The sequence below is a fragment of the Primulina eburnea genome, chromosome 5 (assembly GCF_022965805.1).
Source record: "Primulina eburnea isolate SZY01 chromosome 5, ASM2296580v1, whole genome shotgun sequence".
In the NCBI taxonomy this organism is placed as follows: domain Eukaryota; kingdom Viridiplantae; phylum Streptophyta; class Magnoliopsida; order Lamiales; family Gesneriaceae; genus Primulina; species Primulina eburnea.
Window position 1 is genome coordinate 17,964,574 of NC_133105.1, and position 72,089 is coordinate 18,036,662.

Sequence of the window (72,089 nt, forward strand, 5' to 3'; positions counted from 1 at the left end):
GATAACCTCTAAAGATATAATCCATCCCTCAGCAACGAATGGATCAGTAGTGCCATGAAAATCAGTAGGATCCATCCTCCTAAAATGCTCATAAACTGGCTCCGATCGGACCCTAGCAGCATCTCCCACGTGCTGCTCCAGTAAACGAGCCATACCCGCTAGTACACGGGCACTAGCATCTTGTCCATGTGGAGGCTGTGGAATATTCTCCTCATGTCTAACATCATCAGTCCTACGCACAATCCTTCTAGGAGGCATTTCTGTTTACATAGTCCAAACCACGTAACCAACATGCATTTAAAAATTTTTCATGCAGCATGCAACTAATATTTATATCATGTATCATATAAACATTTAAAAGAATTTAAAGCATATAAAATGTAAAGCGGTAAAACTCACATAGTTGAGGCATGACTTATTGAGCTTCTCGAAGTGAGAGTACGCAACCCTTTGGGGAAAACCTTGGCTCTGATACCAACTGTAATGCCCCAGATTAGACGACTGTCCTCGCTGTACCAAGACGGGTCATTCCAGCGTGCTTATGTCCTCACTCACACGCACCCTAGGAAACTTCCCAAGGGTCACCCATCCCAAAATTGCCCCAAGTCAAGCACGCTTAACTTTGGAGTTCTTATATATGATGAGCTACCGAAAAGAAGGTATAAGAAATCCAAAGTTAAGCGTGCTTGACTTGGGGCAATTTTGGATGGGTGACCCCCTGAGAAGTTTCCAAGGGTACGTGTGAGTGAGGACATAAGCACGCTGGAAAGACTTGTCTTGGTACAGTGAGGACAGTCGTCGAATCTGGGGCGTTACAGTTAGTATCATAGCCGACATCTCTTACTACGGTGTGGTTTGGAGACGAACCAAGCAGAAGCTGGTGGGCATGTGAGGCCCAGGGCCGAAGAGGGCGGGGGGTGATCGCCGGTGCAATGAGGTTGCACGGACAATGAGCGGCTCCTGGTAGACTTTTAGGTAGAGGGAACATGAATGAACTGATCCCACACCGGAATGAGAGCGTTTCCGAGATTGTGCAATTTAATGGACTGTACAGTTGAGGAGGGCTTAAAATATTTGATTGGTACCACTCATATCAAGAAGTTGCATCTTTTTTGCGGTAGCTCATCAGATAAGAACTCCAAAGTTAAGTGTGCTTGACTTGGGGCAATTTTGGGATGGGTGACCTCCTGGGAAGTTTCCTAGGGTACGTGTGAGTGAGGACATAAGCACGCTGGAAAGACCCGTCTTGGTACAGTGAGGACAGTCGTCAAATCTGGGGCGTTACATTTACTGTTCATGTTTAACTTCTTTTACCATTTAAGAATTTACGGTTTTAAAAATTAGATTAATTCCATGAAGGGTTACGTTTTAAATTAGAGTGTATTCAGATATGCCTCTCAGACGTGCTCTCGATAATGATAGGCATGATGAGATTCCTGGAGGGACAGAGGACCTCCAGCACCACCGCCAGGAGACCCAGCTACCCGAGTTCTAGAGGGAATAGCTAGACTGATGGAGCAGGCCCAGCTAGGCCAACAGGTAACCCGACAGTAGACAAATGTTTCTGAGCAGTTCCGTAGGCTCAACTCGAAGGAGTTTGGGGGTACCACCGATCCATTCGTTGCAGAGGGATGGATTAGATATCTGGAGCTACATTTTGAGTATCTGCAGATAAGGGATGGCGATCAGGCCAGGTGCGCCTTTTATATGCTGAGCAATAATGGGTCCCTGTGGTGGGAGGGAGCTGCACATGCAGTGGATGTGGATACTCTCACATGGGCCAGAATTAGAGAGATGTTCTTCGAGAAGTATTTCCCAGCTAACATCAGGGGCCGCCTGACGTGTCATTTTGTGCCCATGATAGCAGAAGATGCCGCCTAGAAGCTGAGGCATTTCCTAGATGGATTGAGACCCACCCTTCACCGTGACATCATGCTGATAAGGCCAACGGGATATGATGAGGCCACCGCCTGCGCTTTTCAGGCGGAGCAGGCTCTGCGGGTGATAGACCATCACTACAACAAAAACGGCATACGACAACGGATAAAATCCGTTGTCGTATCCTTTTTAAAACTGTTGTGACTGAGGGTGTTGTTGAAAGTCCGTTAAAAGACAACGGTTTTTTCCCGTGGTGGTAGGTAGACGTTGCGACGGTTTTTGAAAATCTTCCCTAATAATTTTAGCAACGGTTTTATCACGGACCGTCGCTAATTAGCGACAGTTTATAAAACTGTCGCTAACGTAGCGACGGTCTTTATAGGCTCACCGTCGCTAATATTAGCGACGGTCTTGTATCATTCTTTCCGTCGCTAAATTGTTTCGAAAAATAAAAAAAATTCTTTTAATAATTTAATAAATTTAAAAGAAACTAACAAGCGAAACTAAAATCGTGTAAGAGAGATAAATTTTAAGTGTTATAAAGAAGTGAGAAAAATTTTATGTGTTATGAAGTAGTGAGAACAATTTTAAGTGTTGTGTAAAGTGATAAAAATTGTGTAAGAGAGAAAAATTTTATGTGTTATGAAGTAGTGAGAAAAATTTTAAGTGTTGTGTAAAGTGATAAAATTGTGTAAGTGAGAAAAATTATAAAGGTTATGAAGTAGTGAGAAAAAATTTAAGTGATGTGTGAAGTGATAAAATTGTGTAAGAGAGAAAAAATTTTAAGTATTGTGTGGGAAAATGGAAAGAAAATGGAGATATTTATAGAGAGTTTGCGCGGTATTTGATTAAACTGTCGGTAATTTCAAATTAGCGACGGACTATAAAAACCGTCGCTAAAAGTAGCAACGGTTAGTATCAAACCGTCGCTATATTGAGCGACAGATGTTTTAAACACGTCGCTAATTTTAAACATGCGACGAATGTTCTGAAAACCGTCGCTATCACTAGATAAAGAGTCGTAGTATGTAGCGACGGTTGTTTGAAAACCGTTGTTAATTTAAAATTAGCGACGGGTTATGACAACCATCGCTATATTTAGCGACGGTTTTCTAAAATCCGTCGCTAAATATGGCAATGTTTGTTTTTAAAAACCGTTGTCGTTTGTCAAAAAAACACGCTAATAGACAACGGTTTTAAAAAACTGTTGTTGTTTTAAAAAAAACGCTAATCGACAACTCTTTTCAAAAACTGTTGTCGATTGTCCAAAAAAACACGCCAAAAGACAACAGTTCATAAAACCGTTGTCTTTTGCCCTAAAAAAACGCTGAAAGACAACAGTTTTTAGAAAACCGTTGTCGTTGACACCCTAAAAGACAACGGTTTTCAAAAACTGTTGTCAATTGTCCAAAAAAACACTGCAAAAGACAACAGTTCATTAAACCATTGTCTTTTGTCCTAAAAAAACGCTGAAAAACAACGGTTGTTAGAAAACCGTTGTCGTTGACACCCTAGAAGACAACAGTTTTTATAAAACTGTTGTCTTTGACCCCCCAAAAGACAACGGTTTTTAGAAAACCGTTGTCCAAACGCACCTACGACAACGGTTTTCACTAATACCATTGTCAAAAACTATACGACAACGGTTTTTCAAAAAATCCATTGTCGTAGGTGCGTTGTCGTTGGCCGTTTTTCTTGTAGTGCATGAGATGTACAAGAAGCGGCATCAGGCTCAGTCCAGTTCCTAGAGGCAGAAGAAACAGTTTACTGGGCCACCGAGGCATCATGGGCAGCAGAGGCCCCTGGGTTAGGGTAGAGGCCACATCAGCAGAGACCTCCTCAGGCGCCAGGGGCGCCTAAGCTAGATGACAGGCAGCCATGCCCTCAGTGCAGTAGGTTTCATTTCGGCGAGTACAGGTGGGAAACCTTCAAATGCTTCATGGGTGGACAGGAGGGCCATAAAACAGCAGATTGACCTAGGAACTAGGGCCCCACTACTGGCCGGGCTTATGTGATTAATGCCGAGGAGGCTGAGGCAGCACCAGACTCGACACTGATTATCAGTAACCCTTTGGTTTAAGATTTTAATTTACTGTACAATTTCTTGAGTTTTATGCTTGTATGAGGATTTAAGTATTGGAATTGATGACTTAGAATAAATTAGGATGCATGCTCTACCTTGTTGAGACTAAGATTTTAATTATTCGATTGAGAACAAATTTATCAACCAAATATTTTATGGGGTCAAGTTGAAATTTTTAAAAATTAGGAAGACCCAAAGTGTAATTTTCAACTTTAAATGGCTGCATTGCAATTTTCGATTTTCCTGAGAATCAATTTCAATTTCTTTGAGGAATGATTTTTGGGTTAATTCAGTGATTTTCGAGTATTTTGGGTTAATTGCCTATAAGAAATTCCTTAAGTTCAACACTATTAGATTTGATGGTATGTTCTGTAGCAGGGAGGATATATATTGCAGGTGTAGCCATGCATGCATTGCTAGATTTAGGGGCTACGCATTCGTTTATATCCGAATCTTTCATGAAGCGACTAGGAATCATACCATTAGTGACGGATTTAGGGTTCAAAGTATCGATCACATTCGGGGATCAGATGTTCACTTCTCGGATAGTGAAGAGATTGAAGCTCCGGTTACAGAAGTATGTGGTGCCCGCAGATTTGATAGTGTTACCTCTACCCAGAAAATGCCGCATGTCATTTCCTTCATGTGTGCGAGGATGCGAGGAAGCTTATGAGGAGAGGCTGCCAAGCGTTCCTAGCTAGCATTGTGTCAGTGACAGAGCCAGTTGGTCAGAGGCTGGAGGATGTGGATGTACTTATTGAGTTCTCTAGTGTGTTCCCTGACAATGTTTCATGCATTCCACGAGACAGAGAGGTAGACTTCTCTATTGAGCTCATGCTAGGGACATTTGTTCCCTGACAATGTTTCATGCATTCCACGAGACAGAGAGGTAGACTTCTCTATTGAGCTCATGCCAGGGACATTGCCGATATCTAAGGCACCCTATCGATTAGCTCCTGCAGAGATGAATGAGATTAAGGATCAGATTCAGGATCTACTGGATAAGGGTTTAATTTAGTTTTTCTCCATGTGGCGCACCAGTTCTTTTGTTAAGAAGAAGGATGGTAGCATCCGACTGTGCATTGATTACAGAGAGTTGAACAGAGTCACAGTTAAGAATAAGTATCCGCTGCCAAGGATCGAGGACTTATTTGATCAGCTTCAGGGAGACTCGGTGTTTTCCAAGATAGACCTTCAATCTAGATATCATCAGCTGAAAGTGAGGGAGTCAGATGTGCATAAGAGAGCCTTTCAGACGCGATACGGGCATTATGAGTTTATGGTGATGCCCTTCGGACTAACGAATGCACAGCGATCTTCATGGATCTCATGAATCACATGTTTCAGCCATACTTAGATCAGTTCGTCATATTATTCATTGAAGATATCATGGTTTATTCGAAAAGCAGGGATGAGCACAGTCAACATCTGAGGACATTATTGCTGACTCTATAGGATAGACGACTGTATGCCAAGTTCAGCAAATGTGAGTTTTGGCTTGATAAAGTGGCATTCTTAGGCCACATTGTATCGCAGGATGGCATAGATGTCGACCCCATCAAAGTGGTGGCAGTCAGAGATTGGTCAGTTCCTAAGAGTGTGACAGAGATCCGTAGTTTCTTGGTATTGGGAGGCTATTATAGGAAGTTCATCCAGGGCTTCTCTTTTATCGCAATGCCTATGACCGCCTTGACAAAGAAGATTACCAAGTTTATTTGGGGACCTGAGTGTCAGGAGAGCTTTGACAGACTTAAGCTAGCATTGACCACTGAACTAGTACTAGCTATGCCATCAAGACAAGGAGAGTTTGTGGTCTATACAGATGCATCTAAGCTTGGGTTGAGCGCAGTTCTGATGCACTAGGATAGGTTGATAGCCTATGCGTCCAGATAGCTAAAGCTCCATGAGAAAAACTATATGACTCATTGTATTTGTCCTGAAGATCTGGAGACACTATCTGTATGGGAAAAAGTGCAGGATTTTACCGATCACAAGAGCCTGAAGTACCTCTTCAACCCGAAGGAATTGAATATGGGACAGAGAAGGTGGCTTGAGCTAGTGAAGGACTATGATTTTCAGATTAGCTACCATTCGGGTAAGGCTAATGTGGTTACAAACGCTTTGAGTAGGAAGCACGCAGTGATTGCTCATCTGTCAGTGCAGAGACTGCTCCAGACGGAAATTCAGAGATTTGAGCTTTCAATTTATGCCAGGGGCGAGGCCACGAATCTTGCTACTCTGACAATACAGCCGACTCTGAGAGACAGAATCCGGACAGGGCAGAATTCTGACAACCAATTATAGAAGTGGAGACAGAGGGACGAAGTTAAGGGCCAGAGACTGTATACAGTTTTTTACGGCATAGTCAGATATAAGAACTACCTATGGGTTTCTGAAAGTGATTCCCTTCGAGTAGATATCTTGAGCGAGGCCCACAGCACCCTGTAATCCATCCATCCAGGGAGTACGAAGTTGTATAAAGATCTATAGACTTTGTATTGGTGGCCGGGCATGAAGCGGGATATCCTACGTTTCATCTCCAAGTGTTTGACTTGTCAGCGGGTCAAGGCAGAGCATCAGAGACCTGCAGGGAAGTTGAGACCACTCCCTATTCTTGAGTGGAAATGGGAGAACATTACTATGGACTTCTTGACAGGGCTTCCGAGGACTAATGGAGGATTCAATGCCATCTGGGTGATTGTTGATCGGCTCACTAAATCAACTCATTTGTTACTGATAAGGAAGACATTCACCAAGACTCAGTACCCAGAGCTATGCATCAGAGAGATAGTCAGACTGCATGGGATTACAGTGTCTATCGTGTCAGAAAGGAACCTAAAACTCACGTCTGCATTATGGAAGAGTCTACACCAGGCGTTGGGTACAAAGTTATTGTTCAGTACTGCCTTCCATCCTCAGAGAGACAGTCAGTCAGAGAGGGTGATTCATATTCAGGAGGACCTTCTCCGAGCTTGCATGATTGACTTCCAGGGCAGCTGGGAGCCGAAGTTACCTCTTGTGGAGTTCACATACAACAACAGTTACCAGGCATCGATAAGTATGGCTCCATATGAGGCACTGTATGGGAGGAAGTGCACGTAGCCAGTGTATTGGTATGAGGTAGGAGAGCGACAGAGTTGGGTCCGGATATTGTCAGATAGACAGCAGATTTGTGGCCAGGATTCGTGACAGGTTGAAGATTGAACAGAGCCGCCAGAAGAGCTATGCTGATCAGAGGCGGCGAGATCTTGAGTTTGCAATAGGGGATTATATGTTCCTAAAGGTAGAACCGATGAAGGATGTGATGAGGTTCGGGAAGAAGGGCAAGCTCAGCCCTAGATTCATCAAACCATTCGAGATCCTAGAGAGAGTGGTGACACTTGCGTACAGAGTTGCCTTACTGCCGAATCTGGCAGGAGTTCATAATGTTTTCCACGTCTCAATGCTGCGGAAGTACATGTCAAATCCTTCGCATGTGCTAAACTATGAGCCACTTCAGCTGACACATCATTTATCATTTGAGGAGAAACCCACTCAAATTTTGGATAGGCAGGAGAAGAGGTTCCGGATTAAGGTGATCCCGATGGTCAAGGTCAAGTGGCTGAATCATTCCGAGGAGGAGGCTACTTGGGAGACCGAGACAAAGATGAGGAGTCGCTACCCGAAGTTATTCAGTACGTTCTAAATTTCGAGGACGAAATTTTGTTTAAGAGGAGGAGAGTTGTAAGGTCCAGGAATTTAATTCACGTAACCTGAATACATGCCATCTATGGTTTTATTTTAAATTATGTGTTTAATTATTTTTATGCATAATTCATGCATGGTAGAATTTATTTCATGAATTTTTAAAATTTCATGCATTATGGTTTTTAAATGCATTTCGTGCTCGAACGAAGATCGGAGACCGAAGAATTTTCAGGAACATTATTTTATTACATGATTAATTTTTATTAATTATTATAAGATGTTTTAAAGGTATTTTTCAAGAATTGGGCTTTGTTGTGTATTTTTACCCCGCATAGCATAGTTTTTAACGGTACGCCAAATTTATCGTATCGAGGGACTTTTTGAGGGTTCGGCTAATATTTTCAAAAACTTTCAATCACAAAATATTTTTTAGAGTTAGTTTTGGACTTAATGGGCCTAATTTTAAGTTTTTTGGGCTTAAAACACTTTTAATCCTTTTTCATTTAAAATTAGAGCCCATTAGTTAAATTATGTCTATTTAATTACCCAACTAATCAAACCCTAACCCTACCTCCCTCACATCAACCGACACTCCCAACCCCACCATCGTTTTCTCTCGTTTTCATTATTCCTCAGCTGCTAGGCTTTGACCAAAGGGTTTTCTTCAAGAGAAAAATGTAGCGCACCAGTTCTTTTGTTAAAGAACTAAGGAACATTTTGTAACATCCTTTCTGCATCATTCACGTATTATATGTCTGTTGTGTATTCATTATGCATGAAATATTCCGATACAACATGATACATGAGATTTGTTCGGGTTAATTGCATGTTATCGCGTTTCTTTGCCTTCTACTCACGTTTTCCTGCATTTGTGCAAGGGGCTGCTGTATTGTTGATTCAAGGAGGTTGTTCCAGTTTTGGTTGATGGGGTTTAGGTGCTGGATTTGGAAGCTTGGTCGAGATTGGTGAGTTTGTGAGGGCCAATCAAAATTGGTGGTTTGTGCGTGTGGGTGGGGGACTTGATCGTTTTTCCGTTGTTCTGGCTGTACGAGGGCCTTCTCCGGCCCTGGACACCCTCGTGGGTATGAGTTGGGGTCTGGAATGGCTCGAACCATTCTGGAGTTGACGGAATGATCACTCGAGACAAGTGGAGAAGAATAAGCTGCGGTAGGAGCTTTTGATGAATCTCGGTTTTTAGAAGATAGCAGCGTGTATGGGACTAGTTGTTTGGTTCTGGTAGGTTCCTTAAGGCCTGGTCTAGGTCCTAGAGGTCTTGGTTCGGGGCTGTAACAGCTGGTGGTAGGCTAGGGGCGTGATTTTGGTAAGGTGAGCGAGTTAGGATACAAAATAGGAAGGGCCAAAATTATGGCATTTTTCTGGAAGTCAGCCGAGAGATTTTCGGCCTGATATTAAAATATTAGGATCCTTTAAGTGTTTATTATGTATGGTAAAAAGTTGGGAAAAATTCGGTTAAGTTTCGAGTCGATTCGGGTTATAACAGGGACTTCGATCCAAGTTTTAAAACGAATTGGTTATGTTCTGAAATGGGCTCGAGTTTATGTCTAGGAATGTTTTAAAAAATGTTTTGGGAAATTTTAAGGAGTTTGGTAAGCTTCGGGTCAATTTTAGAGCTCTAGGGGTAAAACGGTTATTTTGTTGTTTCCATTGGCAAAATGGTCATTTTGCACCCGGATTGAGATTTTGGTACTGGAAGTGCCCCGAGCACCATTTTATATTGTTTTAAATGTTTATGTATCATGTTAATTATTTTTATGAAATTACGATTAATACGTTGCATGCTTGGTTTAAAGGAAAAGTTACGTATATGCATGTTTTTTATTAAATGATGTATATGATGATATTTTTGAAAGATGGGAATTGGTTGTGACTGACGATGTATATGTATACGATGACATGAGATATGATGAGCTGAGGCCAATGTTCAGTGGACGGGTAATGTTGTCGCTGATGTCCCCGCCGTCCGGTACCGTGGTTATGCGTAGATGGATTCATCGATAGAGCTGATACGAAAGTCACAACTAATTAACTGAATTCAATTAAAAAGAAAATGTATACGTATATGATGACATGAGATGACTGGTTTTGACACGATATGATTTTACACGACACGTTTATGTTATGCTTTTAAGTTAATGAAATATATGTTGAGTATGATAATTTTCACTGCTGTGTGCATGTATATGTACTTTTAATTCCTGGTACAGGTGTGTTGAGTCTTTAGACTCACAAGACGTGTGTGATGCATGTGAGCTTGATGCTGAGGAGACTGGATGTTCCGAACTCTGAGTAGGTAGCCCTGGGGCGGTGACATGACCCGAGGATCGCATGTTTTTCCGCATTTGATTTATGATTTTGTGGAGAGGAATTAAACATTTTTATACGTTGATGATATTATGATTTTTACTCATTTATGTCTATGTTGTATTTCGGATGATGTTGGTTATTTTAAACTGCGCTATTTTTATTTTCAAATAGCACCTAATCGTCTAGCACCCGCTGAAATGAAATAATTAAAAGATCAAATTCTAGAATTGCTAGACAAGGGTTTTATTCGCCCTAGTTATTCTCTGTGGGGCGCACCGTTATTGTTTTTGAAGAATAAAGATGGTAATATACGACTCTGTATTGATTATCGAGAGCTGAATATAGTCACTATCAAGAATAAGTATCCTCTATCAAGAATTGAAAACTTATTTGATCAATTGCAAGGAGCATCGATATTCTCGAAGATTGATCTTCGTTCTGGTTACCATCAATTGAAAGTAAAAGAGCCCGATGTTCATAAGACAACGTTTAGGACTTGATATGGTCACTATGAGTTTTTGTTCATGCCAATTGGGTGGACCAACGCGCTGGCGATCATCATGGATCTCATGAATCGCGTATTTCAGCCGTATCTGGATCAATTGTCATAGTCTTCATTGATGATATTTTGATATATTCGAAGAATAAAGAGGAGCATAGTCTGCATTTGAGGACAACACTACAAGTACTACAAGATAGAAGGTTATTTGCGAAGTTCAGCAAGTTTGAGTTTTGGCTTGATAGAGTGGCATTCTCAGGCCACATTATTTCTAGTGATGGAGTCGAGGTTGATCCGAGTAAAGTAGAGGCAGTGAGAGAGTGGCCAGTACCGAAGAGCGTAACCAAGATTTTTAGTTTCTTGGGACTAGTTGATATTAGCGAAAGTTTATTCAGGGATTCTCATCTATTGCGGTACCCATGACCGCCATGAAAAAGAAGAATACAAAGTTTGTATGGGGACTTGAGTGTTAAGATAGTTTTGACAAGTTGAAGCAATCTCTGATTTCAGCGCCAGTGTTATCAATGCCATCGGGACAACGAGAGTATGTTCTGTATACCCACGCTTCGAAACTTGGTTTGGGTTCAGTTCAGATGAAAAATACCGAGTTATAACCTATGCGTCGAGACAGTTGAAAGTTCACGAGAAAAACCACCCCACTCATGATCTTGAGCTTGCAGCAGTAGTTTTTGTCTTGAATATTTGGAGACATTACTTATATGGGGAGAAGTGAAAGATTTACACCGACCACACAAGTTTGAAATACTTTTTCACCCAAAAATAGTTGAATATGAGACAGTGAATATGGCTAGAGTTGGTAAAGACTACGACCGTGACATTAGCTACCATCTAGGAAAAGTTAATGTAGTAGCGGACATATTGAGTCGAAAGACAACAGTTATTACTCAATTATCACTTCAAAGACCAATGCAGTCCGAGATACAATGGTTTGACCTTACAGTATATGCTAGGGGTGAGGCCCCTAATCTTGCCACCTTATCAGTACAGTCGACTTTGAGAGATAGAATCTGTGAGGGACAGTCTACTGATGAGCAATTGCAAAAGTGGAGAGTGAGAGATGAAGCCAAGGGCCGGAAGCTGTATTCTGAAGTTGATGGTATAGTTCATTATCGAGATCGTTTATGTCCTAGTGGCAACTCTTTGAGGGAGCTCCTCGTGAAGAAAGCTCATGATACATCATATTCCATTCATCCTGGAAGCACGAAGATGTACGAAGATCTTCAATTGTTATATTGGTGGCTGGGCATGAAACGAGACATCCTGCATTTTGTGTCCGAATGTTTGACATGTCAACAGATTAAAGCAGAGCATCAGAGGCCAGCGGGAAAGCTTAAGCCACTTCCTATTCCTGAGTGGAAATAGGAAAATGTTACTATAGACTTTGTTGTGGGATTGGCGAGGACTATCAAGGGGTTTAATGTTATATGGGTGATAGTGGATCGTCTTACAAAATCAGTGCATTTTCCACCTACCAAGACAACATTCACCATGACACAGTATGCCGATTTGTATATTAGATAGTTCGTCTGCATGGGATTCCCGTATCTGTTGTTTCTGATAGAAATCCGAGATTTACATCGTTTTTCGGAAAGAGTCTGCATGCAACGATGGAGTCTAAATTATTATTCAGTACATCATTCCATCCTCAAACTGATGGTCAGTCTGAATGAGTTATTCAAATTTTAGAGGATCTACTTCGAGCTTGTGTGATCGATTGCCAAGGAAGTTGGGAACTGAAATTACCTCTAGTTGAGTTTACCTATAATAATAGCTATCAATCATCTATAAGGATGGCTCCTTATGAGGCACTATATGGAATGAAATGTAAATCACCTATTCATTGGGACGAGGTTGGCGAAAGAAGGGAAATTGGTCCTAACTTGATCGAACAAACAATCGAGCTAGTAGTCAAAATTTGAGAGGGAAGGAAAACTTCACAAAGCCGACAGAAAAGTTATGCCGACAAGCGAATAAGAGAGCTAGATTGTAGTGGGAGACCACATATTTGTAAAAAATAGCACCTATGAAGGGTGTTATGCGATTTGGCAAGAAAGACAAACTCGGGCCAAGGTTCATAGGGCCATTTGAGCTTTTGGAAAGGATTGAAACACTAGCCTATAGAGTGGCACTTCCATCGATGCTATCTGGAGTACACATTGTGTTTCATATCTCGATGTTGCGAAAGTACATGTCGAACCATTCACATGCAATTGACTCTAAATATGACTTATGAAGAAAGACCTACACAAATCTTGGGTAGGCAAGAAAGAAGACTCCAAAACAAAGTCATTCCAATGGTCAAGGTCAAGTGGCTAAATCACTCGGAGGAAGAAGCTACTGGGAAATCGAGAGGGACTTGAGGAGTCGCTACCCGGAGTTATTCGGGAAGTTCTACTTTCGAGAAAGAAATTTTATTTAAGAGAGTGAGAAATTGTAAGGTCCAAAAATAAGACGACATAATCCAACTGTATGCAAGCCTAGGAAAATGGAAAATAACTAATTAAATGATTTTAATTGCTCAAATTGATTATTTTTGATATGTCTGTATGGTTTTAAAGAAGTGTTCTACTTGAATGCATAAAACCGTATTTTAAAGGTTATTCGAGATGCGATCGAGAAACGGAGACCGATGGTTGAAAAATGAAATTTGTTTTTATTAAATAATTGTTTTTAATTATTTAAAATAAGGTTGATATATGCTTTTTTTATTTTAAAAAATACGGAGTTTTCAGGTGATTTTATACGTCGAGACATAATTTTTATCGGTATTCGATTTTCAACGAAAATATGAACTTTTTGACAACTCGGCTAATAATTTCACAGACTTTCGTAAACGAAATAATTTTGTTATGAGCAATAATGGTCTTATTGGACACATTGTACCATGATAATGGTCCTAGGCTTGCACACTTATTATTGATCAAATATTTAAAGCCTAAACCCTCCCCATTATTTTCTTAAACTAACATCCCATCTCTCCAACACAAACAAGACTCCTAACACTCTTCAAACACATGGCACACACGATTTCAAGGAGAAAAGCATCGGTTTTCTCAAGGAAAATTCAGCCAAGGGTTCCCATTTTCGTTCCTCGCATCATCAACATATTTTCGTGCATATAAGGCATGCCATAATTCTTATTTTCTCATCTATCACACCCTAATATGTGTTTGATTATTTTTTCTTGAAAAACATGAATCCCTTTTCATTATTTTCATTTTTATTCATAACCATGTGATTACTGTATGATTTTTGTCCCAAAACTTGTTTTATATTTGTGTGAAGGCGCTGCCACGGTTAAGGGTTCAAGGAGGGAAGTTTTCACACAAGTTTAAGGGTCCTATGTTGCATGGTACTGAAGCCTCACGAACTATAACAAGCTGGAACTATTAGCACATGTTTTGATGTTCAATGATCGAGTAAGGGGGAACAACGGTGCATGGCTCGACCAGGGCTAGTCTGGGATGTGGTTGGGTCTGTAGAGGAGTCCTATCCACGCTAGTACTCAAGCTATTCGGCTAGTGAAGAGTCCAAGCGTGGGTAGGACTCTTCCCAAAGCCACCTGAGAAGCGGCATCGTGAAAGGAGGGCTTGTGGCTGGGGTCAGGGGTCTAGGCTAGGTCGGTTAGAGTCTTGAGAGGGTTCACGAGGGGCTGGGCTTGGTGTTGGCTCGAGGGTAAGGGTCCTAGGTGGGTTTTGAAGAGTCTGAGTTGGTTGCTACTAGGTTCGTGCAACACTTGTCTTGTGCAGGGGGCTTCAGTGCGGGTTAGGGCTAAGTACTAGAAGTCCAGTGGGCTCAGTAGGGTCTAGGGAAGGTCTGGTCAGGCTGGGCTAGATGAAACTGAGAGTTGGCTCAAGGGTTTTGGTTTAGGGTTCGGTTTATAGGTTTTGTATGGCTAAGGGTTCGAACGTTGTTCAACGGGGGTCGAATCATGGTTCACGAGGATAATTTAAATATAAAAAGTCTATGATAAAAATTGGGAATTTTATATTAAATTTTAAATTAATTCGTGAATTAAACGCTCCGCGAATAATTGAATAATAATTAGAAAGCCTAAAATTTAAGCTGAATAAAAATATGAGAAATTTAATTTAAGTTTAAATAAGTATTTGGGATGGTTTAGAGTCAATGAATGAAAGAAAAAGTCAAAATCGAGGAATTTTATGTCTAGGGGTAAAACGGTCATTTTACACCTGAAAAATAGTAAACATCATGGCAGTACCCTGAATGCTGTAATATATGTTAAAATATTTATCTTAATGTTTGTTGAATTTTATGATATAGAGTTAATGTTGAAAGATATGTTGGATGCTTGGTTTGAAAGAAAAATGATTTATGCATGTTTAAATTTTATAAAGTAATGAAAATATGAAATGTTGAAGAAAGTGAAGTAATTGTGACTACTACGATGATACAAATATGATGATATGTAAGGACAAGGCTTAGTTGATGGGTGAGAGTATCTATGATGTCCCCGCTGCATAGTACTATGGTAATACGTAGATGGATCCATCGACCTTCAGCTAATACGAAAGTCACAATTAACGATCTGAATTTGACGAAAGGAAAACGAATACATATATCATGAAAATGAATATGTTTATGATGATATGGAAAATATTTAAGTTTATGCATGATTATGAAATGTTATTTTAAGTAAAAGAATTTTCACTGTTGTATGTGATTGTATACGTATTATTTGTTATCAAGATTATGGTTTGCTGAGTCATTAGACTCACTAGGTGTGATCGATGCCAATAAGAATGATTTTGATGTTAGTGGAGGTCTTGATGGTTGATCTTATGGATTGGCATCGTTTGACGATTTTATGTTTTGAACCATTTCCTTTGGATTCTCAAATATGGTTGGAAGTTTTATTTTAAAATAGTGAAAAGTTATTTTAAGTACATATATGTGTCGGCCGAATCTAGTAGGATAGGGAAAAAAATTGAAGTAGTTTTTAAGAAAAACGAGTAGTGAATGTTTCAGGTGAACTTACAATTTTATCGAAATATCATAAGGGAAAAGGCCCCAGAGAGAGCCCGACGATCGTATTTCTATATTTTACAGCGGTATCTAGTGCCCATCTCCATGCGCAACGGTGAGCTAAGGCTGATCAGTCGACCAGAGGATAAAAGGCTAGCCACTTTCAAGGATCAAAATTCACCCAAAATGATAAAGAATGCAAAGCTTTACGATTAAATGATTTTACGATATATGATTTATTTATGCCTAAAATTATTTTAAATAAAAGTATGAATTAATGCATGTTCTTGTATATGTATTATTTGTTACTCATGTTTAGGACGTGTTGAGTCATTAGACTCACTAGATTTGAATGTTGCAGGTAATGATGATAATGAGGGAGGCATTGACACTTGAGTGGATCGATTACAGTAATACACTCCCGAGGGACATATATTTTTGCACTAGTTGATAGGCAAAGTTTAAAGATTTTTGCTAATGATTTTATTAGAGATTTGATGCTTCATTTTGAAGTTAACTTTGATCATGTTAAATGATCGAGCAAAACTTGCACAGTGAATAGTCCCAAATTTTATTTTATAAATGAAAGCTCGATTTAAATATCGCAAGTGCACGATAGTCAAGTTATAATAAACGTAAGTGAATACGAGTATCGATCCATGAGGACTGCGTCACACTCTTTTTATTTTCAAGTAAAATTCCTTTAGCAACGATAAATTGATTTGATGATGGAACTAATGTAGAATAAACAAGTAAAATAATTAAAATGCAAAGGAAATGTGTTCAAGAACGCAATGATTATTTGTATTAAAATCAAATGAGAAACGAATCTGTTGGGAATTTTCAGTTCAACTACCACTCATGTTTAAATACTTACACTCGACTTTTAATCGTGCATTCGACGGAATTCCCTAGACTAATTAATATACTCTGTCGAGCTATACTAATACTAATCATAAACATGCAGTAATCAAGTATCCTCAATTATTTAACAGTTCAAGATTGCATTACGTTCTATGGAATCCACTAGCTTTCATCCGGGTGAATTATCGCTATCGACACGTATCCAATTCCGTATATCTACTAAAATTGTAAATCCGTGGTCTATGCTATTCGATCCTATTGTTAATTATTCTATCGAAATCATTAACAACATGAAATAATCAATGGAAATTAGCTAGGCTTCGATTGAAACAAGAAAGAACAATAGCATAAACAAATCACTAATAAAACCGTCGATAAATAATATTAAACAACGAGTACGAGGTAGGATCCCCTCAAATGCCAACAAATCTAGAGTTTAGCTGCTAAAATTCATAATAAAAACCAACAACAATCTAAAAATTAAAAACTGAATAATGAAAATACTAAAGATGACGACGGATGACGGCCACGACGCGTGGAAATCTCGAGGTCTTCGAAATCTCCTTTGCTCCTAGCCTTTTCTCCAAGAAAATATGATGAAAACAATGATGTCCCACTGAAAAATGGCGCCCCTCTCGTGTATTAGGTCTATGGTGTAAGATAGAGTCCACAAAACTTGGAAACAAATCTTCTTGGATCTCGTCGCTCGCTAGGGCGGTCACTTTTGACCGCTGTGGCGAGTGGTTCTCGAATAAAAATCCTCGGCCATGTCTCTGGTCTCGCTGGGGCGGTCACTTTTGACCGCCCTAGCGATAGGTTCGCGCAAAAACTCCTCGGCTAGACCAACATTCTCGCTGGGGCGGTCACTTTTGACCGCCCTAGCGAGACACTCGCGCAATAGCTACTCGACCAAATTAAAATGCTCGCTGGGGCGGTCACTTTTGACCGCCCTAGCGAGACCTCTTCGCTGCTTTGACATATAAAATCCCACTTTTTGGTCCAATTCCTACAAAACAACCACAAAATACACGAGATCAGTCATATGCTAAATAATGCTAAATAATTGCTAAATTAAACTAAAACAAACTAATATGATGCATGAATGCGACTCAAAACCAACACTAAAAACACGTAAAAACGAGTCCTATCATTAAAGTAGAAGTCGAATTTTGGCAATTGACGATTTTAGGGATTTTATGCACTTTAGATTTAAATTGTTAAATTATTTTGATTTATGGAAAGGTTAAGTTATTTTTAATTGTAGGTTTTCGAATTGATGGAGCGTGGGTCGTTTCAGTTTGTGTTTTGTTTATGTACTCGATTTTAAGCTAATAATAATCAATCTCATAATACTACAGCTCAACACATTCTTTAATATCTCAAAGGTATTTTGATCGAGCAAAACTTGCACTGTGGAATCTTCAATAAAAATATGATTTTGTATGATCAAAAATTAATCGCAAGTGCACGATGTCAAGTAGTAGTATAATGTACGTGAGTACGAGTATCGTTTCACTGGAGACTGTATTTGACAATTATTATTTTCAGTTATTAAATCTTTAACAACGAAAATTGGTTGATTGATTATTACTACTATGATTTCAAGAATTGATTAATGAAATATAATAACTAAAATGGTTGATTAAAAATTCGATGAGAAATGAATTTGTTGGGAATATCGGTTCACCTACCCCTCGTTAATTAATTGATTCGTTCAATAATGATTATATGCTTCCGACAGGATTTCCTATTCAATTGAACACACTCTCTCGAGCTATGCCAAACTAATTCTACTCAATGAAGTAATTAAATGTCTTTAATTATTTATCAAGAGTGAATCGCATGTCGATCTATGAAATCCCCTAGTTTTCGCCCTACCAGACTATAACTATCGGCGCGTATCCAATTTCATATATCTATGTAAATTGTAGATCCACGGATTATACTACTCATTCCTATCACAAGTTATTCTCTTGAACTCACTCGCAATATAAAATCGTTATTAAAGTTAGCTATGCTTTAACAACACGATAAAACAATAGTATGATCAAGAATAAATCAGAAATCGATATGTGAATTAATTTAAATCAAAGTTCGGGGTAGGATCCCCTTAAATCCCAACAAATAATAAAGTTTAGCTACTCGAATTCATAATAGACATAAACACAACAATGTTTAAAAGATAAAAACTAAGTTAGAAATACTAGATTTGAAGAAAAATGCAAAGACGATACCCGGAAATCTTCGAATCTCCATTTCAAGAGAAAAAATCCTCTCCAAGCTTGTGGCGGCTACTCCAATGAAGTCTGAATGGATCCAATTCGTCCCCTCACTCCCTACCATATCATCCACCTTCAGAAAATAAGGTAAGGAATCGACCAGTATTTTTTCCAAAAATACAAGCACGCCCGGGCAGATGTAAGTTTCCGCTCGGGTGGATGACTTTCGCGGATTATTATTTTTTATTTCGTCGTTGGGGCGCCCAGGCGGATGTAAGTGTAAGTTTCCGCTCGGGTGGATGACTTTCGCGGATTATTATTTTTTCTTTCTTCGTTGGCACGCCCGGGCGGACGTAAGTGTCTGCCCGGGCGGATGACTCTTGCACAGACTTCTTTCTCATGCCTTCAAGGCGCCCGAGCGGATGTGAGTTCGCGCCCGGGAGGATTGTTTTCGAATTTTTTCTTTAATTTTCCGTTTATTGATAAACATAAAAATTGTACATTAATTAAATGTTTTATAATATAAATATATAGTTTTTGTTTTATTAAATGTTTAAATATTATATGTATTATAATAAATTGTATAAAATATAATTTGTTGTGTAATTACAAGTTTTTACTATTTTTTACAGGTTCGATAAAACAAGAATAAACTTGGAGTTTCAAATGGGATTAAGATGATTCTTGGACCTGTAGAAAGTTGATGTTAATATCTACAATATTGATGGCAAGCATGAGATAAAAATCTTCTCACAAGTGGGATCAAATTAGGCAACAAATAAAGTTACCAAAGGAGTGGCAGTTTTACCATGCTCTAGTATTTTGACCATATCTCTCAAATTACTTGGTCAAATGGTTTGAAAAAAATACCACAACTAGACAACTCAATTATCCACATGTTTCTTTTATGTGAAGAAGCAAATTCGGAGAAGAAGATTTTCAAAAGTGATGTGTAATATAATATAATATCTTTGAACACCAATGAAGACTTTTGTGTAAAAAAATAATATTTTATTTGTGGTTGTCTCCCCAAATTTGGCTATAAATAGGGGTGCATTGTAATGTATTGAGATATCCCTCATTCTATGAACAAATCTTTGAGTTCATAATAATTCTCTCTATATTTTTCCTTTGTTTCTTCATTTAAATATAATTAGCATGATAATTTCATATTCAAAGCTAACTTCCTAAAGTTGAGATGATAAGGTGAAGCTCTTGGCATGATAATAAGGTTATTATAAGGTAAGAATCTATGTTTTATATTATTTAATCATTATTTATTGTTTATGTTATATTTATTTCTTTAAGTATTTTTATACCCTACTTATAAGCGGGAGTTTTGATTTATTGTTGTTATATGTTACACTAAATTTTTGGAACCATTTAAATGTTAGTTTGGTTTTACCAACCATTTAAAGTGGATGCCTTGATTTATTATATATGAATATATCATAATATTAATTTTTTGGTACCATTTAAATGTTAGTTTGGTTTTACCAACCATTTATAGTGGGAACCTTGATTTAGTGTTTACAAATATATATAGCACAATAAATACTTGACCACATTTATAAGTTTTGGTATATATTATATACTTATAAGATAATAATATATAATATAATATAAATATGATTATTTAATATATTGGAACCATTTTATTAAGTGGATTTCAATATTGTTCGTTAATGTTAACTTTATTAAAATACCAAGAGTGGATCCTTTAATCTCAACTACTTAAATTAAAATATGAACAATTAAAATTTACCAATTAAAGATTCAAACAATTAAAATTTAAAAGAAACAAAAACAAAACAAAACAAAAAGACATTGTAGTGGACTTGTAATTACCTTAGCTTCCCTGTGGATACGATATCGGACTCACCGAATTATACTACTTGTGGACAACCTGCTCTTGGGAGTGCAACAATCAGAGTCGCAACAAGTTTTTGGCGCCGTTGCCGGGGAAGTATAATTTAATTTCAAGTCTATTTAATTTTCTTTATAGTTTATTTTTCTTTATTTGAATTTTTATTGCTTGTGTGTTTTTATTTTTTTGCATTTGCATGAGCATTTGGTCACGTACACTTAGTGGTCGACTCATTCGAAATAACCATTTATTTTTACAAAACATGGCGGAAGAACCCATCCAAGAAAATGAAGATGAAATTCAATCTCAACATGATCATGATAGACGAATAACACTTAGAGATCACATGAATCCTACACGTATTAGTGCACCTTCATGTCTAGTTTTTCCCCCTGATGCATCTCATTTCAATTTTAAGCCTGGTATTATCCAACTTTTACCCAACTTTCATGACTTAGATTCTGAAAATCCATACATGCATTTACGAGAGTTTGAAGAAGTGTGCAACACATATAATGATCTAAATTGTAGCATGAACACCATTCGACTTAAGCTTTTTCTTTTTTTTTAAAGATAAAGCTAAAACTTGGCTACAAAATCGTAGATCGGGATCCATTCGAACTTGGGATGAATTGCAACAACAATTTTTGAAAAAGTCTTTTCCATCGCATAGAACAAATTCTTTCAAAAGGCAAATTGTCACTTTCACTCAAAAACAAGGAGAAACTTTTTATCAGTGTTGAGATAGATACAAAGAATTGCTTAATATTTGTCCACATCATGGTTTTGAAATTTGGAGGGTTGTTTCTCAATTTTATGAAGGCTTAACACCTAAAGATAGGCAAATGGTTGAATTTATGTGTAATGGAACATTTGAAGATAAAGATCCAAAGAGGCAATTGAGTATCTCGATTCATTAGCTGAAAATGCTCAAAATTGGGACACTATAGGTACAATCGAACCATCAAACAAGATTCAATCTCCTACATCTGGTGGAGGTATGTACACTCTCAAAGATGAACATGATCTTCAAGCTAGATTCACCTCTTTGGCAAGAAAAGTTGAGGCACTTGAATTGAAAAAGAATGGTAAATTAAAATCTGTTCAAGAAATTGTGTGTCACATCTGTGATACATGTGATCATTTTACAAAAGATTGTCCCACTTTGCCTTCTTTTAAAGAATGTCTCCATGAACAAGCCAATGTTTTGAACAATTTCAAAAGGCCAAATTTTGAACCATTTTCTCAAATTTACAATCCAGGTTGGCGAAATCATCCAAATTTTAGTTGGAGGAATGATAATGCTGCACAATTTTCGCAACCACATTTTCAAAATCAGCAAAATTTTCAAAATTATGCACCTTATGTTCCTCCACCTAAAAGGAATTTGGAAGATTTATTGAATTCTTTCATTGCAAAGCAAGAGTCTATCAATACTCAAACTGCTCAAACCATGACAGATTTGAAAGATACTCTTGCTAAATTTGTATCTGCACTTAATGTTCATGAAAAAGGTAAATTTCCTTCACAACCTCTGCCTAATCCCAAGGATCATCATTCACAAACTGGAACTTCTGGAACTCAACCGATGGATCAGGTAAAATCTGTTATTACCCTTCGAAGTGGTAAGGTTGTGGAAAAATCCATTCTTGAACTTTGTGAAGATGATGATAAATCAACTTCAAAGGGTAAGGAAGTGGAACCCATAACTTGCGAAGAGGAGGTTCAACAGACAGTGTCACCACCATTCCCTCATGCATTGAAAAATACAAAAAAATCAAATTTGAATTCTGATATATATGATATTTTTAAACAAGTAAAAGTTAATATCCTTTATTATATGCAATAAAACAGGTACCATCATATGCCAAATTTTTGAAAGACTTGTGCACTGTGAAAAGAAAATTGAATGTGAAAAAGAAAGCATTTTTAGCCGAACAAGTAAGTGCAATCATTCAAAATAATAATACTTTGAAATACAAAGACCTTGGTTGTCCTACTATTTCATGTATTATTTGAGAACGAGAGATTAAAAAAGCCTTGCTTGATCTTGGAGCTAGAGTGAATTTACTTCCATATTCGGTTTATCAAGAACTCAATCTAAGCGAGTTAAAACCTACTTCGGTAACACTTTTACTTGCCGATAGATTTGTTAAGGTGCCAAGAGGTATGGTAGAAGACGTATTGGTCGAAGTTGATAACTTTGTATATCCTGTCGATTTCATAGTTTTAGATACACAACCTATCGAAGCTTGTAATGCAATTCCTGTAATTCTGAGTCTTCCATTTTTAGCAACTTCTAATGCTCTTATAAATTGCAGGAATGGAATAATGAAGTTGTCATTTGGTAACATGACCTTGGAGCTTAATGTGTTTAATCTTTGTAAGCAACCACATGACAAAGGAGATAAAAGTGAAGATGAAAATCTTATTGAAACTCTTGTGGAAGAAAACATTCAAAAAGGAAGTACTCGTCAACAATTAGATATTTGTTCAATCGATACTGTTAAAGAAATTATTGAAATTGATCTTGATGATTTTATTATGTATCACCTGTTACCAGGATCAGAAAAAGAATTTGAGGCAAAATATGAGAACAAAGACGAACCACCCATATTGGAGTTAAAACCCTTGCCAGAAGAATTGAAGTATGCATTTCTTGGAGAAGATGAAACATATCTGGTGGTAATTTCTTCCAAACTATCAAGTAATCAAGAAGGTAAATTAGTTGATATGCTTAAAAGACATAAAAATGCAATTGGTTGGACACTTAAAGTTCTTAAGGGCATTAATCCACTAATTTGCACTCACAAAATTCACTTAGAAGAAAATGCTAAAACATCTCAACAACCACAAAGGAGATTAAATCCACACATGAAAGATGTTGTGAAAACTGAAGTTCTCAAACTACTTGATGTTGGGATTATCTACCCTATTTCTGATAGTAAGTGGGTAAACCCAACACAAGTAGTTCCAAAAAAATCTGGCATCACAGTGATAAGAAATGAAAAAGGTGAATTGTTAACAAGTCGAGTCCCATCTAGTTGGCGGATGTGTATTGATTATAGAAAATTAAATGACGCCACTAGAAAAGATCATTTTCCATTACCATTTTTGGATCAAATTTTAGAAAGAGTAGCAGGTCATCCATACTACTGTTTTCTTGATGGATTCAGGTTATTATCAAATTCCTATTGCACTCGAAGATCAAGCAAAAACTACATTCACATGTCCTTTTGGAACATTTGCATTTAGAAGGATGTCATTTGGATTATGCAATGCCCCAGCAACATTTCAAAGATGTATGCTAAGCATTTTTTGCGACATGGTGGAAAATTGTTTGGAAATTTTCATGGATGATTTAACTGTCTTTGGGAATACATTTAATAATTGTCTTGAAAATTTAGAAAAAGTTTTAAAAAGATGCGAGGAAAAATGTCTTATTTTAAATTGGAAAAAATGTCATTACATGATTACTTCTGGAATTGTTTTGGGACATGTCGTGTCATCTCATGGAATTGAAGTTGATAAAGCAAAATTTGATGTCATTGCCAATTTAGCCCCTCCAAAAACCATTAAAGAAATTCGCTCATTTTTGGGACATGCTGGATTTTATAGGAGGTTTATAAAGGACTTTAGTTTAATCTCTAAACCCATTTGTAACCTCTTAACAAAAGACACTGCATTTGTCAAAATGCTTTTGATATAATCATTCGACATTTAACATCAGCTCCTATCATGCAACCTCCTGACTGGTCTTTACCATTTGAAATCATGTGCGATGCGAGTGATTATGCAGTCGGTGTAGTACTGGGTCAAAGAAGAAACGGTAAGCCTTATGTGATATATTATACAAGTAGAACTTTAAACAATGCTCAAATGAATTACTCCACAATTGAAAAAGAACTAATTGCTGTAATATTTGCATTAGATAAATTTTGTTCTTATTTGATTGGATCAACGACTATTGTGTTTACTGATCATTCTGCTATTAGATATTTGTTGACCAAACAAGATGCAAAGCCACGACTGATACGATGGATTTTGTTGCTCCAAGAATTTGACATTGTGATCAAAGATAAAAAAAGGAACCGAGGATGTCGTAGCCGATCATTTATCGAGACTAGTAACAGGATCATCTTGTGAAATGACACCAATTAACGATAATTTTCCTGATGAACATCTATTTTCAGTTACTACTACACCTTGGTTTGCTAACATAGTAAATTTTCATGTTACAGGAAAAATGTCACCGCAATGGAGTTCCCAAGATAAAAGAAAATTTTTGAATGAGGTAAAAAACTTTTATTGGGATGATCCATATCTGTTCAAGTATTGTCCAGATCAAATTTTTCGACGTTGCATACCCGACAATGAGGTAAGTAGTGTCATTAAATTTTGTCATTCAGAAGCATGCGGAGGACATTTTTCTTCAACGAAAACGGCTGCAAAAATCTTGCAGTGTGGATTTTATTGGCCCACTTTATTTAAAGACACCCACGAAATCTGCAAGATCTGTGAAAATTGTCAAAAATTGGGTGCGATTTCAAAAAGAAACAAGATGCCTTTGAATCCTATCATTGAAATTGAAATCTTTGACTGTTGGGGAATTGATTTTATGGGACCTTTTCCACCGTCGTTTGGATACTTGTATATTTTAGTTGCAGTTGATTATGTTTCCAAATGGATAGAGGCAATTCCATGTCGAACAAATGATCATAAAATCATCATCAAATTTTTAAAAGAAAATATTTTTAGTAGATTTGGAATTCCTCGAGCCATGATAAGTGATGGGAGAACTCACTTTGTTAATAAACCATTTGCTTCATTAATGAAAAAATATGGTACTACTCATAAAGTAACTACTTCTTATCATCATCAAACAAATGGACAGGTTGAATTAGCTAATAGGAAGATAAAGCAAATTTTGGAATAAACTGTTAACTCAAATAGAAAAGATTGGTCTCTTCGACTTAGTGATGCACTTTGGGCATATCGAACAACTTTAAAACATCATTGAATATGTCTCCCTATAGGTTGGTTTATGGAAAACATTGTCATTTGCCTGTGGAATTAGAACATAAAGCTTATTGGGCGATCAAAACTTTAAATTGAAGCATGGATGATGCCAACAAATTGCGTAAATTGCAACTTAATGAACTTGATGAACTCAGAAATGACGCGTATGAGAATTCAAGGATTTATAAAGCAAAAATCAAGTCATTTCATGATAAAACAATTCTTAGAAAATCTTTTGAGATTGGTAAAAAAGTTTTGCTTTATAATTCTCGACTTCACATATTCCTAGGAAAATTACGATCAAGATGGACAGGCCCATATGTTGTAAAGCATGTATATCCTTATGGAGCTGTGGATATTGAAAATCCTAAAAATGGTGATGTTTTTAAAGTGAATGGACAAAGGCTTAAACCATTTTTGGAAAATGAAATATTTCAAGAAGAGTTTATTTCCCTTTCTGATCCTTAAATTTTTATGTTGCATTTAATTTTGTTATTTTTTATTTCAGGTTTCTTTAATCTTTTAATTTCCCGGTTAAATGGCGGATAACGGTACTCCGTGACTCTCATAGTCGGTTAAATCAGTTTCCCACAATTGCTGATACAAAAAATAAAAAAAAAATCATTTCATTTCTTTTCAAAATGGATGAAATTCTCTCAAAAATTTGTAAATATTTTCCCTCTGTTTCTGAAAATGTTCTAAGAAAAATTTATGCAGGAAGGTGTGAAAGATTGAGATTGCTAATGCAAAAAGGAATTCCATAAGATATTCGTCATGTAATAGAAGCTAAGGTCCGATTAGGAGGAGAAGTTCCACATTCATTGCTCATTCGGTATTTGCCTGGATTAGGAAAAAGCACTTATGCGAAAAAACGAAGGGCCAAAAGTTTAGGGGTTTGTCATAAGTGTGCGAGATGGACTTGTGACAAACGATGCAGATCTTTGGGATGTGTTTCCAATAACAGAGAAGATAAAATTGGTTTCATTAAGAATGGGCTGAGTAAGGAGTTTTTAGATAACATCTTATTGACTCTTGAGACGCATTGTAGTGGACATGTGCATATTGAACTTCTCCGTTTATGGAAACAATTCCAAGATGAGCGTCATAGTCTTGGGAATCCGACTAAAAAAGAACTTGTTTGCCAATTTATAAGAAAATTGGATGGGAAGCATATCCTCGACTCATAGAAGGCGTTGAAGCCGTTTCTGGACATAAAACCAGAGGAAAATTGTGAGCCACAATCACACTACTGTTTATATGCATGTGTGTCATTATTGTTTTTACTATTTATTCTGTTTACAGCTGTGACCCATAGTTTTGTTATGATAACATATTACCCCTATGAAATCTCTCATCTTTCTCTTTATTTTCGCAGACAAAAAAAGAAAGTAAAAACATGGCTAGATCCTCTACACAAACATTGAAAAATATTTGTGTATTTTGTGGGTCGAGTCCTGGAAAAAATGAAGTGTTTGTAGAAGCAGCGAATAATCTTGAAAAGATATTGGCTGAGAGAAAAATTCACTTGGTATATGGGGGAGGTAATATTGGGTTAATGTGATCTGTTTCAACATCTGCTCATCTTGGGGGTAGTCAGGTTTTGGGTATTATTCCTACAGCTTTAGCTGAAGGAAATATTACAGGTGTTACGATTGGGGAGGAATTAAAAGTTTCTTCTATGTATGAAAGAATCACTCAAATGATTGAAAATTCTGATGCTTTTATCGCACTACCAGGTGGGTTTGGTACATTAGAAGAAATTTTTCACACTGTTTCTTGGGCACAACTTAATATCCATAATAAACCTGTGGGCTTGTTGAATATCAATAATTATTATGACAGTTTGTTGACATTTCTTGATAAAGCTGTGGAACAAAATTTCTTTTCAGAAAATTCACGACGGATGCTCATCTGTGCTTCGACTGCCGACCAATTAATTGATAATTTGGAAGCTTTTGTTCATAAGCATGATCCGATGATAACAAAGATCAATTGGTCGCAATCAAGCAGTAAGAAAAGAATGTTGGATCATTGATTCAAAAGTCGTGGATTGGTTTGCGTTTGTTTCAGTTTGTTATCTTAAATAAAATTCCAGGTGATATCTCTTTCATTATGTACTCTTTATTAATAGTTATTTTGACATTAGGGACAATGTCATATTCTGATTGGGGGGATAACAAACTTAAAAAAAAAAATTAAAAATAAAAAATTAAAAAATACTAAAAAATAAAAATAAAAATATATATTATTTTATAATAAAATCATGTTTATTGCTTGTATCTTTGTAATTTTTGCAAAAATATCATACATTACATATTTGAAAGGTTTAAATTAGAAAATGTATTAATCTATCTAAGGATGTTTAATTTTTATTTGAAAAAAAAAGTCAATTTTAATATTCTGATCAATATAAAAATATGATTTATGAAATCTTTTTGAGTGATTAACCATTGTGATAAAATCAAGTATTAAAGTATATGGCCCAAGATATACCTTATAAGAGTGCTTTTAAACTCACACATATTTTGTGAGTGAGTGGAGAGGACTGAGAAAACAGCTTTCGAGCCTTTATTGATCATGAGAGAGACTATCTATTGTTTAGATCTTGAGTTCTTATTTTGAAAAAGAAAATGATATTTCCTGAAAAAAAAAAGAGGAGAAAAATACAAAAAGAAAGATATTGAAGATTTATGTAATTTTTAAGTTATATGCTACGACCCATATATCTCTCATAAAAAAAAAGAGAGAAATTTATTGTACAAATTAAATAAATATGTGGTCAAGAAGCATAAACTTAGTCTGATTCCATGATGTTATGAAAAAAAAAAGAAAAAAATATATCAGGAAAAAATATATAATAAGAACAACTAGATTTTGAATCATTGGATTTTCTATCTTTTGATTAGTTTGGCTCATCTGTCTGTCTGCATTCTGTAAACCATTTTTCTGATCATTTATCTGTATTCCAACTCCATGAGAGAAATCGTTGCCATAAATTGAAACATTTATTAACCTGTGAGGAAATGGAGTTGAGACTCTTACTAGAAATTTCTGAAGGTCGTGTACTTTTTACTACCTGAAATAAGCTTTGAATTGATCATCTCAAATTATTTCATAAATTATAATTATGATGATCTTGATATAACTTTGACAGTTTTCAAATTTAATTTAAACACTTAGATAGTTCTGATTGCATTTCTATTTAAATTAATCAATATGTTTTGTATTGCTATTAATGCTTAAATTGCTAGGGACTAGCAATAAGCTGGTTGGGAGGTGTGATAAACATAAAAATTGTACATTAATTAAATGTTTTATAATATAAATATATAGTTTTTGTTTTATTAAATGTTTAAATATTATATGTTCTATAATAAATTGTATAAAATATAAGTTGTTGTGTAATTACAAGTTTTTACTATTTTTTACAGGTTCGATAAAACAAGAATAAACTTGGAGTTTCAAATGGGATTAAGATGATTCTTGGACCTATAGAAAGTTGATGTTAATATCTACAATATTGATGGCAAGCATGAGATAAAAATCTTCTCACAAGTGGGATCAAATTAGGCAACAAATAAAGTTACCAAATGAGTGACAATTTTACCATACTCTAATATTTTGACCATATCTCTCAAATTACTTGGTCAAATGGTTTGAAAAAAATATCACAACTAGACAACTCAATTATCCACATTTTTCTTTTTATGTGAAGAAGCAAATTCGGAGAAAAATATTTTCAAAAGTGATGTGTAATATAATATAATATCTTAGAACACCAATGAAGACTTTTGTGTAAAAAACTAATATTTTATTTGTGGTTGTCTCCCCAAATTTGGCTATAAATAGGGGTGCATTGTAATGTATTGAGATATCCCTCATTCTATGAACAAACCTTTGAGTTCAAAATATTTCTCTCTATATTTTTCCTTTATTTCTTCATTTAAATATAATTAGCATGATAATTTCATATTCAAAGTTTTACACTTTGAATAATGAATAGCTAACTTCCTAAAATTGAGATGAAAAGGTGAAACTTTTGGCATGATAATAAGGTTATTAAAAGGTAAGAATCTATGTTTTATATTATTTAATCATTATTTATTGTTTATGTTATATTTATTTCTTTAAGTATTTTTATACCCTACTTATAAGCGGGAGTTTTGATTTATTGTTGTTATATGTTACACTAAATTTTTGGAACCATTTAAATGTTAGTTTGGTTTTACCAACCATTTAAAGTGGATGCTTTGATTTATTATATATGAATATATCATAATATTAATTTCTTGGTACCATTTAAATGTTAGTTTGGTTTTACCAACCATTTAAAGTGGGAACCTTGATTTAGTGTTTACAAATATATATAGCACAATAAATACTTGACCACATTTATAAGTTTTGGTATATATTATATACTTATAAGATAATAATATATAATATAATATAAATATGATTATTTAATATATTGGAACCATTTTATTAAGTGGATTTCAATATTGTTCGTTAATGTTAACTTTATTAAAATACCAAGAGTGAAACCTTTAATCTCAACTACTTAAATTAAAATTTGAACAATTAAAATTTACCCATTAAAGATTCAAACAATTAAAATTAAAAAGAAACAAAAAAAAAAACAAAACAAAAATACATTGTAGTGGACTTGTAAATTACCTTAGCTTCCGTGTGGATACTATATCGGACTCACCGAATTATACTACTTGTGGACAACCTGCTCTTGGGAGTGCAACAATCAGAGTCGCAACATTTATTCACGACTCACCTGCATTTTCACCAACTAAATTCATAAGCAATATAAAACATAAATTATGCTAAAATAACACAAAATGCATGAAATCTAAATGATAAATGCAACACAATGCAACATAACATGGTAGGAAAAACACGTAAAATCCCCCTACATCAACCCCCCAATACTAACCTTTTGCTCGCCCTCGAACAAAACATGTGACAAGACAAAATGGAACATGACAGAAAGTAGCTCGACAGTGAATTCATAGTCATCAACTAGCCTCAGCGAAACTCAACATATTCCCTTGTTGATCAATGTAAAAGCTTGACTCTTTGCACTTGCATTGGTCTAGACATTGTTTCAAATAAAAAACCGAACGTGTATGTGTGTTTCGTTAGTCCTAGCATCATAAATGACAGAGGGGTCCATTCTCAACCATTGTCAGAGATTTAAATCAGTCTGTTAGTGTAAATCTTACTCTCCTTTATTCCTCTGCACTCAGTATTCACCAGCAGCGCCCATTTTTCTATCATTTTTTTGTTTTTTTTTCGACTGAATTGGAATACCGTAATAAAAAGACTATATTAGAACCTTTCATCTCAGATTCAAATCCATGTGTTTTACATTTTTAGCCAGGAATAGGATTGCATTCCTTTATTCGGCTACTCAACACCTTACATCTCCAACTTTAGCCAGGAATAGGATTTCATTCCTTTATTCGGCTCTCCCATAGCTTACATCTCCATCTATATTTTTTGTTTCAAATCGCTGCTGATAGTTACCTCGATTCGAGAGAATTTAGTCAAGCTCAATTCACTCCTTCAAACATTTTCGTTCCCCACTTTAGTTTTAAATTTTCACCATCTTATCATGCATTCTTCTAGTTCTAACATTTGTGCAAAGAGAATTCAATGTTTTAAATAAAACTTTATGTCTTTACCACAGTATGTGCTAAAGGTGTGCGAATACACGACAAACAGGGCATGTCTCATCACTTCCTAATCATCCTTGGCTAACAAGTACTACTTCAAACACTGTCGCCTGACACACACCAATGCAAAAATGACTAATACTAAATGCCAACAAATATAATCAACAAAACACCAAAAATGAACACATAAAACAACACCCATCCACCCCCCAATACTAAAGTCGAGCAGTGTCCCCAATGCAACAGACGATAGAAAAGAGACAGATAGTGCATAATAAATTAGATGCAATATGACCTAAGCATGCAACAAAAATAGAAATAAACAAAATGATCTAAACGAAATGCAAGAAATAAAAAGAAGGAACATAAGTGACTCTCCTCTCAAAGATCGTCCTCCTCGTGCGCCTCTGGGGAATGACGTCAGCTGCCGGCTCTGGTGCATCGGCATAGTGGAACTGAAACGGTGACGGGAATGCGGGAATGGGTGGTGGGAGAAGGGCCGGGTCAATATTACTGTGGCTCAGGGACAGACGCAGCATGGCATCAGTGGCGGCCTGATATGTCTGACTCACAGCCTGCCACTATAACTGATGGTCAGCGAATGCAACAAAATCGTCCATCCGGTCCTGAAGAAGACGACGTCAAGGTCTGGGGGACGGTGGTGGTGGCTGCTGTGGCACGGGATCGAAATAAAAACAGTCCCATATAGGGCCAAACTGCGGGAACGCCTTCCGCCGTACTGCCATTTTTTATACCCAACTAGCGTCATCAAGGGCCTTGGTCGGTGGCAACCACTCATTGTTATCCTATAAAACAACCCCAGAGCCCGCACACAGATCGGTGATGATGTAGGGGAAGAATAATGCCACATTCGGATTATGAATGCTCAGCTGGATCTGTGAATTAATAATCCTGCCCATAATGAGTGGCATGTGAGTGATCAGTGCGTAAAGCAGCAGCCCCCTCTCCCTCTGTACTTCGCTAGTGTGCCCGACTAGCATCAATCGGGTGGCCAAAAATGCATACCACATCGCAGCCGGGACCAACACATATTTTTCGGCGAAGCACGTGTATGATCCAGGTGTCTTCCTCGGAGACCTTGAACAGCAGATGCTGCGCATCATCAGATCTATGTTGGGTTCTGATTCCCATGACACATATACCGAATCATCCACAGCCGGTGTCTCAAGCACCCTATTAATTTCTCTCGAACTAAAATCTACCAGCTTGCCTCTCACAAATGCATTAATATCGCTCCTCTCAGTTGTATTAGCATAGAATTTCCTCACCACTGGAACCACCGCGGCTTGCGGTTAGCTACAAAATTTTCCCCAGTGTTTATTCTCAATTTGACTGATAATAAATATGTATTGCACAAGCTGGAAACCATGTTCCCGAAGCGGAGCTCTATGTATTTTCGCATGTTCATAACGTTCCTAGCAGTATCATTCACAAATAACTGAGAATCATGCGATGAAGACGAAGAGGCATGGGTTACCCGAGCTTTCTTAGGCGCCATCGTGGATTATTTTAGAAGCACAAGTAGCCCGGAGTAGGAGGCATGTTGGCGGAAGTCGGTGGTGGCTGGAGGCTTCAGCGTCGGCGGGAAGAAGGGCAGCGGCGGCCATAAATTTCAGAGGGGGCCGAAAAATCTCAATTCGTGACTGGAAAAAGCACTTCTTGATGTTTGGCGGAGATGGTGACCCAAGATTGTACCTAAAATTTACACAAGAGAGGGGATTTGGGTAAGATTTAGGGAGGAGGGTGGCGAAAATCGAAGGGGGAGGAGTAGGGTTCGAATGGGGAGAAGAAAAGAAGGTTACAGATTTTAAAATCTGCGCGATTAGCCTAGACAGATATAAGTTTCCGCTCGGGTGGATGCTCCATGGCTTCTGGAATTTTTTGTTTTTGAAAAGGGACGAGCTCTGGCGGATGTAAATGTTTGCCCGGGCAGAAGCTTCACGGTCTTTTTTTTTAAAATTTGATTGAAAAAGGCGCGCGCTCGGGCGGAAGCTTCACGGATTTCCTTGTTTTTTTTTAATAAAATATTAAGAACATAAACTAAAAATCGAATTAAATGCTAGATATGAAAAACGAGGTAGTTCTAAATTTATAGTCAAGAGCTGAAGTGTCGGTCAGTTTCAGTTCGGATTCTCTTGGAACCGGGTGATTCCTAGTTGTGGCTCGACTGTGCCACCCAAATATTTCTTCAGTCGTTGAGCATTGACTGTGAATGGCTCATTTTTTCCATCTCTCATAGTTATGTCTCCAAATGGAAACACCTTGGTGATCATGTAAGGGCCCGTCAACCTTGACTTGAGCTTGCCAGGAAACAGGCGTACCTTGGAGATGTATAACAGCAACGCTTCACCTTCTTTGAATTCTCTCGACGTGATGCCCTTGTTAGGTGCTAGCTTTGTATGCTCTAAGTACACGTACTTCAGGTGTGGAGACCGTGGTTTTAGCTCACATGTTAGCGGTTCCTCAATATTTGACTTCTAAGGGGTCAAATATCTTTGATCCCCCATGTCCTCCAATTTGATCCTTCCTGGCTTCCATTGATGGTTGGCATTACATTACGCAACTCTTGCAGATTTTTCTTCATCAAGTTCATCCTCTTTCAATTCAGTGGTGAGCGTGGCTTCTAATAGGTCCTTCATATCATCCTGCACAAATTGACACACAAGTGAATCCGATGAATCAACCATAAAACAATCATTAGTGTGCAGTGTGTGCTTAAGAGCGTTAAAAACATTAAAAGTGATGTCTTCCTTCCTCACTCTCAATATCAACTTCCCTTCTTGCACTTCAATCACGGCCTTGCCAGTTGCAAGGAACGGTCTCCCTAAAATCAAAGGCATCTCCCTATCCTCTTCCATGTCAAGCACCACAAAATCTGTAGGAAATGTAAAATTTCCTACTTTCACCAACACATCTTCTTTGACTCCTCGTGGATGTTTGACGGATCTGTCATCTAGTTGCAAGGACATATGTGTCGGTTTATGTAGAACCCGTAACTTAGACTACGTATAAGCCATGCATAATTCTAGTATTTTAAATGATTTTATTTCATGAGTATTTAAATGATTTTCCTTAAGTTACTTATTTTATGCAGTATTTTGATTTTATCATTTCAGTTAATTCAGTGAGGCCGGACTGGAGTTGGAGTTTTGAGATAGAATTTAAGATCAAGAAATCATTTCCAGAATTTATTTTAGATAGCAAGTAAGTTGATTTAAGTTAAAAATGAGGTTTGAGGATTCATTTTTAATTACTTGAGGTGAGTAGGAAATAAGTTCATTTAAGTTCCAATAATTAAGGGATTAATTCACTAAATTAATTAAAGGATTAGTGAGGTTTTAAAGGGTAATAAATTTACTAGTTAGAAAATAATTCCCCTCCATTTAGAAGTGAATTTTTCAGTCAGTCCTTAGTGGAATAAGCAATTATATGCCAACTCACCTTTGACCCATTCTATGTTAGTCTAGCTTGCTAACCTTTTTAATTATTGATCAACCTTAATTAGTTTATTAATAAGCAATATCCTAGTCTAATTATCATGGATAATATCGGCCATGCTCCCCCCAAAAAGACTTGATCAATCCAATTCAAATTTTGAATGAGAGGTAGACTTGGTCTTGATTTTTTTTCCCTATATTTTGCACCCATTCTCCTCACCCTCTTAACCACCATTCCCCCTCCCTTAGTCTCGAAATTCAGAGTGATTTTGGGGAGAAAAATCGTGGCTAGCACTAGAGGAAACTAGAGAGAAAAATCGAGAGCTAGTAAGGTAGGAAAGGAAGCGCTCCACCTCCTCCATGCCGGATCGTCTCGTTCCTTCGTTTTCTTTCAAAACGAAACCAGGCATGCATATATTTTTCCTTGACTCTTCAATCAAGTTATACTATCATTATTTTTATGTTTCATGATCATCCTTTCATGTAAAATCCGAAATTTTCAACAAAAATAACAAGAAAGAATTTCTGCACCGATTTCGTTTCTATTATGCTTCATGTTGGGTATGCTTCTTTTCGATTTCAGGGATGGCTCGTTCCAAGGGCTCGAGGCTGCATATAGACATGTACTAGGACATGTTAGGATCATGAAAGAACGTTGGTTCTAGCCCCATACTCACTGGAATTCAGTAATGACATCACTTTCCCCGCGAGGGTCATATTGAGTTCGAAAAATTCAGCTTGTTGTCAAAGGGAGAAGTTCTGATCATGGCTGCCCAAAAGGCCTATAGCCATGGTTAGATCACTTCCCTAGCATGTCTAAGACGTGACTAAGTTGCCATTTTTGGTTGCTTGGTCCATGGTGACTCGGTTATCAAATAAAACAACAAGAACAAGCCTAGCACACTTTCGGCCCTCCCCTTTTTCAACGTATGGTTTGGTTTTGGTGGAATGGTGTGGATCTTGGTTGGCCTATGGCCCTTAGCCAAGGTTCATACCATACCCCTAGATGTCTAGATCGTGCCATGGTCAATCAAATGGCCACTGGAACGACGAGAGACAGCAAACAAAGCAATACACTTCCCACGCGCAGAATTTGCTCTCGACCGGGACGGGTGGACTGTTTCATGGTGTGGTTCGAATTGTGGCTGGCCTAGAGCCCTTAGCCATGGTTCAAATCATTCCTTAGGATGTTGGTAAGAGGTTATGGTCGGTGGTTCAAGCCCCAATGGCCATTGGCCTCGCAAACGATGCAAGGAAACCAAAGCACAGTTGCTGAATTTTTGGACAGCAACTTGCTGTGATGGTTCAGTGGCTCGTTCGAGTACTTGGTTGGCTTTTAGCCTATAGCCTTGGACTGGACAGTGCCTCATTAAGTTAGGAAGGCCATGTTTTTGACCGTTCGTGATTCGGATCATTTTTGAGGTCCTACGAGAATTTACGGTGCGATGTGCCAAATTGACTCTCGAAAGAGCGTTTCATGTTTTGGCCTCCATTCAATTAGATTTCGACCCTCAATATTTTAGGAGCATTGTTTCATCATTTTATGCGTGTTTGGTTCGGTGTTGGTTCAGGTTGGCACGGAGTCATGATTATATACGAAGTCGTAGGCGCACTTGTCTCAGTTTTTGGATTTAATTGCATAGTTTGGTCAAGTAAAAGCTATTGCATATTTTTCATGGCATATTTAGGTTACAGCGAGCATGGGAGCGATCCAATCCATCAGTAAAAAAAATTATTACAGGATATTTAATTTTGTGAATTAATTATATTACGTGCAAAAATATTCATTTTGAGATTTATGCGTTATTGCTTGTGGTCACTTTACTATTATGATTAAATCCGGTCCCCAGTGACCAGTCTTGTCACCAGTTACCGGTCAATTCAGTTGTTTCACCCAGTATACTGTGGCAGTAGTCTGATCAGGCGTAAATCTGGTCACCAGTTACCGGTCCGGTCCCCAGTATCGGTCAGCTCAGTTCAGCTCAGTTCAGGGACCACTTGCGTAGACCATAATCTCGCCAGAAAATTATTACAAGCTATTTCAGTACAGGGCTCCAAGGAGCAAACATTTTTACTTTGATTTTTCAGTTCAGTTATGCACGTATTGTAATTGCTCATGACAAGTTATTTTCACGTATGCCTTATGACATGATATTTTTATCCATGCAAATTTGACTATATTATTTACTCGTTATTTACGATATATGCATGTTGAGTCTTTAGACTCACTAGACTTGATTGTTGTAAGTACTGATGATGTCGGGATCGAGGGCGGGGACCTGTGAGCTAGCTTGGGTTGGCATTAGTGGCACCCGAGGACCTCAGTTTCAGCACTTGCCATTTTTTTTTATGCTCAAATATTTTATGAGTTGTTGAATATTTTAACTTGTTATTTTGGCAAGTAATAATTTCTTCCGCTGCTATTTTGAACGTTAAACATTTTATCAGTTTTTGGTACGAATGAGGCACTCCATTTATTTTAAAAGAAAAATTTTAAATTTCCCGCAAATTTTCAAAGTAAGGATTTTTAGGCCTTTATAGTTTAGGCCCGCCCAATCCAAGTTTCCTGAATACACATAAAGGCATAAGATTAATGCTCGCACCAACATCACATAAAGCTTTAGGAAAAACAACATCACCAATCATGCAAGGCATATAAAAACTCCCTGGATCCTTTAGCTTTGGTGGGATCTGGTTTTGTACCAATGCAGAGCAATTCTCAGTCAATTTTAGCGTCATGTGATCCTCCAACTTCCTCTTATTAGCTAAGATGTCTTTCAGAAATTTAGCATAACTCGGCATTTGCATCAAGGCATCAACAAAAGGAATATTGATGTGCAATTTTTTAAATAACTCAAGAAAATTACCGAATTGCGCGTCAAGTTTTTCTTTTTTCAATGCTGCAGGAAATAGAGGAGATATAACAATTTTGGATTGTGCAGTGGGTGCTGGTGTAGAGTTAAAAAACTTACCTGTGCACGTACCCACCGCTTCTTTTCCTTGATCCTCTTTTTCTTTTTCCTTTGGTTCAAGCACTTTTACATTCCTCAATGCGGGAACCCACCGGAGCCGTAGCGAAAGCGTGTTGCTTGGCAAGTTGCCGGGATCTCTACTTGCTATCATCTTTACTAACTGCCCAATCTGATTCTCTAACCCCTTTATCGATGCACCATGATTCTATAGTCTAGTCTCGGTGGCTGAAATGAACTTATACATCATCTGCTCCAAATTGGACTTTTCTTCTCGAGGCTCATGCGGATACATCGGTTCCTTACTGTACTGATGTCCTCCTTGTGGTTGAGTCTGACTTCCTTAACCACCCCAAGAGAAGTTGGGGTGTTGTCTCCATCCAGGATTGTATGTATTTGAATAAGGATCATTCCTCGGACGATTTGAACCCCCACTTGATTCACCGGTGCCTCCTCGTTCACATAGAAGGACCACTGTCTTGACAGTCCTTAACATAGTGTTCTCCTCCGCATTTTTCAAAAAATATCTCTTGTAGGCACATTGTTGTCTCGTTTATGTTCATTCTGTCTATTTTCCTGTTAAGTGCTTCTAATTGCGCAGTGACAGCTGAAAAATCAGTTACCTGATGTACTCCTGAATTCCTTCGCTGAGTGTTCCTCTCAGATTGAGGGTGATAGCTGCTAGCAGCCATCTCCTCCAGTAACTCGTATCCTTCCTCGGCCGTTTTCCTCAACAGATTTCCACAGGCCGCATCATCTATTATGGTACGGTTAGAGGAAATTAACCCATAGTAAAAATTTTGGACAACTAACCCAAGAGATAACTCATGGTGTGGGCATCTTCGCAATAAATCTTTGTAGCGTTCCCAAGCCTCATAGATTGACTCTTGCTCAAATTGAGAGAAGGTGGTTATGTGCGCTCACAGCTTCATGGTTTTTGATGGAGGAAAGTATTTCAAGAGGAATGCCTTGGCCATATCTTCCCAAGTTGTGATTGAACCTACAGGCAAACAATTCAACCACGATTTAGCTTTATCACGCAAAGAGAACGGAAATAAACGTAGTCTAACATCATCATCTGCAACTCAATTAAATTTAAAAGTATCGCAAATTTCTAAGAAGTCGGTGATGTGAGTGTTCGGATCATCTAGCGCATTCCCCCCAAATTAGACAGTGTTCTGGATCATTTGAATTATGGCTGGCTTGATCTCAAACTGGTTTTCCCTGACGGTTGGTCGTACTATGCTTGAACGTGCCCCATCAAGCGATGGTTGCGCATACTCAAGCATGGGTATGCGCCTTGGCTCTTCGACCCTTAGATCTTTGTGATGCTCCTCCTCACGTTCGTTCCTGTTCATTATGTCTTTAAGCCTCTGCTGCTGTTGTCTCCTGCGTAAGGTTCTTTCAATCTCGGGATCGAATATCTCTAGTTCAGACTATAGAGACCTTGGAATGCACAAGGGATATACCTGCGAAGAAATAGAAGGTGTCAAACAAAGTAAAATAGAGAATGCTATAGTAAATAATTGAAAATAAAATTGTAGATTAACAGTCCCCGGCAACGGCGCCAAAAAATTGATCGAGCTAAACTTGCACTGTGGAATCATCAATAAAAATATGATTTTGTATGCTCAAAAATTAATCGCAAGTGCACGATGTCAAGTAATAGTATAATGTACGTGAGTACGAGTATCGTTCCACTGGAGACTTTATTTGACAATTATTATTTTCAGTTATTAAATCTTTAGCAACGAAAATTGGTTGATTGATTATTACTACTATGATCAAATAAATATGCAAGTAAAAATATTCAAGAATTGATTAATGAATATAATATCTAAAATGGTTGATTAAAAACTCGATGAGAAATGAATTTATTGGGAATATCGTTCACCTACCCATCGTTAATTAATTAATTCGTTCGATAATGATTATATGCTTCCGACAGGATTTCCTATTCAATTGAACACACTCTCTCGAGCTATGCCAAACTAATTCTACTCAATGAAGTAACTAAATGTCTTTAATTATTTATCAAAAGTGAATCGCATGTCGATCTATGAAATCCCCTTGTTTTCGCCCTACCGGACTATGACTATCGGCGCGTATCCAATTTCATATATCTATGTAAATTGTAGATCCACGGATTATACTACTCGTTCCTATCAAAAGTTATTCTCTCGAACTCACTCGCAATATAAAATCGTTATTAAAGTCAGCTATGCTTTAACAACACGATAAAATAATAGTATGATCAAGAATAAATCAGAAATCGATATGTGAATTAATTTAAATCAAAGTTCGGGGTAGGATCCCCTTAAATCCCAACAAATAATAAATTTTAGCTAATAAAGTTTAGACATAAACACAACAATGTTTAAAAGATAAAAACTAAGTTAGAAATACTAGATTTGACGAAGAATGCAAAGACAATGCCCGGAAATCATCGAATCTCCAATCCAAGCACAAAAATCCTCTCCAAGCTTGTGGCGGCTGCTCCAATGAAGTCTGAATGAATCCAATTTGTCCCCTCAATCCCTACCATATCATCCACCTTCAGAAAATAAGGTAAGGAATCGTCCAGTATTTTTTCCAAAAATACAAGCGCGCCCGGGCAGATGTAAGTTTCCGCCCGGGCGGATGACTTTCGCGGATTATTATTTTTTCTTTCTTCTTTGGCGCGCTCGGGCGGACACGGATGACTCTCGCACAGACTTCTTTTCTCATGCCTTCAAGGCGCCCGGGGGGATGTGAGTTTGCGCTCGGACGGATTGCTTCGAATTTTTTCTTAAATTTTCTGTTTATTAACGACTCACCTGTATTTTCACCAACTAAACTCATGAGCAATAAGAAAACATAAATTATGCTAAAATAACACAAAATTCATGAAATCTAAATGATAAATGCTACACAATGCGACATAACATGGTACGAAAAACACGTAAAATCCCCCTACATCATACTTCTTGTGTGGGTCTTTGGTATCTAGAAGACTCAAGTTTAATCTTATTGGATATTCATACACGGATTATGTAGGCTGAAAGATCTACGGGAAGAGAACATGTAGTTTGTGTCAGTTATCCGAAGATAAACTAAATATCCTAGTTCATAAAAAATCAAAAATCAATCTATACATCAACTGCTTAAGCTGAGTATCTAGCCGCTGGAAGTTGTTCTCCAAAACTACTATAGATTCAACAACAATTAAAAGACTATGCAATTTAAACTGCTGAATCTCCAATCTTCTACGACGATATACGTGCCACGACAATCACCTATAATCATGTATTGACATTAAACATCATTTCATCCGAGGTCATGTAATGAAGAAGGACATTCGGCTAGCATACATCTTGATAAATCAACAAGCAACTGGCATATTCACTAAGCCATTACATGACGCTTAGTTTTGAGTTATTTCAGGATCTAGCTAATATTTACTTGTATTCTCATGTTACTAGCTGATCTTCGTGAACTCAAGTTCGACTGTATCAAGCCGTTCTAGTTTAGCCTGTTATCCAATATGAATGACCACTTTATTGAGATCAAGCTGCAGATTGATCCATCAACTAAAGTACATTGGCGAATCATGAACAACATCCTATAAACTTCTGATTAACAGGAATGCTTCCTGATATTTCAAAAGTCAATCAAATTTTCAGAAGACAAAGTAGCCAAAGCCGTAAAAATAAAAAAAGTAATTAACGGACATTAAACACAGTGTACTATCAAGAGAAGTTGGCAATGCGATCTTGTCAGATATTAGTACATATGATCGTGGAAAAGTTTCCTACCATTAGATGTGTTCGAGTATAAATATGCTAATTCAAGATTTAATAAAACAATAGACTGAAGCTTATACAATATTCAACTTACAAGGTTTCAGGCGCTCTTAGTCTTTAAAACATCAAACTGATCACTAGAACAAGAATAATTTCCTTATGAGATCATCAAGGATCATATTATGCTACTTCACCAACTCTAGACGTTCATACCTATCCGTTAATGAGTTGTGTTGTATCTGTCTGAAACAAATATTCCGAAGAAAACCATACTTATTTGTGTTCGTTTGAGTTGTTAGTAAAAGTTTCGATTTAGGCAGTGATAGGTCCTAATCGAAGAGAGATTTTACAAAGAATAGTATAAATTAAAGTCTTTAAGTGGATTCCTTCTTAAGTGGCAGTAAAGGCGATGTAAGACTTATTAACATCCGAACATCTATAATCTTGTGTCTTATTTATTCACACCTTATATCTTTGTCTGCTTAATTATCATTATCTAGCAGTTTTGTAAACTGACGGAAATCATACACTCGAATCTCATATATGATTATCGAATAAATTCATACTTTTATGTAAGATATTTGTAGTTGATTTACTAACCTTTGTTCCGGAGATAACAATGTTTTTCGATGGTCTGACACCGATCACGAATGGAAAGGAATCAAATTTTCACAACCCAAATGCTCAAATAAAAGTGATATATTTGTTGCAATCTGTAATGCACATGGGCTGTCCCGATTGGGCTTAAGTCCCTCACGGTTATCCCATTACCCATTACTCATAGAAATTCTCCAGCCCAGGCACTGGAGCTTTTGCCTTCCCAGGATTAGAACTCAGGACCTCCAGGACTTATATAGATCTTGGCAGCAATCCTGGTACCAGTTGAGCTACTAGATCAACTGCTACCAGGATTGCTGCCAAGATCTATATAAGTCCAGGAGGTCTTGGGTTCTAATCCTGGGAAGGCAAAAGCTTCAGTGCCTGGGCTGGAGAAGTTCTATGAGTAATGGGTAATGGGATAACCGTGAGGGGACTTAAGCCCAATCGGGACAGCCCATGTGCATTACAAAAAAAGGCTTGTAGAACCCGTAAATTGGACTGCGTGTAAGCCATGCATAATTCTAGTATTTAAAATTAAAATGATTTTTATTGTATGAGTATTTAAATTCTTTTCTTTAAATTTATTTATTTTACGCAGTAATTTAATTGTTATCTTTTCAGTTAAATAAGTGAGACCGGACTGGAGATGGAGTATTGAGATAAGTTAATAAAGACTTATTTAAGAAAGGGTAATTTAGCATGTTAGTAAATATATTTTATAAAGTTGGCATGCATGCAAGTTATTAGACTTCTTTCATATTTTTATTAAATTCTTTTAAAGCATAAAATGCATGTTTATTTTATTAATTTGTGTTTAAGTATTTTTATGCATTTTATGCATAATTCATGCATGGTAGAATTTATTCCATACATTTTAGAATTTCATGCATTAGGGTTTTCTAAATGCATTTTTACGCTCGAACGAGGAACAGAGACCGGAGAATTTTCAGGAAAATTATTTTTAATTACATGATTACTTTTTATAAATTAATATATGGTGTTTTAAGTGGATTTTTCAAATAATGGGATTTTTCTGGGTATTTTTACCCGCATGACTTTATTTTTAACGATACGCAAATTTTATCAAACCGGAGTACTTTTTAAGGGTTCGGCTAATATTTTCAAAATCTTTTCAACACGAAATTATCTTCGGGAGCGTGTTTGAATTTAATGGGCCTAATTTTGATCTTGTTGGGCTTAAATATAATTTTTTAACTTTAATTAACCAATAATGGCCCATTAGTCAAATTGTTAACCATTTAAATATTTCTTAATTTCTCCTAAACCTAAACCTAAACTCCCTAAACAGCCGACACCCCTCCTTCAAACGTCCTCTCTCGGTTTCTGAAACCAGCAGCTGGAAGGCTTCGGTTCCCTTCTTGCTTGCTAAAGAAAACTTCATCGGGGTCTCCATTTGCATTGTTCGTGTCTTCAAATCATCAAAGGCACGCATGTATTCTCTTTTATGTATTATTCACGCCATATTTATGTTAAATGTGTGTTAACCATGCAAGGTATCTCGATCCAGCCTTACATGTGATTACTTATCGGTTTTGTATCGTTTCTTGCCTTTCCACGATCACTACTCACGTTTTTCTTGTGTGTTGGGCAAAGGGCTGCCATGTTCGAGCTGTTAAGGGACTGTGCGAAAGGGGTTAGGTGCTGTCATGAATGATGGGGCTGTGATCTGTCCTTGTCGTTGAGTAGGGTCGACGGCATTGAATTTTAGGTGGAAATCTTGTTAGCCGAGGGTTCTGAGTGATTGAGTAGGGAGGTTCGAACGAGCCACCGATGCGAGGTACCCTCCCTAACCTTGGACAGTCCCTGATGGGGCTGAAGCATGGATTGGGATGGTTCGGACTTCACTGGGCGTGGCGTTGAACTCGATTGGGTTAAGGGAAAGGCTTCGGACGTGTGTTGGCATTGTGGGCGTGTGTTTATGTGTTGGATCTCGGTTTTCTACGTACCCAAAACGCAGCGGAAGTTAAAAATTTTTATTTATTTTGACAATCAAAATATGTTTTGCTTTGGGCGCTCGTATGATTTTAACAAAAACATTCATAGGATGTTAAAGAATTATACCTTTGGTGAATAAATTCACGTGGCTCCAACTATTCCGGTGTTAGTGGATATAGCTCTTGTTGAAAATCCCTACGAACTTTCTTCGATCTCCTTCTATCCAGTCCACGACAAGAAGATTTGTTCCTCTTCCAAATAGCACTAGAATATTTGGAAGAACTTTTAACGTTGGAGATTAAAATTTGAGAGACGGCTCGAACTTTTTATTCAAAAGCATATGGCCAAAAAATATGAGGGATTTTAGATGCCACTATCGTGAGTCACCCTTGGAGAATGGTGGAGGCTGGTCCCTTTTTATTTATTAATATTAAAAGGAGTTTTTAACCTAAATTAAATTTAATGGGCTTTGTTAATTAAATGAACTAGTCAAACTATTTTAATTAATTATATTAAAGTCCATTAAGAATTGGACTTGTACTCCTACAAGCCCATTAAACATACTTCCCACTATATTTAATTTAATATTTATAACCTCAACCTTTGAGCTTAATAAATTAAATATATTATAAATTCAACATTTGAATTTAATATTTAAATTATAAATTCAACTCATTGAATTTATCACCTCCGAAATTTAATATTTAATAAACCCAATTTTTGAGTTTAATAAATTAAATTATCAAATTTTATAAATTCAAATCCTTGAATTTATTCTGTCCAAATTTCATAAATTCAATTTCTTGAATTTACTATCTCATAAATTCAACTCCTTGAATTTATTTTCTTAAAATTTAATTATCATAAATTCAACTCTTTGAATTTACTATATCATAATATAAATTCAAATCTTTGAATTTATTCTCTCCACGGGAACAAATGATCCAGTACTTGTGTGAACCTCAATGGTTCAGGGATACAGCTAGCCGTGGGTTCACAACTCTTTGTGATTCAGAATAGTATTTATTCTTATTCGGGCTTACCCTAGTTAGCCCCATTCTTTTCATCAAGACCTTGATCAAGAACGTCAGACTCATTTCTGATTACACCCACCGGATCATGGTAAGAGCGTCTAGTAGCATCGCCCCATGATCCCCTAGGTATCACTGATAGTGCTTGCAAGAACCAGTCGATTATAATTAAAGTACAATACGGTCCCTTCATTTCATATATCCCGTTCGAATCTGCAACTATTGGTTCATCGAGGGTTGCATAATAATTCGATAAATATGTGATAACTATAATAGTGGCATCGCGTGTACTATTGGAGAACTCCTTCTCTAACGTACATCTCATATTCTGGCCAGAGATTCCATGAACTATTATTTCATCAGATCACATAGGATATCCACACCCGTAGGTGAGCGGTGAATCCCCGACTACATGCACTGGCTCCTATATGTGTCGCAACTATACCCAACCTCGCCACCTGATGACTCTCCTGGAGCCGGTAAACGAGTCAAAGCACAGCCCTAGCATATAGAGCCTCAGTGTTGTCCCGGGTCGTAAGGACTAATGGTGTACAATCATAACCACGGACTTGTCCTCTCGATGAATGATAACCACTTGGAAAGTCCGAGGGAGGGTTGTTCGGTATAATCATCATATGACTACCCATCTGCAAGTTTGGACATCTCTATGCCCTTACCAAGAAGCGCAGTACACAACATCACATATGCTAGTCTCGAGCTCAAGCGACCTTTATCCTTGTTTTAGGTGGCTGAATCGACTATGAACGAATTTAGAATATGCGGTGTTTACAAATGAGTTTCAACATCGAATTACGATTCATTTGTATTAAAGCATAATCAAGGAGTTTATCTATGCTGTTTACATGGGTATACAGATAAAGTATAACAAGACCATAAAAAGTTAAATTATATTAAAATAAAGATTGTTTATTTCACTTGAGTCAATAAATTCCCTAGCCAACCGTTGGCTTGCAGGGCATCTACTTTAACATTATGCTGGGAGTGCATGAAATTGAATCGGTGACACAAGTAGGTCCAGTAAGAATTGGACATGATTTTGGGTGAGCTGAATTGTGAGTGGGATGGTTAGGCGTGAGTTATTGGAATTATGTACAGGTGGGAAGAGAGGGATTGGTTCTTGAGGAAAACAAAATAAAATAATAAAATTATTAACAACATTAAGAATGTATAATGCAATGTTCGAGAACCTTAGGGGTCGAGTCTTGTGGTTTTAGGACCTTTGGATGATTTTAAAATATGATAAAAATTTTGGAAAAAGTTTGATTAAGTTTCGAGTCGTTTCGGATTAAAACCGGCATTCTGGTACAAGTTTTAAAACGAATCGGTTAAGTTCTCATTTTGGCTCGAGTTTACGTCTAGGAATGCTTCTAAAAAATTTTTTGGGACATTTTAAGGATTTTGGTTAGGGTCAATTTTAGAGGTCCAGGGGTGAAATGATAAATTTTGGGTTTCTAGGGGCAAAATGGTCATTTTGCACCCGGGGTGAGATTTCGGTCCTGACAGCGCCCTGAGCACAAATCACGATATTTTTAAATGTTCATGCATCACGATTACGATTTTTTTACGCTATTATAATAATTATGGGGCATGCTTGGTTTAAAGGAATTAAGAGAGGAAAAGTGAGAAAGTGAAGAGCACTCTGTCTCCGCCGCGCCGCGTCATTATTTTGTTTGTTTTCTGTCAAAACAAACCAAGGCATGTTTATATCTTCTTTCACTCTTCAATCAAGCCATATAGGTATTTTTAAATATCGCAAGTACGTGATTTTAATGCAAGAAGATCGAAATTGTTCATATTTAATTATGTTGGTTAATTATATTACGTGAAAACATTCATTTTGAGATTTATGCGATATTGCTTGTGGCCATCTCACTATCATGGGAGCATTATTTCACCCGGTCGCCAGTTACCGGTCAGTTCAGTTATGTACCACCCAGTATACTGTGGCATTAGTCATCAGACATTCATTCTTCACTCGGTCGCCAGTTACTGGTCATGGGAGCATTGTATTATCCGGTCGCCAGTTACCGGTCAGTTCAGTTCAGTTCAGTGCAAGGCCACTTGCGTAGACCATAATCTCAACAGAAAATTTATGACATGCTATTTTATTACAGGGCTCCAAGGAGAAAACATTTTCACTATGATTTTTAGTTCAGTTATGCACGTATTATAAGTGCTCATGACAAGTTATTTTCACTTTATGCCTCATGACATGATATTTTTACTCCCATGCAAATTTACTATATTGTTTTCTCGTTATTTACGATATATGCATGCTGAATCTTTAGGTTCACTAGACTTGATTGTTGTAGGTACTGATGAGGTCGAGATCGAGGGCGGGGACCAGTGAGCCAGCTTGGGTTCGGCAGTAGTGGAACCCGAGGACCTCATTTTTAGCATTTATTATTTTCCGAACTCAGTTTTTATCTGTTGATGAATTATTTTAAATTGATACTTTGCAAACATTAAATTCTTCCGCTGCTATTTTGAATATTAAACTTAATTTATCAGTTGATTTGATGAATGAGGCATTTTAATTATTTTAAAAAGAAAAATTTTAATTTTTCCGCAAATTTTCAAACACGAATTTCCGGGCCGTTATACACTCTTTGAATGAATGTCTCGGCTATCTCATTTCTATTTTGTATTGTTAGTCCTTGTATTAGAGTAGAATTAGGGAAGTTAGCTAGAAAAAATAACCACTCCCTCCAATAAATTCAAATTATCAATTTGAATTGTCTGGGTCGGGTCGAGTCGGATCAGCCCTCATGGGAGGCCCATTAACATTAACCCATATATATATAAATTCTTATATATCCCACTCACACATGAGGGCTAGACATCTTGCAAAGATTTATCACATTCATATAACACAAATTTCATACAAGCAAATGGATCGTGTGATCAGCGAGTATATCAAATAAGATTTCAGAGATATACACCAGTTAAGGATATATAGCAGCTCAATTCAAAACATATTTATGGGGACATTTTACTCGTTATACCTCAGATTCATTTTATTGCACTAATCAACGTATCTCTTGTCCCAAAATAAAATAAAATAGCATAATTGATTCAAATTATTCATATCTATATATATATATATATATATATATATATATATATATATATATATATATATATATATATTCACAATTATGTTCTAACAACGAAGTTAAACATAATTAGCCGGCTTGTGAATACAAAATAAGTGTCAAAATAAATCTTTCTTTCCCACTAGAATCTTTCAATCTTTATTTTAGCTGCTTTCTTAGACATGTACCTCATCACCGAATCATCCATGGCTATTGGTATCATGCTAAAGTAGCATCACGAAAATAATATTAAAGAGACTGGTGAAAGTCTTAAGGGTATAATATTAAGTTTATATACATAAACCTATGGATCTCACACAATGATCTGGGACCCGAATAATCATTATCCAAATAGTCACTCCAGCACACGTGGTATGAAACACGTGCTGCGATGTGTTTCTTCTTCTTTAAAATGTATGTCACAAAAAAATATTCTCATCGTACAGATCTTAGATCAAGTGCATCCCAACACTTAACTTGAGTTTTCTTTTTACTTATCCTCCAACATGTATAAATATGAAGAAAACTTTAATCTGGCTATAAGATAAGTTAAATGGATTGTGGGAAAATCCATTTCGATTACATTAAAATCTGCATAATTAATCTCATCTTTGTAATATATATACCAAGGCAACATATGTATGGATTTGTTCTCAGCAAAACCAATATCGTCTCATCTTTGCATGTTTCTCAACACCAGAGGTGATTTCTCGTGTGAGAGAGCCAATCTCAACTTGTCAGACATACGTTCAAATTTCATATTAGTAATTTATAAAGTGTACACATTACACATAATGAAAACATCATTATAATAATGAGTACATTGTCTTAAATACATGTGTTTAGTTACAATCATATCCTATGTATTCCAAGAGATCTAATATGATATATAAATATGTCTCTTGGTATTGGCTTAGTAAACGGATCAGCCACCATCATGCGTGTAGGAATGTATTTCAAAATCACTTTTTTCTTTTCAACTATATCTCTGATAAAGTTGTACTTCGTGTCAATGTGTCTGGTTTTTCCATGGTATTTGGGGACTTTTGAGTAAGAAATTGCCGATTGACTATCACAATAAATCGTTCAAGCTCCCACTGGACTGCTTACGATACCCAAGTGACATAGGAATCTATTTAACCAAACACTTTCTTTGTAATTGCCCAACCTTTTATTATGTTAATCCTTATGGTTTATTATTGTTATGATAATGTTTTATGCTTTACTGGTTGAGATTATGTTGAATGGTTGCTGGTTATGGATATGTTTATTATAATTATTTTGGTATTATGTTCATAATTGGTGATGATTATGGAAATGAATGGGTAGAATAGAAAGTTGATCTTGAGCCAAATAGGAAATGAAAGTGCAGAAACGGTATGACAAATGTGGCAGTAGTTGTGGTTTTTAGAATAATGTTTTGTATATTAATCCAATTGATGTGAAACCACTTCCATTAGAAAGATAAGATATAAGGTTATAACTTTCACGTTTTGAGTTTTGTTGAAGTCATTAGGGAAGACGAGCCAAAAGTTGCCCGAAATGTGTCGTGTGTTTCGTTGTTCCAGCATTGACACAAGTTGGGAGAATGGGTATAACTTTTTACTCAGACCTCCAAATGACCTGAAACCAGTGGGAGATTCAAGAAAACACTAGGGCTATAACTTTTATGTTGACCACTTTCGCTAATTCGGAAGTTAGAAATAGGTTTTTCGGCAGAATTTGGCGCGCATATGCGCCGGAACTCGCGCATATGCGCCGGATGGGCAGAACAGGCTGCCCATATGTGCCCGAAAAGTCGCGCATATGCGCCCAGCAATCTGTATAAAAAATAAAAACACGATTTTAGGCTCTAAAAGGTTTATATATTGCATTGGATAGGGCTTATTCTTATTTCCAATTTCCTTTCTCTTCTCCTTGATCGATCAAACCCTTCATCCCTCAAGTTTTCTTCCCTTCAATTCTTCACTCCAAATTTAAAGATTATAGTATATTTCTTAGTTGCTCCTACCTAAATCTTCAAACTTCAAGGTAAGAACTTACTATTCTGGGAGGTTACAAGGGTTTGGAGTATTGAGGGTTAAGTTGGGTTCATGATTCATTGGATTATTGGAGATGATTTATGATTATGATTGTGATTATTGTTGTAGGATTCATTCAAGATCATCATAGCCATCATAGTAATTGTGGATAGTAAGTAGAAACTTCTCCTTGAACTCACATGATGAATATATGTATATAAGCCATGTTTATTGAAAATTAGCTCCTTTCATTGGTATATATTTGATCTATATGTTGTTATATGTTCATTGTTCAAGGATTTTCATTGAATTCATTGATCAAGGAGCAAATACACCATTGTGCCTACCAAGTGTTTGTATAAATGCCTCAATAAGAGTTCCTATTATTACAGCCAAGGAATGATAGTAATTCATGCATGTCATTGGCCAATCACATGATTATGTGTATCTCTCACAGTTTTGATATATTTATATATCAAAGAGATACTATCCACAGGTCACAGATCACAGACTATCATTTCATTTCCTTTCACTCATGCCATGAGATACTATCCATATTGCCTTGATTATGTAATGTTCATTGAAGATAGTATCGCTCTACTTTCATTACCATTGTTATAGCCACGTTTTTAGCCAAAGTTATATATATGTAATTGTTATGTATAGCTTTCTACTTACTGATTTTGTTCTCATTCCAGTTATGTCATGTGATGCAGGTGATAAAAAGAAGTGAAACGGATTGTTCGAGGCGGAAGAAGTCATATAGAATGCCATGGGAAAGACTTGTTATCTTGTCACTTTTTATTTGGGATACAATGAACATGAGAAGTTTTAATATATCATGTAGTTTGTTAAATGAATGAGGGGAAAAACAAGTTAGTATATTGGCTTGTGGTTATGAGTTGAATGCTATTTTGTGAATGATCATGTATATTAGTATGGATAATGTTTATGATGTAAGGGATATATTGTTCTTTCCCTTTTAAATGTTAAGGCTTCCGCATACGTTAATTTGTTAATTAAAATGTCATGGGAGGGGGGTTGTTTCAATTGATATCAGAGCGAATGTTCTTGGACCGTATATGACTTCTTCTACCTAGGACAATCCGGTATGTTTTTGATCATGCATCTATTGATTTTAACATTGAGCGTTGATCCTATTCCATTGTTATTGATGTATTTTATTCCTATCTATGTTAAAGTGAGCTTATGTGTAGGAAATGCCTCCTAAATGAAAGGTTACTGAAGGGGATGATAGGACCCCTACCACTGATAGGACTGCCAACGTTGTAGAAGAATCAGTAAATTAATACAAGAACAGGCGAAATTTCATGGTGAAAAAATTCAACAGTTGTTGAGCCTGCATACCTCAACCCAGGATCATGGTCAAGGAAGAGGACAGAGTAGAGTGGAAAGCACCGAAGGTAGTTCTTAGTAAGTATTCAGTCAAATGAACTCTCCCGAATTTGTTGGTGGTGCCAATCCACTCGTAGCTCTTGAATGGGTTAAATCATTGGAGGCTATATTTGATTATCTGAAGTTCATTGATCGAGATAGAGTGAGCTGTTCTGTGTTTATGCTAGTGAAAGCTGCTCGCATCTGGTGGGAAGCTACGAAAGTGACTGTCAATGTTCGCGAGTTAAAATGGTATGAGTTCAAAGAGATATTTTATTCCAAGTACTTTTCAAGAGAAGTTAAAGCGAAGAAAGTTATGGAATTTCTTTAATTTAGCCAAGATTCCTTGTCTGTTGCTGAATATATATATTGAAATTTGAAGAAGGATGCGTGTTTGTTCCATTTATTGCTGAAAATGATAAAGATAAAGGAGAACATTTCCTTCGTGGGTTGAAAACGGAAATTAGAAGGGATGTTCACATGGCAAAAGCGATCACCTATCAATACATCGTTGAGTGAGCTTTACTGCCAAGCACGATGAACAAGAAATTGAAAAGAAGAGGCAGTTAAGAAGGCAAGCTTTTCGAGCTAGAGGTCAAGGGACAAGTACTAGCACTCGAGGTGGTTTTAAAGGCAAAGGCAAGATGGAACAACACAATAAACCTTCTGCGCCTTATTCAGATATGGAGCGACCATTATGCACTAAGTGTCTTGCCACACAAGGGTGAGTGTCTGGTTGAAAGTGGCCGATGTTATAGGTGCAAAGAAATGGGGCATACAGCAAAATAGTGTCATCTCTCCTCTGATAAAGGAAAATTTCAAGGCAGAATATTTACGATGACAAAAGAAGGAGCCAATCCTAATTCTTCAGTCATATCAGGTAATATTCTAATATCTGGCAAGGAAGCATTTACATTGATTGATACTGGTGCAACGCATTCCTTTATGTCTGAAGTATTTATGCACTCCTTATCTCGCGAGCCTACTATCATGCCTTTACAATTCAATATTATGTTGCCTTCTGGTGATGAGATTTGTCCTACTAGTATTCTTAAGGCATGTCCAGTACAGATAGGTTCGATATTGTTGTATGCTGATTTTATTGTAATTCTGATGGTTGCTTTCGATGTTATTTTTGGTATGGATTGGTTATATGCTTATCGTGCCGTGATTGATTGTGTGTAAAAGACCGTGAAGTTTTTAACTGGTGATTATGATAGTGATGAATTTGTTGGGCTAGTTTCATCGCTCAGTATTCCCCTTGTTTCTTGTCTACAAGCTACAAAACTATTGAATAAGGGGTGTACTGGTTTTTTGGCCTTAGTATCGGATGTGAATAGGGATAGTAATGTGCAACTTCAGAATATTGATTTAGTTCAGGATTATCCTGATGTATTTGTTGATGATGTTCCTGGCTTACCTCCTGATCGAGAGGTAGAGTTTGTTATTGAATTAAGTCCAGGTACAGTCGCAATTTCTAAAGCTCCATACAGAATGGCTCCAACTGAAATGAAAGAATTGAAGAATCAATTGAAGGAGCTATTAGATAAAGGGTTTATCCATCCTAGTTCCTCGCCATGGGGAGCTCCGGTTTTGTTCGTGAAAAAGAAGGATTGATCATTGAGGTTATGCATTGATTATCGAGAACTTAACAAGGTAACTATTTAAAACAAATATCCTTTACCTCGAATCGATGATCTTTTTGATCAATTTCAAAGGGCCACCGTGTTTTCAAAAATCAATCTTCGATCCAAATATCATCGATTGAAAGTGAGAATGGAGGACATACCAAAGACTGCTTTTAGAACGAGGTATGGCCATTATGAATTTTTGGTGATGTCGTTTGGATTAACTAATGCTCCTTCAGTGTTTATGGATTTGATGAATCGTGTCTTTAAGCCGTATTTGGATGCTTTTGTGATTGTATTTATTGACGACATTTTGATATATTCGAAGACACGAGAACTTCATAGGAAGCATTTGAGGATCGTGTTACAGACATTGAGGGAGAAGCATTTATATTCGAAATTAAAGAAATGTGAGTTCTGGTTAGAGCAAGTGGCATTTTTGGGACATATTGTGTCAAAAGAAGGAATAGCAGTCGATCATCCAAGATTGAATCTATTAGGCAATGGTCCATTCCAAAGACAGTTTCAGAGGTACGGAATTTTCTTGGTTTGGCAGGGTATTACAGACGATTCATAGCAGACTTCTCGAAAATAGCCTTGCCATTGACAAGCTTGACACGAAAAGCTATCAAATTTTAATGGACCATAGAATGCCAACAAGCATTCCAAACTTAGAAAGATAAGTTAACTTCTGCCCCTGTATTAGTACTTCCTTGTGGTACTGAAGATTTTGTTGTATATACAGATGCCTCAAAGCAGGGTTTAGGTGATGTGTTGATCCAACGTGGGAAAGTGATTGCTTATGCTTCTCGTCAGCTAAAAGAATACGAGAAGAATTATCCCACGCATTATTTGGAGTTGGCGGCTGTGGTATTCGCCTTAAAGATTTGGCGATATTATTTATATGGTGAGAAATGTGAAATTTTTACAGATCATAAAAGTTTGAGCTATCTGTTTTCGCAGAAAGAATAGAATATGAGGCAGCGGAGGTGGTTGGAACTGGTAAAAGACTATGATTGCAGCATTAGCTATCATCCTGGAAAAGCTAATGTCGTTGCAGATTCTTTAAGCCGTAAATCCAGTTATTTATTGGGTTCCATGATTCAGGAACCGTTGTTACTCAATTTTCAAAGGAACGAAATAACTCTGGTATCTCCAAGTACGGTAGATCAGTTATCTACACTAGTTCTTCGTTCTACTTTGGTTGATCGAATTTTAATGGAGCAACAATTGGATATTCAATTATTAGAGTATTTTAATAAAAATTATTTAACAGGAGTTTCTGAATTTGGTTTGAATCGTGATGGTTTATTGACATTTCGAGGTAGAATTTGTGTTCCTAAGGGTGATGACATTCGGAAAGATATACTTATTGAAGCTCATACAGCGCCATATTCAGTTCATCCTGGCAGTACCAAAATGTATCAAGATCTTCGACATCTTTATTGGTGGCCAGGTATGAAGAAAGATATAATGTTATTTATTTCTGAATGTCTAACCTGTTAGCATGTTAAGATTGAACATCAAAGACCTGCTGGAACTTTGCAATCTCTCCCAATACCTCAGTGAAAATGGGAGTATATCACCATGGACTTCGTAACAGGACTTCCAAGAACACCAAAGGGTTACAACTCCATCTGGGTGATTGTCGACAGGTTAACTAAGTTGGCTCATTTTCTTCCGGTCAAAACGACGTTTACAATGAACCAGTATTCTGAAGTCTATGTAGCTGAGATTGTAAGACTTCATGGAATCTCTGTATCAATTGTATATGATCGTGACCCGAGGTTTACTTCTGAATTTTGGAAAAGTTTGCATAGAGAATTGGGCACCAAGTTGGCTTTTAGCACAGCATATCATCCTCAGAGTGATGGGCAGTCAGAGAGGGTGATTCAAATTCTTGAAGATATGTTACGAGCCTGCACGATTGATTTCACGGGAATTTGGGATTCTAAGTTGCCTTTTGTGGAATTCACGTATAATAACAGCTACCAGTCTTCAATCGACATGGCACCCTACGAGGCTTTATATGGAAGAAAGTGCCGATCTCCATTGTACTGGGAAGAGGTAGGTGAAAGGAAGATGTTGGGCCCAGAATTGGTTCAACAAACAGCAGATGTTGTAGCATTGATCCAAGAAAGAATGAAGACCGCTCAGTCTAGACAGAAAAGTTATGCAGATGTACGACGACGACCATTGGCATTTGAGGTTGGTGATCATGTGTTTATTAAAATAGCTCCTCTCAAGGGAGTTATGCGATTTGGCAAGAAAGGTAAACTAAGTCCTCGATACATTGGGCCGTTTGAAATTCTTGATAAGATTGGAGACCGAGCCTATCGTCTTGCATTGCCACCGGACTTGGATCGAATGCACAATGTCTTTCATGTGTCTATGATACGCAAATATCTTCCCAATCCATCTCATGTTCTTCGACATGAATCATTAGATCTTTTATCTAACCTAAGCTAGGAAGAAGTAACGGTTCAAATTCTTGATCGCAAGGTAAAAGTATTAAGAAACAAAGAGATTTGTATTGTAAAAGTTCTATGGCGGAATCATATGATTGAAGAGGTGACTTGGGAACCGGAGGAAGAATGGAACATTGTTATCCCAATTTATTCAACGATAAGCAAATTTTGGGGACGAAATTTTTATAAGAAGGGGAGATTGTAATAGCCCAACCTTTTATTATATTAATCCTTATGGTTTATTATTGTTATGATCATATTTTATGCTTTACTGGTTGAAATTATGTTGAATGGTTACTGGTTATAGATATGTTTATTAGAATGGTTATTGTTTTGGTATTATGTTCATAGTTGGTGATGATTAAGGAAATGAATGGGTAGAATAGAAAGTTGATCTTGAGCCAAATAGAAAATGAAAGTGCAGAAACGGTATGACAAATGTGGCAGTAGTTGTGGTTTTTAGTATAATGTTTTGTATATTGATCCAATTGATGTGAGGCCACTTCCATTAGAAAGATAAGATATAAGGTTATAACTTTCACGTTTTGAGTTTTGTTCAAATCATTAGGGAAGAGAGCCAAAAGTGGCCCGAAGTGTGTCGTATGTTTCGTTGTTCCTGCACTGACACATGTTGGGAGAATGAGCATAACTTTTTACTCAGACCTCCAAATGACCTGAAACCAGTGGGAAATTTACGAAAACACATAGGGCTACAACTTTCATGTTGACCACTTTTGCTAATTCGGAAGTTAGAAATGAGTTTTTCGGCAGAATTTGACGCGCATATGCGCCAGAACTCGCGCATATGCGCCGGATGGGCAGAAAAGGCCGCGCATATGCGCCCAACAATCTGTATAAAAAATAAAAACACGTTTTTAGGCTCTAAAAGGTTTATATATTGCATTGGATAGGGCTTATTCTTATTTCCAATTTCCTTTCTCTTCTCCTTAATCGATCAAACCCTTGCTCCCTCAAGTTTTCTTCCCTTCAATTCTTCACTCCAAATTTAAAGATTATAGTATATTTCTTACTTGCTCCTATCTAAATCTTCAAACTTCAAGGTAAGAACTTACTATTCTTGGAGTTTATAAGGGTTTGGAGTATTGAGGGTTAAGTTGGGTTCATGATTCATTGGATTATTGGAGATGATTTATGATTATGATTGTGATTATTGTTGTAGGATTCATTCAAGATCATCATAGCCATCATAGTGATTGTGGGTAGTAAGTAGAAACTTCTCCTTGAGCTCACATGATGAATATATGTATATAAGCCATGTTTATTGATAATTAGCTCATTTCATTGGTATATATTTGATCTATATATTGTTATATGTTCATTGTTCAAAGATTTTCATTGAATTCATTGATCAAGGAGCTAATACACCATTGTGCCTACCAAGTGTTTGTATAAATGCCTCAATAAGAGTTCTATGACTAAAGCCAAGGAATTATAGTAATTCATGCATGTTATTGGCCAATCACATGATTATGAGTATCTCTCACAGTTTTGATATATTTATACATCAAAGAGATACTATCCACAGGTCACAGGTCACAGACTATCATTTCCTTTCCTTTCACTCATGCCATAAGATACTATCCATATTGCCTTGATTATGTAATGTTAATTGAAGATAGTATTGCTCTACTTTCATTGCCATTGCTATAGCCACGTTTTAAGCCAAAGTTATATATATGTAATTGCTATGTATAGCTTTCTACTTACTGAGTTTATTCTCATTCCAGTTATTTCATGTGATGCAGGTAATAAAAAGAAGTGAAACGGATTGTGCGAGGCGGAAGAAGTCATATAGAATGCCATGGGAAAGACTTGTTATCATGTCACTTTTTATTTGGGATACAATGAACATGAGAAGTTTTAAAATATCATGTAGTTTGTTAAATGAATGGGGGGAAAAACAAGTTAGTATGTTGGCTTGTGGTTATGAGTTGTCTGCTATTTTGTGAACGATCATGTATATTAGTATGGATAATGTTTATGATGTAAAGGATATATTGTTCTTTCCCTTTTAAATGTTAAGGATTCCGCATACGTTAATTAGTTAATTAAAATGTCATGGGAGGAGGGTTGTTTCATTCTTGCACTGCAGAAGCACATGCCACAAATTCTGCTTCCATTGTGGATAGTGATACACGAGTTTGTTTCTTGCTTCTCCAAGAGATGCATCCATCATTTAGCAAGAAAGCATAACCAGAAGTTGATTTACGCTCATCTAAATCACCACCCCAATCAGCATCTGTGTATCCTTTCAATGTTAAATCTTTTCCTTGATAACAAAGGAAGTAATCTGTAGTGCCTTTTAGGTATCTTAGAATCTTTTTAACTGCACTCCAGTGTCTTCTTCTTGGATTAGATTGATACCTGCTGACCAGACCCATGGCATAACAAATATCGGGACAAGTACACATCATTGCATACATTAAACTTCCAATAGCACTAAAATATGGGACTTTAGACATCTCATGGATTTCTTCAGAATTGTTTGGGCACATTTCACGATTTAAGATGGGACTTTAGACATCTCATGGATTTCTTCAGAAGTGTTTGGGCACATTTCACGATTTAAGTTTTCACCTTTGGCCACAGGAGTATCAATGGGTTTGCAATTTGACATTCTAAATCGTTCTAGAATCTTTTTAATGTAAGATTCTTGAGAAAGTGCAAGATGTCACTTAGAACGATCTTTGTGAATTTTAACACCTAGGATGTAATCTTCCTCACCCATATCCTTCATTTCAAAATTTGAGGACAACCATTTCTTAATGGTTTCTATATACTCCTTGTCATTCCCAGCTAACAATATGTCATCGACATAAAGAGATAGAATCACAAACTTTTTATTGGATCCTTTCACATATACACAATGGTCTTCATCTATCATAATGAAGTCATATGAGATTATTTCTCTGTGAAATCTCAAATACCATTGTCTAGAAGACTGCTTAAGGTCGTAAATTGATCTATTCAATTTACAACTTTGTTTTCTTGACCTTTAACAATGAACCTACTGGTTGTTCAATGTAGATTTCTTCCTCAAGTTCTCCATTGAGGAAAGCAGGCTTTACATCCATTTGATATAATTCTAAATCCAAATTAGCAACTATGGCCAATAATAAACGAATAGAAGTAAATATCACTACTGATGAAAAGGTTTCTTCGTAATCAATACCCTCTTGTTGAGTATAACCTTTTGCCACTAGTCGAGCATTATACCTCTCTATAGTTCCATCAGACTTTTGCTTAATTTTGATAACCCATTTTTTCCCAATAGCTTTATGTCCTTTTGGAACTTCAACTAGTTCCCAAACTTGGTTTGATTTCATTGAATCCATTTTTTCTTCCATTGCATTCATCCATTTGTCCCTTGAAGGACAAGATAGAGCCTCACCTATGTTTTTAGGCTCTTCATCATCTATTGCGGATATGACATAAGCATGCCCTTCAATCTCATAGTGACGTTTGGGCATACCTTTCCTATTACTCTTTCGAAGTTGGGGATCAGATGAATCAAAATGATCAGGATTTCTCCCACTAGGACCACATGAACCATTGTGATCATGATTGTTCCCATTGGAATTAATCTCACTCGGATCAAATGAATCATTGTTATCAGGATTTCTCTAGTTGGAATCAAACAATAACCCACCTACTTGAGCTTTTGATGATTCATTTGGCAATAACTCATTATCTGAATTAGATAACTCAAATAAAGGTTCATTCCCTTTTATTTCACCTTTCTTAGGAAAGTCATTCTCCCGAAATTTTACATTACGCGATTCAATCTCAGTAATGCTTCCATCTTCTTGTTCACCAATGAACACAGAACCCTTAGAATGCTCAGAGTATCTTACAAAAATACATTTCTTTCCTCGAGGACCCAACTTTCCATATTTACTTGTCGAGTCATAAATATATGCAGCTGACCCCCAAGGTATAAGGTTACTTAGGTCTGGTTTTCTACCAGTCCATAGTTCATATGGCGTGGAAGGAACCGACTATGAAGGCACCTAGTTTAGTATATAGGCCGCAGTTAATAAAGCATCTCCCCAAAAAGAAATAGGCAAATTAGCTTGCGCCATCATGGACCTTGTCATATCTAACAATGTTCTATTCCTTCTTTCAGCAACACCATTTTGCTGATGTGTGTAAAGAATTGTCAATTGTCTAATTATTTCCTTTTCATTACATAGATCCTTGAATTGATCAGACAGATATTCGCGGCCTCTGTCAGTTCTCAAGGCCTTTATTGTCTTATCCATTTGATTTTCTACTTCATTTGCATAACGTCTAAAACATTCCAATGCTGAATCAAATAGACATGACCATAACGAGTGAAATCATCTGTAAATGTAATGAAGTAAGAAGCTCCATGTCTAGCCATCACAATCATTGGACCACATATGTCTGAATGAATCAATTTCAATGGAAATTCTGCTCTAATTGCTTTTCCAAATGGTTTTTGTGTCATTTTACCAGCAAGACAGTGTTCACAATCCAAAAAATCAAGTTTGGACAAAGAACCTAATAGTTATAATTTGATTAGTCGATTCATCCTGTCTTTTCCAATGTGACCTAATCTAGCATGCCAAGTGTAAGCATCCACATTTGCATTACTAGATGAACAAACATTAACGAAACACAACGATCAACATAATAGTTATACAATTGTCTGTCACATTCCAACACGATAAAACCATTCCTAAGATGTCCACAACCATAATACATATTGCCATAGTAGATACGAACAAGATCACAACTAAAGTTTAAACTGAATCCTAGTCTTAAAAGAACAACAACAGATACTAGATTTTGTCGAATCTCTGGTGCATAAAGGACATCATGTAAGATAAGATTCTGGCCACCATGCAACTCTAGTTTGCAAGTACCGATGTCTCTGACTTCAACTTTTGCATTATTTCCTACATATATCCATCTTGTGCCACAAGGAACTCGACAAAAATCTACAAACGCTTCACGATCTCTAGTTACATGGTCTATTGCTCCTGAGTCTACAATCCACACATGATAAGATTCAGTTAGTAAAACAGTACTAGAGACACATATAGTACTCACAAAAGCATTAGTAAGTGCTATCTTTTTAGGCTTAGGGCACTCACGAGCGAAATGACCAATTGCTTGGCAATTGAAGCACTTCATTTTGCTCTTATCTTTCTTTTTCCCAAACCTCTTACGCTTGTTCTTTTCGTTTGGCTTGAAGTTTTTCTTCTTAGACCCTTCCATTACATTCTTCCCTTTCCAGTTTTTCTTCCAGTTCTTAAAACTTTTAAAGCCCGAAGCTTTCTTGGAACTAGATTCAGCCACAAAAGCACTTGCTATAGACTTAGCAGCACCAAGCCACTCATCCTCAAGCTCAACATGTCGAGTAGCATCGGAGAAAGTCTTAATGCTATCATTGTGAGTCAGATTGACTTTCAGATGCTCCCACTTTTCAGGAAGAGATCGGATCAAAGCTTGAACCCGTTGCTCATCAGAGAGGATATGACCAACGGAAGTCAATTCACGTATCATGTTTGACATAGTTCTCAAATGTTGTTTGATGCTGTGATCAACCTGTTTCTTGTAAGTGTCAAACTTGATAGTCAATTGTCTCAGACGAGTGACAGTAGTACCTCCATATTTCTCTATCAGGTACACCCAAATATCATGAGCAGTAAGATGTTGTTCACATTCATGGATGAGATCATCAATCACAGAACTTACCAGTATAGCACGAGCAGTGGAATCTTTTTTTTTCCATGCCTGGTAAACTTCCTGATATCTCCTCTTATGAGCAGTGTTACCCACACCGCGATCCTGCATGACTTGATTGATACCTTCTAAGGCATCTTGCTCATCAAGCACATACCCAATCTTATGGCGCCAAGTATCATAGTTGTCACCATTCAGTTTGTCACCCTTGTTGAGATCAGCAATGATAGATTTTGATGTCAAGGTCTGTTTACTTTAGAGGTGATAACACATGTTAATGCTCATTAAATGTACACTTTGATTTTGTACTTAAAATTAGCATCTATAATGATTTAACACGCGGCATAGACTCGAAAGTTCACTAAGTTCCCAATCATCATCCACAATCCTAATGTTGCATCATTATAAATTTAATTTCTAAGTAACAAAAAAATATCAATTGATTTTAGGTGAGAATAACTCAAAATCTTCTAACTTAAAAACTCCCCCTTAATTTGGAAAATATCAATAAATTCCAAATAGACATATGTAGATAAACATGTATTAAAATAAACTAGCATTAAAGTTTACAATACATGCATGCTTCTATTTAAACAAAGATAAAAACATGTACTACATTACATATGTCACATAACATGCTCATATAAAAACATCGAAAGACACATACATAATATTTTTCATTCCCTTCGAGAGCATATCTGATGGAGCGAACTTCAAAAATATGAACTCCAGAATTTATCTATAAAGATAATATCTTCTTCATCTCAAGTTCAACCTCTTTCGCCCATCTCTTAATCAATGATGACTTCAACTCATCAAGAAAGATAATTGATCCCCTTTGGTTAAGTATATCATCGATTATGCTCTTCCAACGTCCAGTTAGAGAATATTTTAATTGTCCAACTATTACATCATGTTCAAAATGATGATGCATAAGATATAAACGTTTCTTATCACAAACTTTAATATGTTGAGGAAGGGTGTGAGTGGAATCCATTTTGTAATGTTTAAACATGGGCAATATTGTATTCGTTCCGGGGCTCTTTGAACTTTAGCTGTTCCCCGAAAGATACTAAGAGTGTGTTTAATTCTTGCCATATCTTTAAGATAAGAGAAAATATTAAATTGGACACAAAACCAACCTTAATATTTAAGATTCAAGATGAAAAATTTTCATACGTCATGACAATCTCTCATTCTCAATATTATTGACAAATTATCTTTTGACATTAAACACATGAAACTCTTATTATGGATCACATTTAGACTCGGTCCAAAACATAAACTGACAAGTGTACTTGAACTTTTATATCAATTTCTCTACTCTGTACACGTTGCCCATTCATCATTTGATATTATATATATCCTTACATGAATTATAACACTTGACTTCCATTTTGTATATTTCTCATGAATATTTTTTTTATTTATTAAATATACTGCATAAAAAGAATTATACGTGAATGACTATCTTGCTTTTCTCTAGTCTTTCGACACATGTGCAAGAGACATGAATATCAATTTTGTTTTCTTCATGTATGTTCTCCCTTAGTGCATATTATATTTCTTTCTTGCGAAAAAAATAGTTTCACACAGTTTGCAGATTTAATGAACATAAACAAAATAAACTTTCGGATCAAATGAATTCACCGAAAAATATCAAACACTGGTCAGAACATCAACTAACACAAGCTCTGATACCAATGATGGAAATCATATACTCGAATCTCACATATGATTATCGAATAAATTCATACTTTTATGTAGGATCTTTGTAGTTTATTTACTAATCTTTTTTCCGGAGACAACAATGTTATTTGATGGTCCGAAACCGATCACGAATGGAAAGAAATCAAATTTTCACAACTCAGAAGCTCAAATAAAAGTGATATATTTGTGGCAATCTTTGAATGAATGTCTCGGCTATCTCATTTCTATTTTGTATTGATAGTCCTTGTATTAGAGTAAGATTAGGGAAGTTATCTAGAAAAAATAAACCACTCCTTCAAATAAATTCAAATTATCAATTTGAATTGTCTGGGTCGGGTTGGGTCGGGTGGGCGACCAATTACAATTAACCTAATATATATATATATATATATATATAAATTCTTAAATAAACTCTTGCTTATATTAATTATATATGTTAGAGTAGATGTCCTGCAAGCCAACGGTTGGCTAGGGAATTTATTGACTCAAGTGAAATAAACAATCTTTATTTTAATATAATTTAACTTTTAATGGTTTCGTTATACTTTATCTGTATACCCATGCAATCAGCATAGATAAAGTCCTTGATTATTCTTTAATACAAATGAATCGTAATTCAATGTTGAAACTCACTTGTAAACACTGCATATTCTAAATTCGTTCCTAGTCGATTCAGCCGCCTAAAACATGGATAAAGGTCGCTTGAGCTCGAGACTAGCATCTGTGATGTTGTGTACTGCGTTTCTTGGTGAGGGCATGGAGATGTCCAAACATGCAGATGGGTAGTCATATGATGATTATACCGAACAACCCTCCCTCGGACTTTCCAAGTGGTTATCATTCATCGAGAGGATAAGTCTGTGGTTATAATTGTACACCATTACTCCTTACAACATGGGACAACACTGAGGCTCTATACGCTAGGGCTATGCTTTGACTCGTTTACCGGCTCCAAGAGAGTAATCAGGTGGTGAGGTTGGGTACAGTTGTGACACATATAGGAGCAAGTGCATTATAGCCGGGGATTCACCGCTCATCTACGGGTGTGGATATCCTGTGTGATCTGATGAAATAATAGTGCATGAAATCTCTGGCCAGAGTATGAGATGTATGTTAGAGAAGGTGTTCTCAAATAGTACACGCAATGCCACTATTATAGTTATCACATAATTATCGAATTAATATGCAACCCTCGATGAACCAATGGTTGCGAATTCGATCGGGATATATGAGATGAATGGACCGTACTGTACGTTAATCATAATCTACTGGTTCTTGCAAGAACTATCAGTGATAACTTGGGGATTATGGGGCGATGCTACTTGACGCTCTTACCATGATCTGATGGGTGCAATCAGAAATGAGTTCTGACATTCTTGATCAAGGTGTTGATGAAAAGAATGGGGCTAACTAGGGTAAGCCCGAATAAAAGATTATGTCCTGAATCACAAAAAGTTGTGAACCCACGGCTAGTTGTATCCCTGAACCATTGAGGGTCACACAAGCACTGGATCGTTTGTTCCCGTTGAGAGAATAAATTCAAGGAGTTGAATTTATATTATGATATAGTAAATTCAAAGACTTGAATTTATGATAATTAAATTTTGAAAAAATAAATTCAAGGAGTTGAATTTATGATATAGTAAATTCAAGAAGTAGAATTTATGAAATTTGGAGAGAATAAATTCAAGGAGTTGAATTTATAAAATTTGATAATTTATTTTATCAAACTCAAAAGTTGGGTTTATTAAATATTAAATTTTGGAGGTGATAAAATTCAAGGAGTTGAATTTATAATTTAAATATTAAATTCAAATGTTGAATTTGTAATGTATTTAATTCATTAAGCTCAAACGTTGAGTTTATTAAATATTAAATTAAATATAGTGAAAAGTATGTTTAATGGGCTTGTAGGAGTACGAGTCCAACATACTAAATAATTAAAGTTCTTTATCGACTTTGATTAATTAATTAAACTAGTTGGACTAGCCAATTAATTAATCAAGCTCATTAATGTTAATTATGTGTATTAAGTTTTGGCTTCATTATAAATAGGAGTGATCAAGCCATAACCATAGCCACCACACTTCCAAATTTTCGAAATTCCTCTATATTTTCTATCAAATATTTCGGCCACCACTCTTAGGGAAGAGTTTGAGCCGCCTCTCAAACTATAATCTCCAAAGTAAAATCTCTTCTAATTTTTCTAGTGCAAATTAGAAGAAGAACAAATCTTCTAGTCGTGGACCTGATTCGAAGATTGAAGAAAAGAGTCTCTTGAAAAAAGTTCATAGGGATTCATCAAGAGCTAATCCATTTGTACCGGATTAGTTGGAGCCACGTGATTTATTCACCAAAGGTATAACTTTTGAACATCCTATGAATGTTTATGTTAAAATCATACGAACGCCCAAAGCAAAATATATTTAATTGTCAAAATAAACAAAATTTTAAAACTTCCGTTGCGTTTGGGCGTGTAGAAAACCGAGATCCAACATATATTTAATTACAAGTCTAGCTGGATCATTTTTGCACTCAAAATATTTTAAGTGGTCTAGTTACTTTTAATCATTCAAGAAAATGCATTAACAATTAATTAGAGAATTACAATTGCAAATATACTGTTAAAAGAACATGAAAATAAACAAAATTTCAAGTTATTGGACCAAAAATATACATTTATTTTAACAAGCAATAACTAAAAAATTAAAATTATTTTAACAAGATAAAAAAAATACAAATTAATAGATTAAAATATAAATTCATTAAAAAGTTACAAATTACGTTATTAAAATTTAATTTTCTTTTACCAAAATCATAATTTCTCTAACAATTCACTTGTCACGTCATGATTGTTGAAACACATGGCTCACCAATACCTGGCTATACATACTTTGATCGATTGAAATATACGAAACCCCAGCTTTGGATTAATCATTAATCCTTCGCACGATCCACAATTAGACACTTAGAATTTTGCGATATTTCATCATGCAATCAGGATATTATTTTAAGTATCGTTCGGTATACTACATAAATGTGAGATTATCAATACCTTTTTCACTCATGTTTGTCTAATTTTCAGTTAACGCAATTTCATATCACCTGTGATGTAACTGCATGCATGTGGGTTGGAATATGAGACATGACTCACAGTTCGTGCTTTAAAAGTAACATTTTATTAACCGGTGATTACATCTAAACAAATCTTTATGTTCCTAAAGAGGAATATATTTCTCGAAATTTAATATTCAAAGTGCACACATGCCATCTAAAGATCGAGCATTAGGCGACACATATGCCACTCGCGAACAATTTAGTGATATATGTGTAATTTTGTGCTGTAAAGGCCTTCAACCTTTGACTTTCATATCTACGATACAATATTAAATCACCACGTCCCGAATAATTGATTTCATAGAAAGCAAAATCTATACTTCAACTTTTCATTACACATTCATTTATACATGCAAGTCTTGTACATATACAAACTCAAGTTTGAATAGTTAAAATATTTTTGCTCAAATTAGTGTTTCGGTTCGAATTTGTTTCGAAATATTCGAACATCAAACTATTCTTAAAAATAAATATTCAAAAGACTTGAATATTGATGCGATCTCGCTGAAACGGGTGAGTCGGGTAAGGAGCTCCAACGGATCGGATCAATATTTTATAATGTTCGGGAATTTGAGCAAAGGTAATGGCTTGAATAACACCTGCAAATAATGAAAAGAACTCGTGAATGGGCGCCAGAAAGATGTCCGGCGTGGCTACTCCGATTCTAAAGTCAGCAGGTTGAGGATGAACACAAACAATATTTGAGAGAAAATATTTATAATGCTAGAGTTAAAAGATTTCCCAATAATTTAATGACATTAATACCTGTTATTTATAGTAGAGGAATGGGTAGTTACCTCGATTTTCGTGCCATCTACTAGGTATGGTAAGTCGGCTGCCAATACTAGAGCTTCTGATGGCTTCTAGGACACTCCAAGCCCAAGTTGTTCTGATAGATTGTACTGCATGTATCAATCATACAAGAGTGTGGTGCGATTCTCGAGGTAGCCCAAGTGGTAAGTTACCCGGGTCTTTTACATGAGAGCCCGGGCTACCACGACTGCTCGGGAAGCTGGCCTTGGATAGGGGCTATCCAATTGACAACCCGGGTCATCATTGACCCGGACACTGACAGGGGTATCACCACAGACGGCGCCAATGATGCGATCTCGCTGAAACGGGTGAGCCGGGTAAGGAGCTCCAACGGATCGGATCAACAATTTATAATGTTTGTGAATTTGTGTAACGGTAATGGCTTGAATAACACCTGCAAATAATTAAAAGAACTCGTGAATGGGCGCCGGAGGGGTGTCCGGCGTGGTCACTTTGATGCTAAAGTCAGCAGGTTGAGGATGAACACAAGCAATATTTGAGAGAAAATATTTATAATGCTTAGAGTTCAAAGATTTCCCAATCATTTAATGACATTAATACCTGCTATTTATAGTAGAGGAATGAGTAGTTACCTCGATTTTCGTGCCATATACTAGGTACGGTAAGTCGGCTGCCAATACTAGAGCTTCTGATGGCTTCTAGGACACTCCAAGCCCAAGTTGTTTGATAGATTGGACTGCCTGTATCAATCATACTCGATTGTGGTGCGATTCTGGAGGTAGCCCAAGTGGTAAGTTACCCGGGTCTTTTACATGAGAGCCCGGGCTACCACGGCTGCTCGGGAAGCTGGCCTTGGATAGGGGCTATCCAATTGACAACCCGGGTCATCATTGACCCGGACACTGACAGGGGTATCACCACAGACAGCGCTAATGATGCGATCTCGCTGAAACGGGTGAGCCGGGTAAGGAGCTCCAACAGATCGGATCAACAATTTATAATGTTCGGTAATTTGAGCAAAGGTAATGGCTTGAATAACACCTACAAATAATGAAAAGAACTCGAGAATGGGCGTTCGAGGGTGTCTGGCGTGGCCACTCCGATCCCAAAGTCAGCAGGTTGAGGATGAACACAAGCAATATTTGAGAGAAAATATTTATAATGCTTAGAGTTCAAAGATTTCCCAATCATTTAATGACATTAATACCTGCTATTTATAGTAGAGGAATGAGTAGTTACCTCGATTTTCGTGCCATCTACTAGGTATGGTAAGTCGGCTGCCAATACTAGAGCTTCTGATGGCTTCTAGGACACTCCAAGCCCAAGTTGTTCTGATAGATTGGACTGTCTGTATCAATCATACTCGATTGTGGTGCGATTCTTGAGGTAGCCCAAGTGGTAAGTTACCCGGGTCTTTTACATGAGAGCCCGGGCTACCACGGCTGCTCGGGAAGCTGGCCTTGGATAGGGGCTATCCAATTGACAACCCGGGTCATCATTGACCCGGACACTAACAGGGGTATCACCACAGACGGCGCCAATTATGCGATCTCGCTGAAACAGGTGAGCCGGGTAAGGAGCTCCAACGGATCTGATCAACAATTTTTAATGTTTGTGAATTTGTGTAACGGTAATGGCTTGAATAACACCTGCAAATAATTAAAAGAACTCGTGAATGGGCGCCGGAGGGGTGTCCGGCGTGGTCACTTGGATGCTAAAGTCAGCAGGTTGAGGATGAACACAAGCAATATTTGAGAGAAAATATTTATAATGCTTAGAGTTCAAAGATTTCCCAATTATTTAATGACATTATTACCTGCTATTTATAGGAGGGGAATGCGTAGTTACCTCGATTTTCGTGCCATCTACTAGGTATGGTAAGTCGGCTGCCAATACTAGAGCTTCTGATGGCTTCTAGGACACTCCAAGCCCAAGTTGTTCTGATAGATTGGACTGTCTGTATCAATCATACTCGATTGTGGTGCGATTCTTGAGGTAGCCCAAGTGGTAAGTTACCCGGGTCTTTTACATAAGAGCCCGGGCTACCACGGCTGCTCGGGAAGCTGGCCTTGGATAAGGGCTATCCAATTGACAACCCGGGTCATCATTGACCCGGACACTGACAGGGGTATCAAATATATCGTTTAATATGTAATTTATGTATTGATAACATATTAAATCTCGCGAGCAGTTCAAAACCTATCATCTTTTCTTTTATCTTTTAATCAAGTCCACGATCAGAGACTAAATTTATCGTATATATCGCACTAGAGGCGATCTATACGAAATTTGCGCCGAGACTCGATCACTGTTATATATTGAGAATTTTGCACTTATTAATCCCCACTACTAATAATATTATTTAATTAGTAGATCTAAATGTACTAAATAAATAATCGAGAACTCGTTATAATTCCGATCGACGATCAGACACCGTCAATGTTTCGATGATACAAATCTCGTTTATAAAATGAAAGATAAAAATTTCGATTGCAAAATTTTCCACTGATTCATTTTTTATAGTTGTCAGTTTGTGAATTCCTTCACTAAAAAGGTAATTTCACTCTGCTCACTTATTTATTTGTTAAGCTAACTTTCACATCTTCCATTACATGAAATCAACTTTAAAATTAATTTATAAGCAATCTGTTTGATCTCCATCAAACTACAGTCATCAAATTCAATTCCTTGAAGTTGACTATCTCAACGGGGACAAAAATCCAAAAATTGTGTGACCTTCAATGGTTCAGAGATACAACTAGCCGTAGATTCACAACTCCATGTGATTCAGAATAACAATTGTATCAATTTGGGCTTACCATAATTGGCCTCATTCTTTTCATCGACCCCTTGATCAAGAACGTCAGATCTGAAGCCTGATTGCATCCATCATATCTTGATAAGAGTGTCTAGTATCATCTCCCCATTATCTCTTAGGTATCACTGATAGTGCCAACAAGAATCTTAAGTTATGATTAAATTAGTGTACGTTCCTTTCAACTCATATATTCCGACCGAATCTACAATGATTGGTATATCGACAGTTACAAATGAATTCGATAGCGATGTCGTTTATCTTTAAGTAAAAACAGTGACATCGTATGTGCAACTAGGTAACATCTTTCTATAAAGCACTTGTTTTACTCTGGCCAGAGGTTTCTTGTACTATTAACTCATCATAACACATATAATTAACCATAGATGAGTGGCGAATCTCCGACTACAATACATTACCTCTTATGTATTTTGAAACTATACTCAACCTCGTCACCTGTTAAGCCTCTATAGAGTTTCTAAATAAATTAAAGTGTATGCTAGTACATAGAGCTTCTACGTTGTCTGGGGGTTGTTAAATCGATTAAATTCATAGAGTTGGTAAATAGATTAAAATGCATAATAATGTACAACCATAACCACATACTATTTCACTCGATAAATAATAACCACTTGAAAAGTCCGATGAAGGGTTGTTTAATGCATCATCAAATGATCACTCATCTATATGAATGTACATCTTCATGCACTTACTAATGAAACATGACATTTACATCACAGATGTCAATCTCAAGCTCAAACGATCTTCATTTTATTTTATACGGCTAAATCAACTAGGGACTTGTCTAAAATATACACACGCTTCCTAATGTGTTTCATGATCTTACGTTGCGAGGCAGAAATCATAATACCTTTTGCATATTCATATCTATACAGCTTGCATTAGTATACAAATAAAAAAAATGATACTATTGGATAAAATCATAAAATATTTTTAAATAAATATTGTTTTTACATAATATCAATAAATTCCAAACCACAAGTTAGTTCAATGAATAATTACTCTATATTTGTATATATGGACTTTCTTCATCCAAAATTATAAACACAAATAATCAAAGATAAGATGGACTTTGTATCTATACACAGGCGGCCTTCAACACACAACCAATTACACCATACTCCTTAGCCTAACATGTTGGGACATCGATTCTCACTCCCAAGACGCATCGGAAGTTTTTAAAAAAATTTCTTGGACGTCGTGTGTTTAAAATTTCATTCATAAAGTGTTTAGAGTTATACATTTGCGTATTAAACGCTAGACTCCAAACTATTCCGTTTTTTACGTGGAGATAGCCTTTCTTGTATATCCTTACAAATGGCTTATTCCTTTGATCGCCTAATTACGTTTGCGATCAAAGATAGTCCTCCTTACTTAGATTGCACTAGTAATGCCAAGCAATTCGTCGTTGAGACTGCAGCCTTCGAATTTCCAAAATTTGGAGATGGTGTAGCGTCGATGGCACGTTGTTGGTTGAAGCAAAAGCGGTCGAAGTTTTCTTGCACAATTACAATAGGTGGCCGAAACTTTATGAAAGAATTGGAGAGGATTTATTGTGTTTTTGTGTGCAAAACTTATGGTGTGTGTTTTATGAGTCCTAGTGGTGTATATATACAATGAGACTCCTTATCCTACAAGGGCTCTAAGTCCTTCTCCTACAGGGACTCTAAGTACTTACCCTGCTAGGACTCTAATTTCATTACATCTAAATTCCTATATTATTTTTTATCATATTATGTGTTTGTCAACTTTTCTCAACACATGATAAATATAATAATAATATCTGTATATGTTTAGTAGTCAACACTACTAGTAGCAACATTTATTATGTTTCAAACTCATTAAATAAATGATCTCGAACTCATTATAGCACTATCGACGATCCAAGAGCGCCGATGTATCAAGGATACGAGTCTTGTTCAAATAATGCAAATTGAAATTTTCGTAGATCAAAATTTTAACTTACCATATTAGGTAGCTGTCAGTTTTAGTTAACTCCTTCACAAAACAGGCAGTTCCACTTTCCTTCCTTATTTTGTAATTAAGCTAACCTCCATTTCTTCCATCCTATGGAATCATCTCATAAGCTCCTTTATCCATCAAACTATATTCACCAAATTTCAACTTCTTGAAATTTGGCTTTCTCAACGAGAACACAAAATCCGATACTTGTGTGACCCTCAATGGTTTAGGGATATAGTTCGCCATGGGTTAACATCAACATGTGATTGAGAATAGCATTTATTCTTATTTGGGCTTACCTTTGTTAGCCCTACTCTTTTCATCAACTCCTTGATCAAGAATTTCAGAACTCATTTCTGATTGCACCCATCAGATAATGGTAAGAGTGTCTAGTATCATCA

The 72,089-nt window shown here is 36.7% G+C and overlaps 3 protein-coding genes and 1 pseudogene across 3 annotated transcripts; 2 read left to right on the forward strand and 2 right to left on the reverse strand.

Moving 5' to 3' along the window:
• Positions 1 to 20,496: 20,496 nt before the first annotated feature.
• LOC140831414 (uncharacterized) lies at positions 20,497 to 26,635 on the forward strand (annotated as a pseudogene).
• Positions 26,636 to 33,708: 7,073 nt separating this feature from the next.
• LOC140831415 (uncharacterized) lies at positions 33,709 to 34,122 on the reverse strand. The gene has a single exon (XM_073195170.1). It carries the CDS (start codon positions 34,120 to 34,122, stop codon positions 33,709 to 33,711), a length of 414 nt encoding a protein of 137 aa, XP_073051271.1.
• A 17,393-nt stretch (positions 34,123 to 51,515) lies between these two features.
• On the forward strand, positions 51,516 to 55,921 carry LOC140831416 (uncharacterized). Its single transcript, XM_073195171.1, has 8 exons — positions 51,516 to 51,712; positions 52,681 to 52,922; positions 53,834 to 53,958; positions 54,061 to 54,160; positions 54,365 to 54,544; positions 54,692 to 54,743; positions 55,077 to 55,360; positions 55,908 to 55,921. The coding sequence occupies exons 1-8, from the start codon at positions 51,516 to 51,518 to the stop codon at positions 55,919 to 55,921; spliced, it is 1,194 nt and encodes a 397-aa protein (XP_073051272.1).
• A 1,731-nt stretch (positions 55,922 to 57,652) lies between these two features.
• On the reverse strand, positions 57,653 to 58,072 carry LOC140831417 (secreted RxLR effector protein 161-like). The gene has a single exon (XM_073195172.1). It carries the CDS (start codon positions 58,070 to 58,072, stop codon positions 57,653 to 57,655), a length of 420 nt encoding a protein of 139 aa, XP_073051273.1.
• Positions 58,073 to 72,089: the final 14,017 nt, after the last annotated feature.

What these genes read in the sequence shown, in the direction of transcription:
- LOC140831417 (XM_073195172.1), bottom strand. Translation starts at nt 58,072, where the DNA reads ATGTGCCCAAACAATTCTGAAGAAATCCATGAGATGTCTAAAGTCCCA.
- LOC140831416 (XM_073195171.1), top strand. Translation starts at nt 51,516, where the DNA reads ATGAACTCTCCCGAATTTGTTGGTGGTGCCAATCCACTCGTAGCTCTT. An exon ending in ATTTGGAGTTGGCGGCTGTG is followed by an intron (nt 53,959 to 54,060) that starts GTATTCGCCTTA and finishes CAGAAAGAATAG; the next exon opens with AATATGAGGCAGCGGAGGTG. An exon ending in ACATCTTTATTGGTGGCCAG is followed by an intron (nt 54,545 to 54,691) that starts GTATGAAGAAAG and finishes ACTTCGTAACAG; the next exon opens with GACTTCCAAGAACACCAAAG.
- LOC140831415 (XM_073195170.1), bottom strand. Translation starts at nt 34,122, where the DNA reads ATGTCCTTGCAACTAGATGACAGATCCGTCAAACATCCACGAGGAGTC.